The sequence below is a fragment of the Acomys russatus genome, chromosome 7, assembly GCF_903995435.1.
Source record: "Acomys russatus chromosome 7, mAcoRus1.1, whole genome shotgun sequence".
Classification (NCBI taxonomy): domain Eukaryota; kingdom Metazoa; phylum Chordata; class Mammalia; order Rodentia; family Muridae; genus Acomys; species Acomys russatus.
This window is the reverse complement of record NC_067143.1, coordinates 3,058,855-3,130,943: the sequence shown is the minus strand read 5'-3', so window position 1 is coordinate 3,130,943 and position 72,089 is coordinate 3,058,855. Positions and strand designations below refer to the sequence as shown.

The window sequence follows — 72,089 nt, the reverse complement described above, 5'->3', positions numbered from 1 at the left end:
TGAGGCCAGGACAGCCAAGGTCACACAGAGAAACCCTGTCTCAAAAACCAACAAGAAAGAAGGAAAGAAAGAAAGAAAGAAAGAAAGAAAGAAAGAAAGAAAAAGATATCTGAGCTTATATACTAGTTAATGGACACAGTTGGCTTCTTTTTGTTTTGTTTTGTTTTTACAGTTGGTTTCTTTTATGAATGATAGTTGAATATAAATTATTTGATGAATAAGGAAATAATCAGAGTTTGTGTCACTGGCATGGTGATATTATTAACTTTTCTTTTTTTTGTTCTTTTTTTTTCTCTTTTTTTTTATTAATTTATTCTTGTTACATCTCAATGTTTATCCCATCCCTTGTATCCTCCCATTCCTCCCCCCGCCCTATTTTCCCATTATTCCCCTCCCCTATGACTGTTCCTGAGGGGGATTACGTCCCCCTATATATTCTCATAGGGTATCAAGTCTCTTCTTGGCTACTTGCTGTCCTTCCTCTGAGTGCCACCAGGTCTCCCCCTCCAGGGGACATGGTCAAATGTGAGGCACCAGAGTACGTGAGAAAGTCGTATCACACTCTCCACTCAACTGTGGAGAATATTCTGACCATTGGCTAGATCTGGGAAGGGGTTTAAAGTTTACCTCCTGTATTGTCCTTGGCTGGTGCCTTAGTTTGAGCGGGACCCCTGGGCCTTCATAGTTCCATATAATTATTCAGCTTAATTTGTAAGCAGCTTTAAAAATACTTCAATCTGACTATTTTGGGCTCATTATTCTATCAGTGGGTGACACTTGAATATGATAATTGATAATCAACTTCACTTTGTTTAGAAGAATGCAGAGAAGGCTAGGTTAGAGTAAGTTGTACAAGTTTCTTTGCTATATACTCAAAAAGGAGACTTTCTTATGCTATGGCTCCTGTGTCATGATTGCCTTCAAGGATCATGATGTAACCATCTCCCAAATTAATTATCTTCAGAGACACTTACAAGAATTTCATGATCAGCTTTGGTAATTAGCTATCAAAAAAGTTACTGTGCTGTTAATGACTCCCAAAGCTACAACTATCATTTCCAGAGTTGTTGAAATAAAAACTGAAGTTCAGAAGAGATATGAGGTCACAAGAATAGACCTTTATCATCTGACAGTTAAGATGCCTTTCTCTTCCTAAAGGTGGACCTCAGGAATTTCACTATATTATGAAGTACAAACTGACCAGAAGGTTCTGCACAGAAAATGAGTCATATGAGCAGTTTGTATATAGTATGGGAAGCAAATCCAGCTAAGAAGGGAAGGAAGTATGAGGAAGTGGTTTGATCCAGAAAATGGATACAGAATTTGGAAAAACATGTGGGGCACACTTAGACTTGAGATTCTGTGAATGTCTTGTGGTTTAATACCTTTCTACCATCTTTAATACTATATGTTTGTGTGAAGACATAAATAAAGGTATTTAAACAACAACAACAACAACAACAACAATAATAATAATAATAATAATAATAACTTAGTTTCTTCTACATGTTTTTGTGCCTGTGCACATGTGTTTGCGACTGTATTATATGTGTATGTGTGTAATGTTCGTAGGGCAACCTCAGGTTTTCTTCTTCTGATACATTTTAGGGTATAAAATATTTTGTAGTATTTTTAGACAAAGGCTTTAATTCTACTGGAACACTGAATATTCTAGTCTGACTAGTCTAGGATCTCCAGAGATCCTCATGATTTTCCATTCAGTTCGTGGTTGACAGATATGTGCTACAATGCATAGTTTTTTTGCTGACTTCTGGATGTTTAAACTTAGGCCATCATCTTTCCAAGGAAAGGACTTCATCAACTGATTAATCTCCATAACCTAGATACAACTTAATTTTTAGACTTCACTATTCCTTTAAGTACTAGTTTTCTGTGTAACATCTCAGAAACTATGTAGTTTCTATAAGTCAATTCCAGGAATCTGAAGTCTAAGGTAAAAGTATTGAAGAAAGAACCACCCCAACCCACACCACTCATAGAGAGATTTTGTGGCTTCCTTTACCAAAGAAATAAAAGTATGAAATTTCCAATTAGATTTTTTACAAATCTACATCATGTCACTGATAATAGTGTCCTTGATCTATTCTTATATTTTCTACTATGTGGGCATGCAATCATATCTATACTAAACCTATAACAGACATGTTTACTATTGATCTTTACTGTGATTTTCCTATGTGCAATCAGAATGTGTAAACTCTTACTTTTCCTTTGCTTTGTAATTTATTTGTAAATTTTTTGTGCTTCATTTGCAATGTTTCAGAGCACAGAATCAATTGAGTATCAGCTGAGGCTGTATACTCATAAAAAACATGTAGAGATGTCTAAAGCTAAAAGACATAATCTACATATAAATAAGGAATTTGACAGAAAAGGCATATTAGTAAGATGATTGACATGTAGTTTTATATACCATCTGTGTAGTATGTAACTTTTCAGATTCCAAATTTCTGGCTTTGATGTGATCACCATTATCTATGTGAGAGATGAATTCTTTATCACTAACTACATAAATATCTGGCATTTCATATGGTTTTAACAATACATATCTGTTATTGCAGAATGACACCATTGCAAAAACATGCCATACAAACACTCTACTGCAACCAACATCAAAATCAAGGGACTTAAGAGTCACTGGTAAGTAATATCTTGCAACATCAGTGGTCTCAGTTCTCCAATAAAAAGGCACAGACTAACTGAATGGATGCATAAAAAAGACCCAGCATTCCTCTGCATTCAAGAAACACATCTCAGCCATAAGAATAAACATTAACTCAGATTATAATGCTTGAAAAAGGTGTTCCAAGCAAATGGACACAAGAAGCAAGCTGGTGTAACCATTTTAACATCTAATAAAATGGACTTCCAACCAAAATCAATCAAAAGAGATGAATATGGTCACTTCATACTAATCAAAGGTAAAGTCAATCAAGATAACATCACAATTCTAAACATCTATGCTCCCAATATAAGGGCACCCGCATTTGTAAAAGAACTATTAACAAAGCTTAAATGACAAATCAGTCCCCACACATTAATAGAAGAAAATTTTAACACCCCACTTTCACCAAAGGATAGGTCATTGAAACAGAAACTAAAGGGAGAAATGATGGCACTGACCAACATCATGAATCAAGTGGGTCTAACAGATATCTACAGAACTTTTCACGCAACCACAAAGTATTACACCTTCTTCTCAGTACCCCATGAAACCTTCTCCAAAATTGATCAAATAGTAGGTCACAAAGCAAGCCTTAACAGATTCAAGAAGAATAAAATAATAATTTTTATCCTATCAGATCACCATGGTCTAAAGCTGGACTTCAACAACAACAGAAATAGCAAAAAACCTATACACACATGGAAACTAAACAACTGTCCACTTAATGACAACTGGGAAATGGAAAAAATAAAGAAAGAAATTAATGGCTTCCTGAACGTTAATGAAAATAGAAGAACAATATACCCAAATTTGTGGGACACATTGAATTGGTGCTAAAAGGAAAATTCATAGCACTAACTGTCTGTATAAAGAAAATGGAAACATTCCATATAAGCAACTTAACAACACATCTGGAAGCCCTGGAAAAAAAGAAGCAGAAACACCCAAAAGGAGTAGACAGCTGGAAATCATCAAACTCTGAGCTGAAATCAATAAATTAGAAACAAAGAGAACAATTCAAAGAATCAACAAAACCGGGAGCTGTTTCTATGAGACAATTAACAAGACAAATAAACCATTCGCCAAACTAACTAAAAGTCAGAGAGACACTATTCAAATTAACAAAATCAAAAATGAAAAGGGAGACCTAACAACAGACACTAAATAAATACAAAGAGTCATAAGATCCTATTTCAAAGGTATATGCCACAAAATTTGAAAACCTTAGGGAAATGGAGATTTTTCTTAATCAGTTCCACTTGCCTAATTGACTCAAGATCAGATAAACAAACTAAATAGTCCTATTTCCCCTATAGAAATAGAAGCAATCATTAATAGTCTCCCAACCACCCCCCCCCAAAAAAAAAAAAAACCCAGGGCCAGGTGGTTTCATCACAGAATTCTACCAGACCTTCAAAGAGGAACTAATACCAATACTCTTCAAGCTACTCCAAAAGATAGAAATGGATGGAACATTACTAAATTCATTCTATGAGGCCATAGTCACATTGATAACTAAACCTCACAAAGACCCAACAAAGAAAGAATCTCAGACCAGTTTCTCTTATGAGCATTGATGTAAAAATAATCAATAAAATGCTAGCAAATCAAATACAAGAACATATCAAAGATATCATTCACCATGACTAGGTAGGCTCATTCCAAGCATGCAGGGACGGTTTATTATACAGAAATCCATCAATGTATTCCACCATATAAGCAATCTGAAAGAAAAAAAATCACATGATCATCTCCTTAGATGCAGAAAAAGCAGAAAAATCGAACATCCATTCATGTCTAAAGTTTTAGAGATATCAGGGACACAAGGCACATACCTCAACATACTAAAGGCTATATACTGCAAACCAATGGCCAACACCAAATTAAATGGATAGATACTCAAGGAAATTCCTTTAAAATTAGGGAACAAGGAAGGCTTCCCATTTTCTCCATATCTTTTCAGTATAGTTCTTGAAGTGCTAGCCAGAGCAATAAGACCACAAATAGAGATCAAGGGGGATCCAAATGGAAAAGGAGGAAATCAAATTATCCCTATTTGCAAATGATATGATAGTATACATAAGTGACCCCCAAAATTCCACCACAGAACTCCTACAACTGATAACCACCGTCAGCAAATGAATGAATACAAAATTATCTTTAAAAAATCAATAACCTTCTTATATATAAATGACAAACATGCAGAGGAAGAAATTAGGAAAACTACACCTTTCATGATAGCCACAAACAATATAAAATGTCTAGGAATAACTCTAACCAAGCAAGTGAAAGACTTGTTTGAAAAAAAACTTTATATCTCTGAAGGAGATTGAAGACCACATCAGAAGATGGAATGATCTCCCTTGTTCATGGATAGGGAGAAATAACAGAATAAAAATGGCCATCTTACCAAAGAAATGTACAGATTCAATGCAATCCCCATTAAAATACCTACAAAAAATTTAAAGACATTGAAAGATCAATTCTCAACTTCATATGGAAAAACAAACAAACAAAAAAAACCCAAATAGTTAAAACAGTCCTATACAATAAAAGATCCTCCATAAAAATCTCCATACCTGATCTCAAGCTGTATTATGGAGCAACAGTAATTAAAACAGCACGGTACTGGCAAGTCCAAGTGGATTAAAGACCTGAACATAAAACCAGAGACACTAAATTGGTTAGAAGAAAAATTTGGGAAGAGCCTGGAACACATTGGCACAGAAGACAAAATCCTGAACAGAACACCGACAGTCTAGGCGGTAGGGTCAACAATTAATAAATGGGACTTCATGAGGCTGAGAAGCATCTGTAAGGCAGAAGACACTGTCAACAGAACAAAGCTACTATTAAAAACAAGGAAATATCGAAATTTGTGTATAAATGAATCAGACTAGAAATGATCATACTGAGTGAGTTAACCCAGAAGCTGAAAGACTCACATGGTATGTACTCACTTATAATAATTGAACACTAGCCCTAAAGGGATTTCCTGTGAAAGTCTTCACTTACTAGGAGATTGGCATAGATGTGAAGAATCCTACTGGGACTCTAGGTGAGAGATGTATGGGAGAATGGGGAAATAGAAGGATCCAGAGTGTCTGAGAAACATATAAGAATAACTCATGACAGGTGGATCTGGACCCGGGTGGGGGGGGGGTTCTGCTCAAACTACTGCACCAACCCAGGACAATACATGCAGTAAACATTGAACCCCTACTCAGATCCAGCCTATGGACAGGATATTCTCCACAGTTGTGTGGAGAGTGGGGACAGACTCTGACATGAACTCTGGTGCCCCATATTTGACCACTTCCCCATGTGGGGAGGCCTAGTGTCACTCAGAGAAAGGATAAGCAGGCTACCAAGATGAGACTTAAAATATAGCCTATGACCATATAGTGGGGGAGGAGGTCCTTCTCGGTCACAGACCTATGGTAGGGGAATAGGGTGAAAGCAGGAGGGAGGAAGGAATGGGAGGATTCAAGTAAGGGGAAAAATTAAGATGTAATCTGAATAAAATAGAAAAAAAAATTCAATCTGAAACATAGGACATTCAAGACAAACAAAGAGATGAGATGCAAGTAATGAGGTTGAAATTTCAGCATTGCTGAAGCCACTCTCAGCATCTCCACCTTATCAAGACAATGTCACAACCATGTGCTTAGGGTCAAATTTGTAGAGAATTCTATCAAATAATTTAAATATAAGTAAGTTTGAAACGACCTGGAAATTTCTTCCTGCTATTACTATTTTGAAAACCATTAAAGGAATGTGTGAACAATCACTAGAAAAAAATTAGTGATTGATTATGCAGTCCCCAACAGGGTATGTTGCCTGAATTTCACTGAGCAGTAAATTTTTTTAATTTCTTTTGAAAATACTTTATGCTTCCAACCAATATATATTGATAACTTTCAGAGTTATATTAAAGTTTCATGGGATTTGATAGTAATTATACAGCAGTTGTTTAAAAAAGAACAGTAGGTAAATCTCCAGCTCTTTATGAAATAGGAGTTAACACTCTGTATGTTCCAGTCAATACATGTTTTTAAGATAGTCTATATGCTTGTCAGAACCAGTTAAACTGAATGACAATGATTTAATTTCAGATATTTTTAGATAATTTGGATTCTGACAGATTAAGTTACTTGACTATTGTCATAAAATTCTGCGAAACTTAGCATTAAAGGATGTGCAGTTGTGATTTTGAGACAAAAATGTTAAGGTTTTGAACATTGGCAAGCCTATGTTGTTTAATATAAAGAATATATATTTAAATAATGAATCTATTTTAAAATAATGATAAAATAGATACAAAAACATAAGGCCATAAATGAATTAAGTGATCACAGTTCTTGTAAGTGGATGATATCTCATATTGGACAATGGAGAAGCATTCAGTAAACTGTTCACATCCATTTATATTATGATTATAACATTGCAAGAAACTGAGTATGCAGTGGTACATTAAATATACTACATACATGCCTCTGCACACGTAGGGAGCTATGAGACAGTTTATAAGTTAGCTATGTAAGAGATTAACAGAGGGACCTGGAGATATTGTAGAAGGATGACAATGACATAGAGAAACGAAAGTTTTGTAAGTATAAACAATGTCTATATTTTTCTATTTAGCCAGAGATAGCCACAGGCAGCAGATATTGTTCTCTATATGGATCTGATATGATCTCAGTACTGTGCACTGATACACTATGCCTGAACCCAGGGTTAGGCTTTCTCTAGAGACCAAGAACTTCCCCAAAGTGAGCAGTCAATGGAAACTGCATCCACAAGCAAGATGTGACATTTTACCTTATTCCAATACCATTGCAACTCCCCTACCCTGGGCCTAGGATTAGGATCAGTCCAGATACCAAGTACTTCTTTGAGATGAGTAGTCAATGGGAACTTCGTCCACAAGCAAGGTGCTACATCAGTCCCACCCTGATATGCCATGGACAGCAACCATCTGCGCGCGAGACAGAGGAAAATCAACCCATTAGTGTGCACTGAAAGACTAGAAATTATCTAAAATACCTTAAAAAAACATCCTTTGATGATTACCTCCTATCAGTCTGGTAACCGGATGAAAACAACAATTCTCACACTTCTCTGTTTGTTCTACACATGACTTCTTTGTGTAAATATTTATATTAACATCATATGTAAAACAGTGACTGATAATTATTGTACAGTTAGGTTTTGAGAGTAGTGACACAGGGTCACTGCTAGAGGTCATGATGAGAAGGTGTTTGTGTACATGAGATTTCAAGCAGTGCACAATATCTGAACCATTAGAAGAATCAATTGAGAAAAGAAACTGCCATAAAGGGAGAAAGCATTTTACGTGTGTCCATGGAGTTGAACACTGATGCCTTATAAAGGGGGGAGATAGTGAAGAACTCCAAACATGGCAATGAAGAGATTGCCAAAAGGTAAGTTGGCATTGTTAATAAATATTAGAGTGTGTGATAAATTGTATGGTGTAAATAAAAGGAATCCAGAAGTACAGAAACAAATAAAATTGTGGCTCAGTATTTTTTCTCCAGCCAAGACTTCTACAACCGGTCCCAGAAGACTTCCTCCCTTTGAAGTCAATGCCTTACTCTGTGGAACTTGTCACACAGAATCTACTGGAGTTGGTGTGGAATTGTATATTTATAGAAAAAAAGATTATTTTATTCTAAATTTGCTAGTGTATTGTAATATTTCATATTGATAGAAATTTAAGAGCATTTTGTTCAACTTTTGCTTAATGTACATATGCCACATTTGAAAATGTGATGTAAAGTTCTAGTCTTATGACAGCTAACTATACCAAACATTCAGCATGGAATGGTTGGAGATTCAAGTTAATAGTCACCTACAAACCTTACTTCATCAACATTAACACAATTTAGAGTCTGAGTTATTTAATCTGCCCCTGAGGGTACCTTCCATTTTGTTTAAAAAATTTTTTTAAAGGTACTATTAGTTCTTTCTACATTTTTTCTTCTGTAGGGCTGTGTGGTTTACAAACAATATACATCATAATATAATACCTAAAACATTTCTTCCTCTTATTGGATGCATATGTGGAAGCATTCTCAGTCTTAATTTGTGCATGTATCCCCATGGTTGCCATTACATCCCTTAAATGTGTAATTACACAATCAGCCTTAAAGCAATTTCCCATTGAAAACCTGAGTATGTACCAATGGTATAATGTACATACCTTTGTTTTCCAAATTCTGCAAAATGAAACATATCCATTTGCCAGATTTCACTTATTTTGGTGCCTCTGCTGTTACTTCAAAAAGGTAATGGAGTTTGGTTACACAGCGAACATGTAGACACATTTTAATTATTTTATTGGCTTGTTGCCAAGTGATAGAGAATTTTTCTTTTTCTTTTTTTTTTATTAATTTATTCTTGTTACATCTCAATGTTTATCCCATCCCTTGTATCCTCCCATTCTTCCCTCCCCTCGCCCCATTTTCCCATTATTCCCCTCCCCTATGACTGTTCCTGAGGGGGATTACTTCCCCCTGTATATGCTCATAGGGTATCAAGTCTCTTCTTGGTAACCTGCTGTCCTTCCTCTGAGTGCCACCAGGTCTCCCCCTCCAGGGGATATGGTCAAATGTGAGGCACCAGAGTACATGAGAAAGTCATATCCCACTCTCCACTCAACTGTGGAGTATGTTCTGACCATTGGCTAGATCTGGGTAGGAGTTTAACGTTTACCGCCTGTATTGTCCTTGGCTGGTGCCTTAGTTTGAGCGGGACCCCTGGGCTCAAATCTGCCTATCATAATGTTCTACTTGTAGGTTTCTGGGACCCTCTGGATCTTTCTACTTTGCCATTCTCCTATGCTTCTCTCATTTAGAGTCCCAATAGGATGTCCTCCCCTCTGTCCCAGTTTCCTGGTAAGTGAAGGCTTTCGTGGGACATGCCCCTTGGGCTAGTATGGAGATACAAGTGAGTATATACCATTTGATTCTTTCTGCTTCTGGGTTAACTCACTCATTATGATCATTTCTAGCTCAATCCATTTGTCCACAAATTTTGGGAATTCCTTGTTTTTAATAGCTGAGTAGTATTCCATAGTGTATATGTACCACAGTTTCTTTATCCATTCTTCTACTGAGGGACACTTAGGCTGTTTCCATGTTCTGGCTATTATGAATAAGGCTGCTATGAACATGGTTGAGCAAATTTTCTTGTTGTGTGCTGGAGCATCTTCTGGGTATATTCCAAGGAGTGGAATAGCTGGGTCTTGAGGAAGCCCTATTCCCATTTTTCTGAGATAGCACCAGATAGATTTCCAAAGTGGCTGTACTAGTTTGCATTCCCACCAGCAATGAAGGAGTGTTCCTCTGTCCCCTCAATCTCACCAGCATGTGGTGTCACTTGAATTTTTGATCTTCGCCATTCTGATGGGTGTAAGATGGAATCTCAGAGTTGTTTTGATTTGCATTTCCCTGATGACTAAAGAGGTTGAGCATTTCTTTAAGTGTTTCTCAGCCATTTGATATTCCTCTGTTGAGAATTCTCTGTTTAGTTCCAAGCCCCATTTCTCAATTGGGTTATTTGGTTTGGAGGTGTTTAATTTCTTGAATTCTTTATATATTTTGGATATTAGACCTTTGTCAGATGTAGGGTTGGTAAAGATCTTTTCCCAGTGTGTAGGCTGTCGCTTTGTTCTCTTGACAGTGTCTCCTGCCTTACAGAAGCTTCTCAGCCTCATGAGGTCTCGTTTATTAATGATTGACATTAAGGCCTGGGCAGTTGGTGTTCTGTTCAGGAAGTTGTCTCCTGTGCCAATATGTTCCAGGCTCTTCCCCACTTTTTCCTCTAAGTGACTTTGTGTCTCTGGTTTTATGTTGAGGTCTTTAATCCACTTGGATTTGAGTTTTGTGCAAGGTGACAAATATGGGTCCAGTTTCATTTTTTTTACACTTAGACCTCCAGTTAGACCAGCACCATTTGTTGAAGATGCTATCCTTTTTCCATTGAATGGATTTGGCTTCTTTGTCAAAAATCAAGTGACCATATGTGTGTGGATTCATATCTGTTGCTGTGCCAGTACCATGCTGTTTTAATTACTATTGCTTTATAGTACAGTTTGAAATCAGGTATGGAGATTCCTCCAGAGCACCTTTTATTGTACAAGATTGTTTTAGCTATTCTGGGTTTTTTGCTTTTCCATATGAAGTTCAGAATTGAACTTTCAACGTCTTTAAAAAATTGTGTAGGTATTTTGATAGGGATTGCATTGAATCTGTAGATTGTTTTTGGTAGGATGGCCATTTTTACTATGTTAATTCTCCAGATCCATGAGCAAGGAAGATCATGCCATCTTCTCAGGTCATCTTCAATCTCTTTCTTCAGAGTTTTGAAATTTTTTTCATACAAGTCCTTTACTTGCTTAGTTAGGGTAACTCCTAGATATTTTATATTGCTTGTGCTAATGTGAAGGGTGTGGTTTTCCTAATTTCTTCCTCTGCAAGCTTGTCATTTGTGTATAGGAAGGCTACAGACTTTTTTGAGTTAATTTTGTATCCAGCCAATTTGCTGAAGGTCTTTTTCAGCTGTATGAGTTCTCTGGTGGAATTTTGAGGGTCACTTATGTACACTATCATATCATCTGCAAATAGGGATAATTTGACTTCTTCCTTTCCCATTTGGATACCCTTGATCTCCTTTTGTTGTCTTATTGCTCTGGCTAGAACTTCGAGTACTATATTAAAGAGATATGGAGAGAGTGGGCAGCCTTGCCTTGTTCCCGATTTTAGAGGAATTTCCTTGAGTATCTCACCATTTACTTTTATTTTGGCTATTGGCTTGCTGTATATAGCCTTTACTATGTTGAGGAAAGTGCCTTGTATCCCCGATCTCTCTAAAACTTTAAACATGAATGGGTGTTGGATTTTATCAAATGCTTTCTCTGCATCTAAGGACATAATCATGTGGTTTTTTATTTTCAGTTTGTTTATATGGTGGATTACATTGATGGATTTCCATATATTAAACTCTCCCTGCATGCCTGGAATGAAGCCTACTTGGTCATGATGAATGATATCTTTGATGTGTTCTTGTATTCGCTTTGTAAGTATTTTATTTAGTATTTTTGCATCGATGTTCATAAGAGAAATTGGTCTGAAATTCTCTTTCTTTGTTAAGTCTTTGTGAGGTTTAGGTATCAATGAGACTATGGCCTCATAGAATGAATTTGGTAATTTTCCATCCATTTCTATCTTTTGGAGTAGCTTGAAGAGTATCGGTATTAGCTTGCCCTTGAATGTCTGGTGGAATTCTGCACTGAAACCATCTGGCCCTGGGCTTTTTTTGGTTGGGAGACTATCGATGATTGCTTCTATTTCTGTAGGGAGTACTTTTCTTTTCTTTTCTTTCTTTTCTTTCTTTCTTTCTTTCTTTCTTTTCTTTCTTTCTTTCTTTCTTTCTTTCTTTTTTTTCTTTACTATTTTATTTGACCATTTTGCCCAAATGTATGTCAGTGCATCACATGCACGCATTTCACCTGAAGAGGCCAGAAATTGTCATTTTATTTCCCTAGAACAATAGTTACAGAAAATTGTGAGTAGCCCTGTCAATGCTGGAAATACATCCCAAGTCTTCTGGAAGATCATCCTGTGATCTAAAGGTTATGCCACATTTTCAGTAACAAAGTTCAGACCTTGATTCTCTGTCTGGGGTTTGAAGATACAGTCTCAATTCATGTATGCTTTTGCATCACTATAGCCCACTGCCTACAAACTTTAGGAAAAAGAATCTTCAATAGTTTACTCTAGCCACGTGGAATGGACCTCAAATATGGATTGGACAATTAAAAAATGTTAATAAGGCTTCGTGTAGTCAACTGTGACTGTTTGTTGTGTGTGGTGCCTACCGGTATCCTGGGTCTTCCAGTTAGAGTAGTTACAAGGTTTGTGGTTGCACACAATTTTGAGTGAGACCTAGAAGAATACAGGTTGAAAAGAAGTATAGATTTAAAATATTTATTTTTATTAACATAACTCAGTAATTGACTTGATAATGTTAACATAGTCTGTACTCCTTGCTAGAGACAATGACATGGGGCTTGAGGCTTCAAAGTTGCATTTTTAGTTAAGACATGTGCACATTTTCACAATCTTCTCTGTTTACTAGATAAGTCACTTATTTTTCTTCAATGTTTATCCTTGAAGTAGTTTGTCATATTTTATGTTCTTGGACTATACCTGTATCAGCAATGAAGAGATTACATTTTATAGTCACTCACTGTAGACATTGTTACAACGATTTTTGTCAGAAACTTCCAAAGAAAATTATTCAATAAATGTCCCATCCCGTTACCAAAATATTCCCTCAAATCCACATGTTTAAATCCCATGGTTTTCCTGCATCAAATAATCTTGTTGAAGAATTTGTCAAAGGACTTCATATTATACTGATTTACTAAGCTGTATCAAAGGGAGGAACAACTTTCAGTTCATTGACATTCAGGCTTGCTTTAATATCTGTCTATTATGTGCTCATTGCATAATGTTAATTGTAAACAAAAAATGCCCCAAATAAGTTACAATCTGTTCTATTAACATATGTCATTATACTGCTTTTTATTGCTATTTCATAGGGTTTTAATTTACTCTACTCTCCAGCTATTACTTATGGAAGTCAATTCATTTGAGGGGTGTTCTATAATTTCCATACCACAATACACAATACATTCACTGCCCTAAACTGCTAGTTGCTAGAAAATGAAGCCCTGATCAAGATAGCTTCTATCAGCATATTTGGTTAAAGGATACACTTTGATGCTTTTAAGTTATGCCTTTTACAGATCTGAGAATGATTTTTTACACAGCCTAGTATTTTCAGAGCAGTATAAGTTGTTGGTGAACACACTGTTCTAGATGCAGAGATGAATCACAGCAACACCTTTTCTCAGTGATTAACTCAGGATGAAAGGGAAGAGTAGCAATTAAGAAGTTAAAATTCAGAGTGTAAACAGGGGACTTAATACTTGCATGAAATTAAGTAGGTAATTTCGGTGTGAGGAATGCAGAAGGACTATCAGTTCTTCTAAAGTGAGAAATAAACTGATTGCATTATGTCTAGTTATTGTATTGCTCTGCAGATACAAATGTATCATAGAAGAAAACTCTGAGACATTTCTAGTCAATAGAAAGACTAGATTCCAATGGTTGTCTTTGATTTGGAAAAGCATGGCCCACTAATTTCACCTCTGTATGTCTGGCATGGGCATTGTCATACCTTCTGCAAATTTACCTATCATGGCGTACTCTGATGTAGCATGCTTTCATCAGCCAAAGTTTTTGTCATACAAATATTTTTCTTGCTTCAAACTTGGCAAAAACTGATTCTTGCTGTCTCTGTTTTCTTGTTTGCGGCTCAAGAAGCAGAACCAAAACATATTTTCCAACTTGTTTCCAAGCAGAATGCAGGGCATCAGATGCAGAGCCTCAGGGAAGAAAGAGTTCCAGGAGTCTCAGTAGCAGTAGATGTTGTGTCAAGGTGAATTTGTGGTGATTAGTGTGACAGCTGCACACTTCAACATCATAAGAATAACACATGTTCACACACACTTGAGTTGAATATATACCTGCTGGACACCATTAAATAGTATTAGTCAGTCTTATGTGCTGATAGGATGTTCTGGAATTTTATCTTTATATTCCTGTATATTTGCAATTTTGTGGGTGCCTTTAATGACAATGAATGCTATGTAACAATCAAAGATTACTTTTACCATAAAGGAGATGTGACGATTGGTGCATTTTTCCCTCTTCATACTTTATACACAGGCAACAAAGTTCCTCATAAATACATACCACATGCTTTCGAGGACATTCACATAAAGTAAGTACGTATATACATTTTAAGATATCAGAATTATTGTGACTTGAAGAATGTATGGATTAAAACTTTCCTGAGTTGTTTACAATTTTTATTCTATTCTCAATCACTCCAAACATGTTTTCATCTGTACTTCATTTCCTCTTTCAAAGGAAAATTGATAATTTTGATGTTATTCCTTTTGTTTTCTTCATATGATATTGGGATTTCATGATCTTTCTTGGTCATGCTTGTAGTTCCAAAGTATTCAAATATTTTCAGTGTTAAGATTTCCAAGTATAGATAATTTAATCTAAGTATGACTTGATACTTCTGGGCTTTCATTAAATGCAGATTTGCTCTTGTGACAAGATATGAAGTCACTAAGTGCAAAGACTCCTGTTACTAGAATGACAAGTCCTGAATATGTGACATGCAGCTGATTTTAGAACAGAATTGTCACCATTAAATTTTGGGAGCACTTTTCTGCTTTATTCATATCTTTGTGTATCTCAAATTGTGCAATCCCATGTTCCTTTGCTACTTTTATTTATTCTAGGATGAATTTGAAATGCTTACTTGTTTTCCACATATGTTTCCAGGGCTTTTCCTCATTTATATGGATATGCTCACAAAAATACTCTTTATATAAAGGTGGCCACTTAAGGCTGTTTTCACCATTTTTAAAATATGCAAGATTGAAAAATAGTGTCAGAAAAGCTTGATTTCCTTAGACAAATTACTGACTAGTATTTAAGTCTGTGTCATTACAGAGGAAATAATGTATGCTCATTCCATACAGATATCCTAAGTTATGTGGCTAAACATTAAAAAAACCAGACAGAACAATAGAGCTTGTAAATATCTTTGAACACATGAAAATTTAGTGGCAAGATTACAGGTATATGTATAAAAGAAAATATTATAAATGTGAATAATGTGTGATATTTCATTGTTTAAACCTTGGTGAGATATTAGGAAAAAAAACAAGGACAATGGAGGAGGAAATACGTTCAAATGTGAAAAGCCATGGGATATTTGTGTACCTTGACATATGTAGGTCGAAAATATCATCACAAAGATGACCACAGATCCAATACTTTATAGGTAGATCCAATAATTCATATCTCAATGCTCTAACTCCAGATCATTATAATTTTTAGAAATATATTTTATCTCAAGTAAAATCTCAAGTTTTTCTCATAAGCCTAGCAGACTGGAGGATTTGGGTGCTGCATGGATGCCCTCTTCTACTTCATCTTCACTAATGCCAGTTGTTACTCTTCTTTACTTCTGCTGTCTCCTTTCAGCACCATACACACCACTGTACCTCTGTATGCACTTTTCTCTATATCATACGGCAGTAACCCCACAGGTGAAAAGTTTGATGAACCAGGAGTGTCTGGCTTGACCATAATAAATGGAAGGATAGCACATAAAAACATACAACTTCTTATATAGTCAAAAATAAAATAAAAGTGGTTCATAACAGGAAAAATACTTTTTAACTATAAAAGATTAACAATATTTTCTTATCCAAATGCAGTTCCCAAACGCATTTTTGGCATACATTTAAACAAATTTGTCATATAATTCTTCAGGAATTAAATGAATAGATCAAATGGAGCAACTGAAAATATTCTAAGACATTGGACTGGTGTCAAAAATTATCCTGGATTATATTCTCCATTTGTATGCCTCAGTGTATCAGCAGCGAAAATGGTTCCAGGTCTAATTATATCTAGGTGCACATTTCTCCACTCTCACCTGTGGCCTTACAACTGAGATCTTTATTTCTATGAATAGTACCCTTCTTGTCTTTTCTTTGTACACAATCAGAATTGTCATTGATTGATATCTAAATCCTTTTATGGAGGTCTGTCATGTATCTGGCCAATGAATATTGCTTGAAAAACACAACTTTGGTTTCAGCTTTTCTGTATCCACTGATCTTTCTTAATATCCATATGTTTTCTTTTAATTGACACTCTTATTGTGTTTGGTAGCTCCATTTTATTTGAACCAAAGAAGATGCAATATATGGAGGTAGTTTTCAACATATTTCCAGAAACACAAACACAAACAGACCATCAAGTACACATCAATGTCTCTGATGTAGGGGATTTTATCAGGTTCTAGATGAGGCGAGTGCAGGTGACAGTCACTTTTGGAAATGTTGTAACATTTATCTCAAACTTTCATTTACAGAAAAGATGTGAATTCAGACCTTTGCTGACTATTTCATTTTAGATTACAGGATTAAGGAATTGTATAATTATATGATATTTCTACCTTATCTCCTCTAATTGAATAAGTAAATAATTCATGAAATATTATCTAATTTTCAATGTACATTAGCAATAAAGTAAACACTTAGTAATAATATAAGAAGTTTCTGAGATTTCTGATCTTTCCTACTTATTTGTATTTCTGGTACTGTGGTTAGCCCAATGGGAATTTTGTAAATATCCGTTTACTGAGATAATTTTTGAGCATTCATTATTTTCTATTTTCATTTTAAACTATTCTTATGAATTTCCTGATGTTTTCACATTGTCTGAAATATTTGTAGACTTTTTTGCCTCATATTTCTTTGTGTGTTGGTTGGTGTAATGTGAACTTGACAAACTAGAGTCACTGGATAAGAGGAAGATTCAATCGAGTAAAAGCCTAAATAATATTAGGTTATATGCAGTCCAGTAGGGTATTTTTTAATCATTAATTGATGTGGTAAGACAAGTCCAGCCAAATTGTAGGTGGTACCACTCATGGGCAGGTGATTCTGTGTTTCAATAGAAATAAGGCTGAGCAAACATAGTGAGAAAGCCAATAAACGATAGTCATCCAAAACTTCTGGATCCATGTTCCTGCCTACAGATCCTGTCCTGTGTGAGTTCTTCCCCAATAATGAACACTGATCAAGAAGTGTAAGACAAGTGTGCTGGGTAGTTTTATATCAACTTGAAACAAAGAAAAATCATCTGGAAGGAGGGTACATCAATGAAGTAAATTCCTCCATAATATTGGGTTGTAGGCAAGTTTGTAAGGCATTTTCTCAATTAGTGATTTATGGGGGATTGTCCATAATATTGTGAATGAGAATATTCCTCATCTTGTAGTCCTCAACTCTAAAAGAAATTGGTGTCAGAAATCCATGAGCCAGCAAATAAATAGGAACTCTCTGTGCCCACTGTATTATTTCCTTCCTCTTTATTTTGGCCCTGATTTTGTTCTTGTTTTGCCTTCAGTGATGAAGTATTGTGGGTAAGTATGCACTTAATAAAAACTTTCCTACACAACTTTTCTTTTAGTTATGGTGTTTTACCACAGCAATAGTAATCATAATAAAGGTATCAAATAAACTCTTTCCTCCCCTATTTGCTTTTGGTCATGGTGTTTCATATAACAAATAATAACCCTAACTAACACACATTGTTTAGGTTTATAGTGTGTGTGTGCTTTTGTATGCTTGTGTGTGTTGCATGTGTGAGTTTTAGTCTTCTGTTTGTGTGCATGTGTGTGTATGTGTGTGTTTTGTGTGCAATTTTTTTTTACTTTTACTTTTTGTGAAACAGGGTTTCTCTAACTCACACAACCCTAACAGTCCCAGAATTGACTATGTAAACCAAGCTGGACTAGAACTTAGAGATCTGACTGCCTCTGTCTCATGAGTTCTGGAATTATAGAGATGCACTACCATGCCAGCTAAATACTTTACTCTTTTCCTACCTACCTTCCTTCCTTCCTTCCATTGTTTCTTTTATAGAGGTGGAGTTCCTTTTTGTAGCCCTGACTGTCTTGAAACCTACTATGTACAACAAGCTAGCCTTGAACTCAGAGCTCCACTTGCACTGTCTCTTGAGTGCTTGGATTAATGGTGTGCAACATCAAACCTGCACTCTCCATTTATTTCTTTGCTTTTTAATTTTGTCCAGTTGTTTCCTAAAGATAGTGGGGTGTGAATTCAGGTTTGAAAGGCTGGAAAGAGAAAAAGATCAAACTTACTCTCAATATATTAATCAGGATGAATGTTCAACACTAATGGAACAAAGATTTCAAATTTAATGTATGAAAAGAGCAATATAGTCTTGATTATAAAGCTTCAATTTTCTTATCATTGCATGTTTTTGAGGGTTGGAGCCTTCTACTGTTTTATCATAAAATATCTAGTAGTGATTGCATATTTTGTGTTTACAGTCCTATTCTTATTGAATAAAATTGTCAAAATAATACATAGTTTTATATTTATGTATGTATACATTTAAATCTGTTTCTCACAATTCTTACAAATTTCCCTTTATTAGACATATTTTATATTGACCTTTAAAAGCATTTATTCATTATTTAATAATTTTATACAAAACAGTTCATTATATTTACCCACACCATTACCTCCTCCCATATCCACTCTCTCTACCCTTAATCTATACCCAAATAATTTTGTGTTTCTTTTACTTTTTTCAGTCAAGTACAGATTATGTTCTGTAAGTACTATTGTTAAGTGGATCCCTCCCTTGAGTATTGTTGACTTCCTAGAGGTCACAACAGTGAAGGAAATGACTATTTCTCTCCCAGTAACTACCAAATGCTAATAGCATCTCAGCTATGGGTAATGTTTTATCCCATCACTTTCTCCATGCTGGTTTTTTGTTTTGTTTCATCATACATGGTCTTGTACATTCTTTCATAATAATTCTGAGTTTGAATGTACACCTGTTTTGAGTAGAAAATATTGTTTCCTTGGGTTTACTCACAACCTCTGCCCCTTCTCCTTTCTCTTCAGCCATGATACCTCATCTTTGTTGGTAGGGGTGTAATATGTAATCCACATTTATCATTTAACACATCATAATATATTATTATCTGTACCATGATCAGTCATTCATTTGAGTATTATATGTCATCTCGTTCAAGAAGTAGCTTCTCTGATGAGGCCTGAGGGATGTACTAATACATGGGCACAGCAATATGTCATTATCAGTTCATTTAATACTTGTCTATTTAGAAGAATAAGATGATTAAGTTCTCCCCTTGGGTCTATAACCTAAGAGTCATAGTCACAGAGTTTGATCACAGACTCTGACCATTTTTATAGAACCAAGCATTTGTTCCGTACATTGGAGGGGACCTTATATCAAATAAGACAGAATATTTCCACATATAAAATGTGTGCCAATTTTAGTGTTAGAGGGCAAATGATAAAAGGCCAGTCATTATTGTATCCCTCATATTTCACAGATGAGTTAGAGTGATGGTCACTTTTATTTTCTTTGTTAGCATGCATAGCACCTTCCAGCGCTATGAAATCTAGCCAGGAAAGATAAAACATCTAGGTGAGTACCAGATTGATTTCTCCATGTTCTGTAATTTAAGTATGTAGCAATGGAGTCTTTCCATCAAGTTCTAAAGGATCCAATTTTATATCTCCTGATATGTTTTCTAGAGAATGGATGTGAAAGATGATTGCATTGACATTCTGAGTATGGCCCAGAATGGTTATTCTAATTGAATAGAAGTTCATTGAGATGTACAGACTTCATCCTTGGTTAATTTTGGTGCCTGGTGTTTTTTGAGGTGAGATCTATTTGCAGTAGATTTTTTATTAAAATATTTCATTACTTGAGTGAACCTGGAGTGCAGGTTAGCAGTTTCCAAAATGAGAAGAAAAAAAAATGTCAGAGACAGTTTGCTTCCTGAACAGTCACCTAACACTCTTTGTAACTTTGGAGCATATTCAGCCATCTGGCCCTGTATAGCTAACAGAGATACTTGTGAGACAGGAACTATTGAGGACTTGCTTACCCTGTCTTGGAAGCATTTGGCTGGCAACTCTACTTGTATCCTAGCTTGCCTATTTTTAGACATAATTCTTTCTGTCTGTAGCAGAAGCAAGGCCATTTTCCCCAGTGGCTTGTTTGCCACATTTGAAGCCTTCTCCATAAGGAGGTACTTTGATGCTCACCATCTTCTTGAGGTAGGCTGGGTGTTGCCAGGAGTTAACTTGCCTTCTTGTCAAAGAATCTTTAGAAAAGAAGCATTAAAAGCTTCTTTAAAAGCCATATTCTATAGGCCTCTGAGGCTTTGAAGACCTTATCTAACTATTTTACCTTATCTATCTATAAGATCTTCTCAAGTATCTGATGGGGTTGAAGACCAGATAGTTTAGTCTTACAAGTAACATTACTTGTTTAGGGATTAAAATGCTTTTGGGTCTAGATGGAGGTTTTAAGTTGAACAGATGAAATATGATAGATATTGATTATCATTCAGAATTTTAGATTCATCAAGATAGGAAAGATGTTTTCTACAAGGTTGCCAAATACAATTAGCCAAAACAACATGAATGTAACATTCATATAATCCATGATTGTTTCATGGTTCTTATTTCAGTATATTATTTATGTGTAATAATATAAATGTATATGCCAAAAAATTTAACAATTAAAATTTTTTAAAGAGACAAAGAAAAGATATTTCACTACTAGTCACTACATTCCTAATTTAGTCTTTGTAGTCTGTCACATTGCTTCCAAATTTTGTGGTTTCCATAATTTCTCTCTGACAAATGTAATTTAATCCTTTCTCTCTTTTTTTGTTTTGTTTTGTTTTGTTTTTTTGAGACAGGGTTTCTCTATGTAGCCTTGGCTGTCCTGAACTAACTTTGTAGACCAGGCTGGGCTTAAACTCACAGTTATCCACCTGCCTCTACCTCCTGAGTGTTGGGATTAAAGGCATGCACTGGTTTTAAATTATGATATATTCAAATTATATTTTTCCTTTTATTTTGCATGATTTTTTGAGAAAAAAATCAATATGTTTAAAAGTAACACACCTCAGAAAATTCAAGCGGTAAATTTCAGCAGCTTCTCAGAAAAGTGCTAGAGATCAGTGATGGAAAGTAATGCAACATCCTTTGAGCCGGCATGCAGGTCAAACATGTGACAGACCAACAGCCACTTTAAAGGAAAAAGAAGTCTTGAAAAAGGAGTAAGGAAGCACAAAGAATCAGAGATTAAAACATTTGATGAATAAAACAAAAACAAAAAAGAAAAAACCCAAACCATGTTTCTAAAAGGTCAAAATTCTGCAGAAAAGTTGTTCATCTAAAGATGTAGTGATTCTTTTCAAGTATGTTTAATGCAGAATTGATCTTCCCTGAAGATCTTTCCAAAATATAAAACAGAATATTGCTTTTCCATGAACTCCTAAAATATGTCTTAAATTGCAGTATTTTGATGTCCAACTTAAGAAAATTTTCCTTGCCAGTTGTGTTGGTGCACGCCTTTAATCCTAGCACTCAGGAGGCAGAGGCAAGCAGATTGCTGTGAGTTTGAGGCCAGTCTGATCTACAAAGTGAGTCTAGGACAGCCAAGGCTACACAGAGAAACCCTGTCCTGAAAAAGGAGAGAGAGAGAGAGAGAGAGAGAGAGAGAGAGAGAGAGAGAGAGAGAGAGAGAGAGAGAGAGAGAGAGATTTCCTTAATATAACTATAAAAACTGTTTTGTAAAAACCCTTTGACACTACAGTGAAATACTATTCCTTTATGTGTGGTGCTTTTGGCATCATGAGGAGTGTGTATTTGACATTTGATACTTTGTGGTTTTTTTTTCCACCCTTTTGTCCCCCATGTTTCACCTCCTCACATGAGATAGGATAGAAACAAGGATAGAGGGAAGAGAGTAATAAGGAAATTCCCTTAATCTAATATTTTTCCTTTTGTTTCTTCTTTGTCCATGGCTACTTCCAAATGGGAACCAACATCCCTAAAGAACCAACAACCACACACGCCTCCTGTCAGGGTCCTATCATTTATTTACCCTCAGAAGAGCTCCCAGAATTCCAAAAGTCATACAATCACAGAAATTTTCTGCAGCTGGGAAAATGATGCCTTTGCATGAGGCAAGTCACAGTCAGCTGCTGTGTTCAGATCAAAGCAGCTCCACATCCCTAAACAGGAATTAAAATGAAAACACAATTTTATAATATTTCTGTGTGCATCTTTTTCTTTTTTTTATGAATTCCCTTTGCCATCCTAGTCCTAGCCCCATCCCTCCTGGTCTCCCAGTCCAACACTTCCTCCCCGTGATATTCCCTTCCCTATTCCTTAGAAAAAGGGGAGCCTCTATTTCCATCAAATTGTATCAGAACTGAGCATGTCCTCACCCTCCAAGGCCAAGTAAGACTGTCCCACTAGGGGGGAGTGATAAAAAAAAAAAGCTGGCAACAGAGTCCATGTCAGAGAAAAACACTGCTCTCCTTAATAGAGACCCCCACCTAAAGCCTAATTTTCCCATCATCTACGTCTCTGCAGTGGGACTAGGTCCAGTTCTTTCATGGTCCCTTTTTAGTGCTTCAGTCTCTGCAAGTCCCCCTGGGCACTAGCTAGTAAGCTCTGTTGGATTTTTTTTTTTTTTTTTTTTTTTTTTTTGTGGAGCTCCTGTCACATCCAGCACTTTTTCTCCTTCACCCCATATTTCCACAAGAATTCTTACTCATGTAGCTTTTTGCTGCGAGTCTCAGAACCCTTTACGAACTACTGCTGATTGGAGTTTCTTGGAGGACCACTATGTTAGTGTCCTGTCTGCAAGTATAGCAGAGTATCATTGATAGTGTCAGTGGTTGGATCTCTCCCACAGGGTGGGTCTTGGGTTGGGCCAGGCATTGGTTAGACTTTCTCTAAGTCGCTTCTCTACATGCTTTAACTTTATCCCTGAACATCTTGTAGGAAGACTCTACCTCAATTCCCATATATACCACTCATGGATATATGCCCAAAAGATGCTCCACCACGCATCAAGGACACCCTCTCAACTATGTTCATAGCAGCTTTATTCATAATAGCCAGAACATGAAAACAACCTAGTTGACCCTCAACAGAAGAATGGATAAAGAAACTGTGGCACATTTAAATAATGGAATACTGCTTACCTATTAAAAACAATGAAATCATAAAAATTTCAGGTAAATGGATGAAACTGTAAATGATCATCATCAGTGAAATAATCCAGACCTAGAAAGACACGTAAGTGCTTACTTATAAGTGGATTTTGGCCATAGAATACAGGATAAACATACTACAATGCACAGGTGCAAAGAAGATAAGTAACAAGGAGGATCCAAAGAAGGATGCACAAAAATCACTCAGAAGGGGAAATGGAAAAAACAGAGGTTCAAGAGAGGGGACAAGGTAGGAGAGGGAGTTCAGAGAGGTATGAGGGTGGAGTTCAGACCTGAGGAGAGCAAGGGCCAGAGGACAGAAGGCCTGTAGAGAAAACAGAAACTGTGGGTGGAGTCATATCTATGACTAACTGGAGACCTAAGACATGATAGGCTCCTGGAAGGATATGAGGGTGCTCTAGCTGAGACTTCTAGTAGCAGGGCCATAGAGACGGACAGGACACCCTCTACCTAGACAAGACTCCTAGTGTAGGGAATGGAAAAACATCATCCCATCCACAAACAACTTCAACCCAATATTTTTGTGTGTTTTTTTTAAAAACCAAAATTCCAAAATTGTCACTACAAGAGTGTATCTCGCCATGTTATTATTCAACATATCAAGAGTTGCTTAATAAGATAATATCCTTTAGGTACAAGTGTAATAACCTGAATTCAGATCTCCCAAAGAACAATGGTATACTCTAGTAATGCAACAATAATAGGAATATTAGAAATAGTGAGAGGTAGGGAGGAACGGGAGAATACAAGTGAGGGCATAACAATTGAGATGTAATCTGAATAAATTAATTAAATACAAGAAAAAAAGCAATAAGGAGAGGTAACTTCTTACAAGTTGTCTAGCCAGATTGCCAACGTCACATGATGAAAACAGTAAAGAAAATGTTTGGTAGTTGGTATAGCACTCCCTCTTACTTACAGCCCTGGGTAAAAAGATGCAGAAAGAACCTTAATAATTTAAAGGCCAGATTGATTTAAAGAGTGTAACCAGGCCAGCCAGAGATAGGTGGAGAAACTCTGTCCCAATCAATAAAATAAATAATTCAGTCAATCAATCATTAAAAAGGGAACCCAGAGACACTGTGTAATAATGTGAACAGCTTGGACCGGCCTTGCTTGTCCTTCTCTATCTTGTCTCATAGTTAAAGACAATTGTGAACTTATACCTACACAGAGCTTCACATCCACATAAGTGAGGCATCAAGATCATAGATTCACAGAGATAAAATAAAATTGAGCATGTCTTCACATGAAGTAATCCTAGCAATTGAGAAGCAGGTGCAAGATGACCCCCATGAATTCAAGGCCAGCCTGGTCTACATAGTGTGTTCCAGGGTTTCCCATTCAAAAATCATTGTAATGTCACATGTGGCAATATGTGATTTGAATTACCTTTGTGATATTCTCTTTAAATCAATTAATTTCCTTATTCAATTTATATTCCATTTGTAGTGCCCTCTTTCCTCTTCCTCCCTTCTGTACCCCTCAGATAAAAGGGGCACACCAACCTACCCAGACCAACACTTCAACTCACACCAGGACTGAATATATTCTCTACCATGGTGGCTTGGCGGCCTCTTCATGATTTCCTTGTTTTTAAGTGCTGAGTAGTATTCAATTGTGTAAAAATACCAGAGCTTGTTCATCCATTGTTAAGTTGAAGGACATCTGGTTTGTTTCATGTTCTGATTACTATAAATAAAGCTGCTATGTACACAGTTGAAACAAATGTCCATGTTGTATGAAGAGGTATATTTTGAATATGTGCCCAAGAGTGGTATATATGGGTCTTGAAGTAGAGCTATTCCCAGTTTTCTGGAAAAAACTCCATATTTATTTCCAAGGTGGATGTACAAGTTTGCACTCTCATGATGAGTGGAAGAGTGTTCCCTTTTCTCCACATCCTCAGTATCATGTCCTGTTACTTGAGTTTTTATTTTAGCCAGTCTGATGGATGTAAAATGAAATCTCAGAGTCGTTTTAATTTGCATTTCACTGGTGAGTAATGATGTTAAACATTTATTTACTATCTATTCTATTCATTTCCATTCATACTCATATCCATATTATTCATTTTACTATTGTATGGTTTTGGTTTCATTGTCAAAAACCAAGTGACTGTAAGTGTCTGGGATTATTTATGGGTCTGCCATTCAATTCCCTTGATCCACCAGTCTTTTCCTATGGAAGTTCTACACAGTTTTTGTTATTACTGCTTATTGTTACAGCTTGAGTATTTTTTGTGTCATTGTTTATAAGAGGAATTGGTCTGAAATTTTTTCTTTTTTAAGTCTTTGTTGATTTAGTTATTGAGGTAACTGTGGCCTCATAGAATGACTTTAGCAATATTCCTTCTCTTTCTATTCTGTGGAGTAGTTTGAGGAGGATTGGTAATAGTGCTTTTCTGAAGGTGTTGTAGAATTCTGTGCTGAAACCATGTGATCCTGGGATTTCTTTAGGTGAGAGGATCTTAATGACTTTTACTATTTCCTTAAGAATTTTGTCTATTTAAATTGCTTATCTGATACTGATTTAAAGTTGGTAACTTGTATATGTAAAAAACATCCATTTCTTTTAAATTTCCCAATTCTTTTGAACTATGACCTGATTATTCTTTGGATTGCACTGCTGTCAGTTTCTATGTCCTGCTTTTCATTTCTAATTTAGTTAATTTGGATAATCTCCCTCTGCTTTTTAGTAGGTTGGCTAAGGGTTGTTCTATCTTGTTGATTTTCTCAAAAAGGCATCTCCCAGTTCTGTTGACTTTTTGCATCATCCTATTTGTTTCTAAGTTATTGATTTCAGCCCTGAATTTGATTATTTCCTTTCATCTACTCCTCTTGGGTATGTTTGCTTCTTTTTGCTGTATAAATTACAAGTGGTAATTTTAAACTGCTTGTACTGTATCTCTCTATTTTCTTTGTTTATAATTTATCGATATTAGCCCTAATTTATTTCCACCAATTTATTCTTCTTGGGAATGTCTGCTTCTTTTTTTCTAGGGCTTTCATCTGTTCCATTAAGTTGCTTGTATTAGATATCCCAAATTTCTTTATAAATGCACTTAGTGCTATGAAGTTTCTTAGCACTACTTTCATTGTGTCTCATAAGTTTGGATATGTTGTGTCTTCATTTTCATTGAATTCTAGAAAGTCTTTACTTATAACTTTCTATATTTCCTTTCTGACAAGTGTTCAATGAGTAGAGAGTTGTTCAGTTTCAAAGAGTTTGTTGGCATCCTGTTGTTTCCATTGTTGTTGAATTCTGGCTTTAATCAATGGTAGTCTAATAGAATACAAAAAACTATTTCAATTTTCTTGTATCTGTTGAGGTTTGTAGCCAAGCATGGGGTCTATTTTGGAGAACATTTCATGAGAAGAATATATATTCTTTTGTGTTTGTATGGAGTAGTCTGTAGAGATGTGTTAGGTCCAATTGACTCATAACATTGATTAGTTTAGTTATTTCTTTGCCTATTTTCTGTCTTAATGATCTGTCCAGTGGTAGAAGGGATGGGTTGAAATCTACAATTAATGTGTTGGGTTTAATGTGTGATTTATGCCCTAGTAATTTATTATAAAATTTGTGCCCTTGCATTTGGAGCATATATGTTCAGAATTGAGATATAATCTTGGTGGATTTTTCTTTTGATGAGTATGAAGTGTCCTTCTCTACCTGTTTTGATTAATTTTGGTTGAAAGTATGTTTTACTAGCTACTCTAGCTTGTTTCTTGTGTCTATTTGCTTGGAAAACTTTTTCTAGCTCCCTGTCATGAGGTAATATTTATCTTTGTTGAGGTGTGACTCTTGTATGCATCGGAATGATGGATTTTATTTTTGCAACCAGTTTGTTAGCTTGTGTATTTTTATTGGTGAATTGAGATCATTGAAGTTTAGAGATATTACTGTCCAAAGATTATTAATTCATTTTTTTGATGTTAGTGGTATTAGTGTGTGTATTTGTGTGCCTCCATTATAATTATCATCTTCATCATCATCATCATCATCATCATCATCATCATCATCTGGCTGATTGTAATCATTTATTCCCTGTGTTTTCTTGGATGTAGTTACCCTAATTGGTATAGTGTTTTCCTTCTAGTATTTTCTGTAAGGCTGGATTTGTGGATAAATATTGTTTAAATTTAGTTTTTTCTTTGAATATCTTATTTTCTCTATCCACAGTAATTTGGAGTTTTTCTGGGTATAGTCTGTGATGATATCTGTGGTCTCTTCAGGTTTGCAAGAAGACATCTGTCCTGAATCTTCTGGCTTTTAGAGTCTCTGGTCAGAAGTCAGGTGAAATTCTGATAGGTCTGTCTTTATATGTTACTTATGTTTTCCCCTTGCATCTTTTAATATTCTTTTTAAAAATTTTATTAATTTATTCATATTACATCTCAATTGTTAGCCCTTCCCCTGTTTCCTCCCATTCTTCCCTCCCTCCCACTTCCCCCCTTCTCCCCTCCCCTATGTCTGTGATTGACGGAGACCCCCTCTCCCTAAATATGCTCTTAGAATATCGAGTCTCTTCTTGGTAACTTGATATCTTTCCTCTGAGTGCTGCCAGGCCTCCCCATCCAGGGGACATGGTCAGAAAAGGGTCACCGGAGTTCGTGTGAAAGTCAGACCTCACTCTCCACTCAACGGTGGAGAATGTCAGGTTCGTCGGCTAGGTCTTGGTAGGGGTTCGAAGCTTACTGCCTATATTCTCCTTGGCTGGTGCCTTAGTTTGAGGAGGGCCCAAGGACCCAGATCTGCCTGTCATAAAGTTCTTCTTGTAGGTTTCCAGGACCCTGTGGGTCCTACTGTTTCCCCATTCTTCCATGCTACTCTCACCTAAAGTCTCAACAGGATGTCCTCTCTTCTGACCCACTTTCTTGGTAAGTAAAGTTTTTCATGGTACGTATCCCTTGGACTAGTGTTTTGATATAAGTGAGTATATACCGTTTGTCTCTTTTTGCTTCTGGGTGAACTCACTCATTATGATAATTTCTAGATCAATCCATTTGTCCACAAATTTCAGGAATTCCTTGTTTTTAATAGCTGAGTAGTATTCCATAGTGTAAATGAACCACAGTTTCTTAGTCCATTCTTCTATTGAGGGACACTTAGGCTATTTCCATGTTCTGGCTCTTCTGTATAAAGCAGCTACGAACATGGTTGAGCATATGTCCCTGTTGTGTGGTAGGGCATTTTCTGGGTATATCCCAAGGAGTGGGATAGCTGGGTCTTGAGGAAGCCCTATTTCCATTTTTCTGAGAAAGTGCCAGATAGCTTTCCAAAGTGGTTTAAAGACCTCAACTTAAAACCAGAGACATTAATTCAGTTAGAGAAAAAAGTGGGGAAGAACCTGGGACACATAGGCACAGGAAACAACTTCCTGAACAGTACACCAACAGCCCAGGCCTTAATGTCAACAATTAATAAATGGGACCTCATGAGGCTGAGAGGCTTCTGTAAGGCAGGAGACACTGTCAGTAGAAAAAAGCGACAGCCTACAGACTGGGAAAAGATCTTCACCAACCCTGCATCTGACAAAGGTTTAATATCCAAAATATATAAAGAACTCAAGAAATTAAACACCACAAAAACAAACAACCCAATTGTGAAATGGGGCTCAGACCTAAACAGAGAATTCTCAACAGAGGAATATCAAATGGCCGAGAGATACTTAAAGAAATGCTCGTCCTCGTTAGTCATCAGAGAAATGCAAATCAAAACGACACTGAGATTCCATCTTACACCCATCAGAATGGCTAAGATCAAAAACTCAAATGACACCACATGCTGGCGAGGATGTGGGGAGAGAGGAACACTCCTTCATTGCTGGTGGGAATGCAAAGTAGTACAACCACTTTGGAAAACATCTTTTAATATTCTTTCTTTGTTTTGTACATTTGATACTTTGATTATTTTGTGGCAGGAGAATTTTTTCTGATTCAGTCTAATTGGTGTTCTGTATTATTCTTTTTTTTTTTTTTTGCTTTTTATTATTTTATTATTATTTTTATTAATTTATTCTTCTTACATCTCAATGGTTATCCCATCCCTTGTATCCCCCCATTCTTCCCTCCCTCCCATTTTCCCATTATTCCCCTCCCCTATGACTGTTCCTGAGGGGGATTACCTCCCCCTGTATATTCTCATAGGGTATCAAGTCTCTTCTTGGCAACCTGCTGTCCTTCCTCTGAGTGCCACCAGGTCTCCCCCTCCAGGGGACATGGTCAAATGTGAGGCACCAGAGGACGTGAGAAAGTCATATCACACTCTCCACTCAACTGTGGAGAATGTTCTGACCATTGGCTAGATCTAGAAAGGGGTTTAAAGTTTACTGCCTGTATTGTCCTTGGCTGGTGCCTTAGTTTGAGCGGGACCCCTGGGCCCAAATCTGCCTATCATAATGTTCTACTTGTAGGTTTCTAGGACGCTCTGGATCCTTCTACTTTGCTATTCTCCCATGCTTCTCTCATTTAGAGTCCCAATAGGATGTCCTCCCCTCTGTCCCAGTTTCCTGGTAAATGAAGGCTTTTGTGGGACATGACCCTTGGGCTAGTATGCAGATATAAGTGATTATATACCATTTGATTCTTTCTGCTTCTGGGTTAACTCACTCATTATGATCATTTCTAGCTCAATCCATTTATCCACAAATTTTGGGAATTCCTTATTTTTAATAGCTAAGTAGTATTCCATAGTGAATATGTACCACAGTTTCTTTATCCATTCTTTTACTGATGGACACTTAGGCTGTTTCTATGTTCTGGCTATTATGAATAAGGCTGCTATGAACATGGCTGAGCAAATTGTATTATTCTTATATGTCAATAGGCATCACTTTCTTCAGCTTGAGAATTTTTTAATAAATTTTTGTAGAAAATATTTTCTGTGCCTTCTAGCTGTGAGTTTTCACCTTTTCCTATTCCTATGATTCATAGATTATGTCTTTTCATAGTATGTCAGATTTCGTAGAAGTTTTTTGTCAGAAATTTTTTTAGATTTAACATTTTCTTTGATTGATATATCAATATCTTCTATCATGTCTTCTATGCCTTGGATACTCTCTTCCATCTCTTAGATTCTGTTAGAGATGTTTTGTTGCAGTTATTTTTATCAATATGGCCTAATAATAAACATTTTTATTTTTAATAATAACATTATATTTATTATTATTATTATTATTAATTTATAATAATACATTATTATTATATAACATTAAACAAAATTATTATTAGGTCTATAATATTATTATGGCAGTATTTTCTAACCCCCTAGCAATCAGTCAAGACACAGACACCTGTTATATGTTAAAATAGCCTTCGCTAACCTGAGGCAAGGAACATATTAATCCCCTAAACTACTTGCCACAGTGGGACAGGTACACCTGTCCAGTCCCATGCCATCTGCTTCTAATAATTTCTATCAAGCTACCTTCCATCTATAATCCCAAATACTTGCTAATTATCATCATCTGGGTCAATTCTCCATCCAGCTGGCCATGTGCTTCTCCTCCACCTAACCAATGGCACAGCCTACTTCCTACTTTTTTCTCCTAAGGTCTCCCCTCTTTGCAAGATTCTCTCTGTCTCTCTAAGCCCTGGAGCCTTAGCCATGCCTATCCCACTTACCCTTTCCAGGTATGATGGCATTTTATTGGTCTTAGGCAAGGTACAGGTGGGGCACAGATACAGCAAGCAGTAATTAGCATCAAAATACATCAGACCAACCTTCAACAATACTTGCGGTTTTTTATTCCTATTCTTTTCTCTAGGTTTCCCATACCCAGAATTCCAAAAGATTGTGCTTTCTTTATTGTTTTTACTTTGATTTTAAGGTCTTTGATAGTTTTATTAATTTCCTTCACTTGTTTTATTGTTTTTTCCTGTATTTCTTTAAATTATTTATGCATTTCTTCTTTAAAAGTATCTATCATCTTAATGAGACTGGATTTAACTTTGTTTTCTTGTCCCTCACCTGTGTTAATATTTTCTGGACTTACTATATGATGATATTGGGTTCTTCTGTTGATATATTATTCAGGCTCTTATTATTTATGTGCTTGTAGTGGCTTTTAGCCATATGGTTGTCTTTGGTATTGGTTGATGGTCCTTGGGGGCTGCCAGATTCCTGGAATGCATGTAGGTATGAGGTACAGTAGATAGAGGTTGCAAAAAAGCCTTGGATAGTGTAACAAAGCTGTCTTCCCCCAGTGGCCACTGAAGGCTGCCAAGAATGGGGCACTGGGCACAGAAGCATAATTTTTTTATTATTGTCATAGTGTCATAGAAAACATGGCCATTGGTTCAAGATATTGAGACCTTTCATAATTGTATAGGCTGAAAGACCAAGATCCCAGCACCTCAAGTTTTCATGTTTTGTCAGAATCTAATTTCTTATTAATGGACAGTTTCTTTTACTATTGTTTCCACATAAAAGAACAATGAAATATAATAAAAAAACTAGAATCCCAGAGACAATAATTAATGAGTGTTAGTACTTTAGAATCTTACCTAATCCTATCTACTTAAAATTCTCATTTTAATTCCTGCTATTTGTGAGAAGATAATAATATATTATTATGATATGGACTCTATAAAAATGTTGGCATGTGAAGTGTAAAAGTCGTTTCACTGAGTATGAAGGTTGGATAAAAGTCGTTTCACTGAGTATGAAGGTTGGATGATCTACATCTTCTTTCTAATGTGTAACTTTATTAAATCTGTGCAGGTATAATTTTAAGAACTATCAGTTTGTTCTGGCTCTGTTGTTTGCCATTGAGGAGATCAACAGAAACCCTCATCTTCTACCCAACACAAGTCTTGGCTTTCATCTCTATAATATTGCATTTACTGAAAAAAGCATTCTTCTTGGTGCCTTTATTTGGCTCACAAGAAAGAGTATTCCTTTAGTTAACTATGACTGTGGACAGAAGCAAAAGTCACATTCTGCACTTACAGGAACATCATGGGCAACATCTGCCCACATTGGGTCACTGCTACAACTCTACAAAATACCACAGGTGAGGGGTATATGCTGTGGGAACTAGAAGTCAGGTAAGCTTTGTTGAAAATGTAAAATAGGGGCACTTGAATTAATCAGGTATTAAAGCAAAGCATGAAAGTACTTGATCCATATTTTCATTACTTGAAATAGAAAGGAAGGAGAGGCAGATGACACCAACTAGCTTATTTAAACTGTATATATGTCATTAATTTTTGTGGAAACTCTTTGATGGGTTTGCATCCTAAAATATTAAAAATCCATCTTTATCATGATTGTTTACATCTGCTGATTTAGGACTAAGACTGTGTTTGATGCCAATGTTCTATCCTTGATTTCCATTTTTTTTTCTCTTCAGCTCACTTTTGGGTCTTTTGATTCTTCCTTGAATGACCAGAGTCAGTTTAATTTTCTCCATCAGATGGCTCCCAAAGATACATTCCTTTCATATGCAATTGTGTCTTTAATGGTTCATTTCAGCTGGTCCTGGGTTGGTTTGATCCTACCAGACGACCACAGAGGGACTCAGATTCTGTCAGACTTGAGAGAAGTTATGGAGAGCAATAGCATTTGCATAGCCTTTTTGAAAATGATCTCTGGAACTTGGAATTCATATTCCAATGCAATATGGAAAAATATAGAGAGGATTCAGGACTCATCAGCAAATGTGATAATTATTTATGGGGACATCGTTTCTTTACAAGGTTTAACACGTCACATTGAACAACTATTAGTGACATGGAAAGTTTGGGTGTTGAACTCTCGATGGGATGTTGACAATAATATTGATCATTTCATGGTAGAGTCATTTCATGGAAGTCTCATCTTTTCACATCACTATGTAGAGAAAGCCAAGTTCAATAATTTTATTCAAACAGTTAATCCCTACAAATACCCAGAAGATAATTATCTTCCTAAGTTTTGGTATGTATTCTTCAAGTGCTCATTTTCTGAGCTTGATTGCAAACTTTTGGAAAACTGCCAACCTAATGCTTCTTTGGAGTTACTGCCCAGACACATTTTTGACCCATCAATGAGTGAAGAGGGCTATAATATATACAATGCTGTATATGCTGTGGCCTACAGTCTCCATGAACTTAATCTTCAGCTAATACAAACACAACCATATGTTAATCAAGAAGATATGGTATTTTCCCCCTGGCAGGTATTATTCTTTTCTGTGTATCATAATATCAGTGATATGATAGTTTTATTATTTTCTAAGACACTGAAATTTGGCATATTAAGTTTTGGAATATGTTGCCAATGCAAAATCTTGAGTCAATGTACTTTATAAATGGAATGCCAAGAACAAAAAAATTCTTGAATAAATATAAAATTTATATGACATGTTCTCTCACAATTTTCTTAGTAATTTTTTTATTGTGAAAAGTTGTGATTTCACATGTGTATTCTTTGGAGCAGAAGTAGGGGCTGTAGATGTTTCAGGGTTAAATTTCTTCTGAGCATGACTACGGGAATATGTGCCTATGTATCAATTTAGTATATACTTCCAGCATTAGGTCTCTCTTATCAATGAGAGAAACTGTAAATATATTCTAACAGTTAATAAATGTGGGTAGCTTTTCAAAGAACTTTGGATCAGCTGTCTTGATGTCCTAGCTCTCCTAAGTTCAATGATTTCTCTTGAGTGGTAGGATTTTTTTGAAATGTAATGTATTATGATTCTAGTATTTTTTATTTTCTCAGGAACATTGATGTCTGCTTTAAAGAGGTTTCTTATCATGAAGAATTAAAAACACTGAGATTCTTTGTACTTTTTTAAAGAAAATGAATTTAGTGTTTCTGGTGTACTTCAACATATGTTGCTACATCTCTTCTAGCTTCTCCCTTTCCTGAAAAATCATGTGAGAAGTCATACATTAATGGATGAGAGAAAAAACTTAGATCCAGGGTATGATATTCTCAATTTTTGGAATTTTCCAAAGGGTCTGGGGTTAAAGGTTAAAGTAGGAACTTTTTCTCCAAATGCTCTCCGGGGTCAAGAGTTGTCCTTATCTGATCAGATCATACAATGGCCAACAAGGTTTACAAAGGTGGGTTGTGACTTATCTCATTGCTTTGATCTTTTATAAAAAACAGTAATTTTCAGGATGTCAATGATTCTTGGATATTAACTCAGTATCAATCAGTGTTCAACTACTTACAAAGAACTTCACATAGAAAGAGTCAAGGTAGACTATTTTTTCATTCCCTGATTCTAATCAATGGAAATTTTAATTTCTAAATTGTGTTATTGCCCATTTGTTGTGAGTAGAGTTTCTATTATATTTATGTCACAGCCTCAAAACACTGATAGGAGGTTTATTTTGTTGTACAGCTGAACAAAATTCATTGAGTTGTTAAGTGGCATATTTTTAGCCCCTAAAAAGGTAGAACGACATGAAAGGTGTGTGTGTGTGTGTGTGCGTGTGTGTGCATGTGTGCATATATTATAGATAAATAGTTTTTAAAAGAAATTGAATAGTATTCTTATGGCTGCCACTGAGAGTATGCAATCCATCCTGGTGAGAGAAGAATGCTTTAAGAGCAAAACGAGGTGATGACATCACATTCACCAATCAGAATCAGTGATCTAAGAATGTAGTTGCCCATCATTTTCCTTTTTTCTCTTTTAAATTCTGTGAAAGTAGCCAAATAAATACTGACACCCACTTTGTGGTGGCATTTCCACCACAGGTAACTGTCTCTATAAATCTTCTCACAGAAGTTGTCCAATGACTTGTTTCCATGATTAATTCAAGCCCTGAAAAAGTTCTCAATAAACATTGAAAATCACAATGGATATAAAAACTCCCCCTGAGAGCCAATAAGTACAGGTACAGGTTGAATCTGAAGTCATACCATGACCTTCTAGAATACTATTTTAATGACTTACTATTAACAAGGTTTTAAGTATTACAGTATGATTTACACATTTGGATTGTGAAGCCCAACATCTGCCAAAACAAGTAATACCAAAACCCATTAACTTTATTTTTTTAACCCATTAACTTTAATTATAAGTGTAAGTATTTGAAAATTAACTGGTCAATGATATTCACAAGTATTCTATTTACTTTGATGATTCACAAAAGTGTGCTGTATTTGCTAATAGATGTCTTTTTTTCTCAGATTCCTCAGTCTGTGTGCAGTGAGAGCTGTAGGCCTGGATTCAGGAAAACTGCCCAGGAAGGGAAGGCTGTCTGCTGCTTTGATTGTACTCCTTGTGCAGACAATGAGATTTCTAATGAGACAGGTAAATATAGATTTACAGAGACATTTCCAACTTGTCCACAGGAGTTTGCAATACATAAGCAAGTGGAAATATACCAGAGAGAAGAGATAAACTTTTCTTCCTTGATTATAAATTTAAACATTGCTGTGACTTTTAATTCCTTTTGAAAGGACACATACTAGACATTAGAACCATCCCTAATTTATATTTTATTAAATTGCAGGCACCATTCCCTGAATATGCACACCATGCCCAAAGATTAATAGTCTGTTTAATTTCACCATGAACACAGTGTTTTGAGCGCCATATCTTTATGTTTACCTACCATGTAGAATTCCTATCAATCTTGGATTTCTAGCATCGTTTTTATGATCATTCCCAGTACAGATTTTTTTCTTTAACACAGCAGGTAATTGGAGAGTTGAGTTTTATTTTTCCCATACATATATTTGATATCTATCATGAGTAATATTCCTTGTTTTATTGCAAATAAATTATTTCATAAATGTTCTTTTAAATTTTATCTTCCTTTTATTAAACATAGATTATTTTATCACACAATATAGTCTCGAATATACTTTATCCCCCCTCAACTTCTTTCAGTTTCTTGGCAAATCCTCTCTTATCATAGATCCTAATTTGTGTCTTATTAGAAGACAATGGGCTTCTTGGAGACAACAACAAAGTATAAGAAGATAGAAAACATCACATTGAAGTTTGAGAAAACAAGACCAGGGGAAAATAAATGCCCTAAGAGAGAAAACAGGAATTCAAGACTTCCTTATTTACCCATTCAGCAGATCCATAAAAGTATAAAACTGAAAGCTATAGTACATAGATAGAAGATCTGGTATAGGTCCTGCGATTCCCACTTTAGATTCTTGGTTGTTAAAAAGGTGTTTTTCTTATAATGCCCTCTGTCCCCTCAGTCTTCCCTACTCTTTCTGCCTCAGATTCTTTGAGTTTTATTAAGATACAAAAGGATAAAATAAAGGCATCTCACTTAGACTGTGTGTTCCAAGGTCTCACACTCTCTGCATAGTTTCTGGCTGGGTGTCTCTGTATTTGCTTCCCAAAGCTGCAGGAGTAAACCAGAAAGTATCTCTGACGATGATTGAATAAGGCACTAAACTATAAGTATAGCAGAATATAATTAGGAGTAATTTTGCTGACAAGGAATATTGGTTTCTAGTTTCTCATTCTTGGTTGTTCAAGTAATGTCATGAATGGGTTCCATCTCACTGAGTGGGACTTGAATTAAATCAGACACTAGTTGGTTGTTTTATTAGAGATTGTTTCCTTATTACCCTAGCATATTTTGCAGGCAGGATTAAATATAGATAAAAAAAATTTGGTGGTTGTACTTGTATTCTCTTTTGTTCTTTGGCAGCCTATAGAGTACCTTACTGTGTTATAGAGAGTATAGCATGGAGTTAAAAGTTCCATATAGCATCACTTTGATCCCTCCATGTTCAATAAATTATTTTGTTGTGTTATATTCAGCAGTAGGTCCTCGATGCCTGTATTTTTCCTCTGAGAAATCTATTGTCTTGGCAACAGCCTAGGTTATTTGGGAGGGGAGCAGTTATAGGAATTTCAGCCAACAACTCTAATTCATGAAACTCTATTCTGGTACTGGAAGCTTTGTTTGTTGAGAAGAGATACTCAGTTTAATTTCTGTCTTTCTCATTATTTGGAGACTTCATTAGAGACACCTTCATACATATTATAGGAAGTTTCTGTTGAATTAAGTTTTTAAATTGCCCCCCAAGTGCTCATTTCTAGTTGTCATTCTCCGCATTCCCTCTCTCAATTCCAGCTTACCTCTCTCTTCCCATATGTTTCTCCTATTTTCATCCCCTCCCTAGCTCCCATACACCCATAAAATTTACTCTCTTTCCCCCTCCCAAGGAGACCCATGAGATGCCCCATAATTCCTTCTCTATTCCTAATCACTCTGTGTCTATAGAGTATACCTTTGTTCTCATTTATTTAACAGCTTTAATAAAAAGATAAGCAAATATATCATATTTATCTTTCTGGTTCTTACTTACCTCACTTTGGGTAGTATTTTCTATTTACATCCATTTGATTATAAGTTTCATGGTGTCATTTATTTCAACATCTGAGTAATAATACTTCATTTTATAAATGCATTATGTTTCTTTATTCATTTCTCTAAAGAGAGAAATCTAGGCTGTTTCCAGTTTCTGGTTTTTGGTTTTTTTTTTTAAAGCAGGTATAATCATGATTAGTCAAGTGTTTCTGTCATAGGATGATGCATCCTTTTAGTATATTCCAACAAGTGGTAAAGCTTGATTTTGAGGAAGAGTAGTTGCCATCTTTCTGAGAAAATGACATACTGATTTCCATACTAGCTCTATAGGTTTATAGTCAAAGTGGTTTTGATTTATACAATATATTCTTATCATTGATTCCCCTCCCTAAACTCAACTCAGTCCACTTTTGTACTGCCCCAATCCAAACTGTCTCTCTCTCTCTCTCTCTCTCTCTCTCTCTCTCTCTCTCTCTCTCTCTCTCTCATTAGAACACAATAGACATCTCAAGATAAGAATAAACTAAAATATGTTAAAAATAATAACAACAATTCTGAATATGATAAAAACAAAGGAAGTAAAAATAAGTAAGTAAATACAAAGTTAATACAAGACCCCCCAAAACTGCAAAAAAAAAAAAAAAACACATGTACACATTGACACACATATTTTCACACTAAGAAACCCCACAAAAGCAAAATCAGAAACCACACGATATACACAAAGGTCTGCAAGCTTAAAAGTATTGTATAGACTAAGCATTGCGGTATAATAAACCTCATTTAATATCATTGAGTTCATTTTTTGTTATCTCCTGCTGGACATGTGAATGACCCTTAAGTTTAGTTTGATTAGCCCCTAAAAATCCATTGAAGAAATATTTTTATCATTTGCTAGCAGTTACAATTGGAGATAGCTTCTGGGTTAGGAATATGGCTTCTGCCTGATTACCATCTTAGTTCTAATTCCTCCTCTGCCTGGTACATGTATAGGCTATTTGAATGCTTTCAGACTCTCTGTTAGTTCATGTATGTCCAAGTCCTGATATATCCAGAAGGCTTTCTTTCCATGGTGTCTTCTTTTATCACTGGCTCTTAGAATTTTTATGAACTCTCTTCTCCTGTGTTCTCTAAGACTTGAAAATATGTATTTCTTAAAATTTTAATTTATTAGCATTTAATCAGATTACATCATGGTTGTTATCCCCTCATTTGTATCTTCTCATTCTCATTCTCCCTCCCTCTTCTGCCCTATTCCCCTTCCCTAGACCTCTGACAGAAGGCGACTTCCTCTCCCACCATACGCCCTCAGTCTATCAGGTCTCATCCTGACAGCCTGCATCTCCTTACTCTGCCACTTTAGAACTGAGTGTTCCATGGTCTGTTACTCTCTGAACATTATCCAGTTGTATTTCTCTGTATTAATTACAATTTACTGTAGAAGGACATTTCTCTGATAAAAGCTGAGAAAGTATTAATGTATGTGTGTAAATGTTTATATTCTCTCAAATGAGAGGATAAGATGAGAGACACTTCTAAAAATTTCTGAACTCTCACTGGATGGTTCAACTCATCTTTTCCAGCTCAAACTTCTCTCCAAGCTGGCTGATATAAAGTGGATTCTCTTGATTTCTGACTGAATTGATCTGCCTTGCCTAGAAGTATTTCTAGCAATATAGTTTAATCTTATGGTTCTCTTTCATCCACTGCTCATTCTGCCTTTATCTGTGTCTACCTTGTTCTCTCTGAAACCTGTCTCTGTAAAGCTGTCCTGGTAAGAAACTCTTGATAAACAAACAAACAAACCTCTCATTCTTTCCTTCCCTGTGCTGCTTTTAAGTAGACTCTCTTTCTTGTCCTATTCTTATTAGAGTTGAGTGTATCTTATCTCTGACAAATTCTGTCAAATATTTCTTGGATCCATCACTTTGAGTGCCCTCAACTAGATGCCACTATTAAGGTTGGCTGTTTTGTTCTATAAACTAGCTGTATGTTTACTAATTGGGATTAAAGGTGTATAATAAAGAAATGTCTTTATTCCAGCCAGATCACACCGTAATCCAGACTGTGTCTGCATTCGAGCTGAATCACACAGACCTAGAAGGCCTTTGGTAATGACCCGTTGATGCCAGATTAAAATTTCTCTACACATGTGTATAGAAGAATGTAATTAAAAGTTTATTACATTGTTGTTTCTTTTGTAAAACAGTAGAATTTGGTTCCTCCCTAAGTCAATTGCCTGTCTAATCTCAGATTTTTGGCTACCCAGGCAGTATCAGGCATATGTCATGGAGTGGACAATAATTTCAATAAGATAGCATTTATTTTCATAATTTTTGTGCCCTTATTGTGCCAGAGAGTCATGCAAGAAGCTCACCATCATACATTACAGTGTTTGTAGCTGGGGTGGTGTTTTCTTTTCTTCTGTAGTAGTGTGCAGAGTGCCTCTTAGTACTGAGAAGACTAGTCAGTAGTGATAAAGGCACAAGGTAGGCATCAGTTTATCTTCTCTTTGCTCAGTGTGTTATGAGGGCCCCATTTGTCTAACACTTATACACAACTCATTTGACAGCTGAGCTTTCATTTGTTGGCTAGAGATGTATAATTAGATTTGGTTATCCCATTATTTGGTGATTCTAATTAACTTTTAGTTCATATATGTCTATGAATTAATCAACTTCAATGTCAATGGTTTTCTATACAACCCCTTAATGTCACTGAGTTTTAGCTGTCCATTCCCATATTACCTTCCATATCTATCTCTGTCTCCCTTGCTCATTTTATCATCCTAATTTATTCTCCTCTCTCATCTATCCATAACTATAATTCTACATCTTTACAGGGTCATAGCTCTCTGTGTCTCTCTCTCTGTCTTTGTCTCTGTCTGTCTGTCTGTCTGTGTGCCTGTCTGTCTGTCTGTCTGTCTGTCTGTCTGTCTGTCTGTCTGTCTCTCTCTCTCTCTCTCTCTCTCTCTCTCTCTGCCTGCCACATACTCTTACTTCAGAGGATATATGGATTACTTATGAATACTTAACAGATTAAAAAACCTCATATAAACAAATACATAGCATATTTGGAGTTTTTAGGTCTAGTTATCTCACTCAAGATAATTTTTCTTGCTCCATTAATTTTTCTTGGAAATTCCACAGCACCTTTAAGTTTTAAGATTCTATTTATGAGATGCATTTCTTTCTCATTGCTTTGCTTCCCTTGAGTCAAAACAGTAAATCAAAAATAATGTGATCAGCCTTTAAAACTTATGTTCAGGAAGCTGTCATGTTATTAATATAATCCCCACTCTGAAGGATGTTACAAAATATATTTATGACACTTCCCATTAAGAAAAATAAATTTTCTGTAAATATTTTTGTATCCATTCAGTTGATTCTCTACATGTGTCTATTTTTGAAATTTCTATAATGAATCCCAGCTATAATGGGAAGATTTCAAAGTATAAAGATTGTGATAATATTCATCAATTCATTGAGACCAATGTGCTTATGACTTACCAAGAGTATTAATATATCATTTTCCCCATATTACATAGATCAATGTAGAATCATGTTTTGTGACAACTAGCCAAAATTGCAATCATGCCATATAACTGCATTATTGCATATTAGATAAATGATAAACCAGTATTAGATGCTTATACTTGAGCTAACAGCAACTAAACATAATGAAATAGAAGAATCACTAATTTTTGGCCAAGATGTTCAAAATAGAAAATTCTTGTATCAAAATGAATTCAGTAAAAATACAACAGGTAGAACATAAGTGAAACCAGGGAACTAGAGTATAAAAATTTTGGTAAGATGATGAATAAAGACAGAAAAAGTAAAATCAACCATGAATTACATTTACATCACTAAAAAGATTGTGTATTTAGTTATTGAAAACTTATAAAATTATTTATCTCTTTGAAAACATATTTTAAAATAAAAACAAGATTAAAATTGGATTTCCTCATCTACAGTACTATAACTATGTTTTTGGATAAAGATTCTACTTCCAACATGTATGTTAAAATGTCAACTGGTCTTGTCACTGTGTTAGTCTTAAAAAGATAACCATGTTGTGTGGAGTTTTGTCCATATATCCTCTTGTTAAAAGTTCTGTATTGAAATCACTCATTATCACTATATTATGTAAAATTTGGAGTTTTAGACCCAGCAGATTTTTTTAATAAATGAGAGAATCACATCTTGATATATCTCTGGTGCTTATCTTGGGAATTGTGCTCCTCATAAACTAACAGGTTTATTTCAATTCCTTTTTTTTTTCTATTTTTGAAACCATATGACAATTACATCACCTTTTTTTCCTCCCCAAGTACTTCCATAAACCCTCCTTACTTTCTTTTAAATTTATTTTTTATTTTTCATTCATTGAAAACAATTCCTTTTTTATATAATATACTTTGATTAAAATTTCCCCTACTTTTTCTCCCAGTTCCTCCTATAATCTCCCCTCCTATGGATCTCTTATTAGAAGAATGTTTCTAAGAGATAACAACCAAGTATGGCAAAATAATATTAAAGAAAAATATTATCATCTCAGAGTTGGACACAGCAATCCAAAAGAATAAAAATTGTTCCAAGAGGAGGCAAAAGAGTCAGAGACCCACTTATTCTCATAGTCAGGACTCCCATCATAATACTAAGCTAATAGCTAAAACGTATTGCAGAGGAACTAGTGTAGAGTCACATAGGCCACATGCTAACTACTTTAGTCTTTGAGCTGATATGATCCTTGCTTACTTAATTTAGATGTTCTTTATTTTTTGATTCCTTCCATCCCCTCTGACTTATATTTTGCCTGCCTCATCCTCAGTGGGACTCCATGAGCTCTTGGGGGAGAAATTTGGGGGTGACCTACAACTTAAACTCTCTGCTCATAATTTTTGGGTGTGGTCTTTTAATCTATTCTGATCTGCTGACAGGGGAAGACGCTCTGAAAATGACTGTACAAGGTACTAATCTATGAATATAGAAGAATATCATTAGGAATCATCTTATTGACTTTTTAGACTAGTTCTTTGGTTTTACTCTCCATCTCTGTGATATCTAGTCTTTTGCTCTTCAATACCCGAGCATTGACGACCATGAACATTTTTTCATGGAGTCCCACACAAGCTCTGTGACAACATTTTCCTAGTGTGGTTTACAAGCAGGACACATTGTAGGCCAAGGTTCTGTCACTGGGTTGGTGTCAATGGTTCTCTTTCAGAAGCCTAGAGAGAAACTGCCAGCACCAAAGAGATAGAACATAGTTGTAAAGGTTCTGTGTGGACACAAGCTCAGCTTATCCATGGTCAATGAGCTGTTTAGATGTGGTCCACTGCAGTGAAGCCCCACTTTGTCAGTTTGTGGACAGTATGTACTTGACTTTGTATCAGCGTTGTTGTTTGTGGATTTTCATGGGACCTCCTTGGTAAAAATTCAATAGAATACAATCCAGTTCCATCACTAGAAGCTTTGCCTGAATATGAGAGATGGACAGCTGAGACTCCTTATTGTTTATTGCTAGGATTTTTCAATAGGGTAACCGTCATACATTCAAGAATGTTTCCACATAAACAAAAATAGCCTTCCCAAATTCAGCCATCTCTCTTGACAATATTTCCTTCCTTCCATCTCCCTCTCTACCTGAATCCTCCTACTCCTTTTCCTACCTGCCTTCAGCTGACCTGTAAAATATATTCTATTTCTCCTTCCCAGTGAGAACACTTGTTCTCTTTACTTTATACAGCAATTCTCACACTGTGGAGCAAGACTCCTTTGGGGGTTGAAAGACTTTCAGAAGAGTCTCCTTAGAAAATCAGAAAATAGAAATTTACATTTCAAGTCATTCTAGTAGAAAAATTGGTATTATAAAGGAGAGCAAGTTATTTAATATTATATGAGGCTATTCTGAGAGATGCTGTTTTCTTGATATCTTTTTCATTCTATTTGGCACTTGTGAATATGAGAGCAATAATCCAGTCACATTATTGAAAGTATTCATCAGATGTAGGAACTTATCTGTTTGAAGTTATAGAGTCACTTAAGTATACTATCATATTATTTGTAAATAACAAATTTTTACTTTTTAAAAAAATTTATCTCCTTTAAATACTTCTACTTTCTCATTGATCAAGATAAAATTTCAAGTACTATACTAAATTTATATGTAGAAAGTAGACACACTTGTTGTGTTCCTGACTTTAATGTACTTAAATTGAGTCTTAATCAATTCAATTTGATGTTGGCTCTAGGGTTGCTGTAATTTGCCTTCATTATGATTAAGCATGTTTCTTGTCTCAATTTTTTCAGATCTTTTATTATGAAGGTATGTTAGATTTTGTCAAAGGATTTTTCATATCAAATGAGATTATCATTTTTTTCTTTCAGATTGTTGTATGGTAGGTTTCATTCACTTATATTTGCATAATGAACCATTCCTGCTCTGGGATAAAAATTAATTGATAATAATGGAAGGTATTTTGATGTGTTTTTGGACTGCTTTGCAAGTATTTTATTGAATTTCTTGCATCTATGCTCAGAAGAAAAATTAGTCTGCAATTCTATTTTGAGTTTTTATGTGCATTGAGTATCAGGGTAACTGTGGCCTCAAAAATAAAATGGAAAGTCTTCCTTTTGTTTATTCTTGTGGAATAATTTAAAGAGTTTTGGAGTTAAATCTTTTCCTAAAATTTATGAGAATTATGCACTAAAACCATCTTGATCTTGGATGTTTTTGTTAGGGAGATTGATATCACTTATCTGATCTTGCTTTAACATTTAAAGTAGTACCTGATAAAAAATTGATCTATTTCTTTTAGATTTTCCAGTTGGGTGGAGTACTGGTTTTTTAAAACTTCTCCTTAATATTTTCTGGATTCTCTCAATATCTATTGTTAAGACTCTTTTTGTTTCTAATTTTGTTAATTTGGATAATCCCTCTCCAACTTTTAGGTCATTTGAGTTTCTCTCCATTTAATTTGTTGATAGCTCTAGATGTGCTATAAATAGCCTTCATTATGGTTAAGCATGTCTCTTGTGTCTCTAATCTTTTCAGATGTTTTATCATGAAGGTTTGTTGGATTTTGTCAAAGTACGTTTCCATATCTACTTAGATGATCATTTGGGGTTTTTTTTTTGTTAATTTATTCAGATTATGACTCAATTTTTCTCCCATCACTTGGATTCTCCTGTTCCTCCTACCCTCCCACCAGCACTCTATTACCCTTCCTTAGGTCCATGCCCAAGGGGGATACCCTCCACTTTATGGTCCCAGGCCATCAAGTCCCATCCTTGAGTGCCACCAGGGCTCCCCACCAAGAGGAGGTCATCAAATATGGGGCACCAGAGCTCATGTCAGAGTTAGACCCTGCTCTCCACATAACTGTGGAGGATGTCATCTCCATTGGCTAGATCAACTTAGGGATTTGGTGTTTACTACTTGTATTGTCTTTGGTTGGTGCAATAGTTTGAGAAGACACTCCTGGGCCCTGATCCACCCATTATGATGTTCTTCTTGTAGGTTTCTAAGATCCTCTGGATCCTTCTATTTCCTCATCTCCTATATTTCTCTTACCTAGAATCTCAGTAGAATATCCTCACATCTGTCTCACTTTCCTGGTAAGTGAAGACATTCATGGGACATGCCTTTTGGAATAGTGTCCAATTATAAATGAATATATACCATGTGACTTTTTCTGTTTCTGGGTTAACTCACTTAGTATGATTGTTTCTAATTTCCTCCATTTGGCCACAAATTTCTGGCTTTCCTTATTTTTTTATAGCTCAGTAGTATTGCATAGTGTAAATGTACCAAAATTTCTTTATCTATTCTTCAATTGAGGGATATTTAGGCTGTTTCCAGGTATAGGCTATTATGATTAAGGCTGCTATCAACATGGGTGAGCATATGTCCCTGTTGTGTGGTGGAGCATCTTCTGGGTATATTCCAAAGAGTGGAATAGCTGGGTCTTGAGGAAGCCCTATTCCCATTTTTTCTGAGATAGCACCAGATAGATTTCCAAAGTCTGAGCCCCATTTCTCAATTGGGTTATTTGGTTTGGTGGTGTTTAATTTCTTGAACTCTTTATATATTTTGGATATTAGACTTTTGTCAGATGTAGGGTTGGTGAAGATATTTTCCCAGTCTGCAGGTGACTACTTTGTTTTTTTGACAGTGTCTTCTGCCTTATAGAAGCTTCTCAGCCTCATGAGGTCCCATTTATTAATTGTTGGCCTTAAGACTTGGGCTGTTGGTGTTCTGTTCAGGAAGTTGTCTTCTGTGCAAATGATTTCCAGACTTTTCCCCACTTTTTCTTCTAACTGATTTAGTGTCTCTGGTTTTTATGTTGAGGTCTTTAATCCACTTTGACTTGAGTTTTGTGCATGGTGACAAATATGGGTCCAATTGCATTTTTCTACATGTAGTCATCCAATTAGACCAGCATCATTTGTTGAAGATGCTGTCTTTTTTCCATTGAATAAATGTGGCTTCTTTGTCAAAAATCAAGTGACTATGTGTGTGAGGATTCATTTCTGGGTCTTTGATTTGATTCCATTGATCACCCAGCCTATTACTGTCCCAGTATTGTCCTGTTTTAATTACTATTGCTCTATAGTACAGGTTGAGATCAGCAATGGAGAATTCTCTGGAGGAATTTTTATTTTATAGGATTGTTTTAGCTATTCTGGGTTTTTTGTTTTTCGATATGAAATTAAGGATTGACCTTTCAATGTCTTTTAAATTTTTGTGTAGGTATTTTGATAGGTATTGCATTGAATCTGCAAATTGCTTTTGGTTAGATGACCAATTTTGCCTTGTTAATTCTCCCGATCCATGAACAAAGGATCTTCTCATATTGTCTTCAATCTCTTTCTTCAGGGATTTAAATTTTTTTTTTCATACAAGTCCTTCACTTGTTTGGTTACAGTAACTCCTAGATATTTTATATTGCTTATGGCTAACATGAAGGGTGTGGTTTTCCTAATTTCCTCCTCTGCAGGATTCTCATTGTATATAGGAAGGCTACTGACTTTTTGAGTTAATTTTGTATCCAGTCAATTTGCTGAAGGTGTTTATCAGCTGTAGGAGTTCTCTGGTGGAATTTTGGGGGTCACTTATGTACACTATCATATCATCCACATATAAGGATCATTTGACTTCCTCCTTTCCCATTTGGATCCCCTTGATCTCATTTTGTTGTCTTATTGAACTGAGTAGAACTTCAAGAACTATATTGAAGAGATATGGAGAAAGCCTTGTCTGGTCCCTGATTTCAGAAGACTTTCCTTGAGTATCTTTCCATTTAATTTGATGTTGGCTATTGGTTTGCTGTGTATAACCTTTATTATGTTTAGGTATATGTCTTGTATCTCTGATCTCTCTAAAACTTTAAGCATGAATGGGTGGGGGTTTCTTGTTTTGTTTTTGTTTTTGTTTTTTTTTGGAGGGGGGTTTTGGCAAATGCTTTTTCTGCATCTAAAGAGATGATCATGTGGTTTTTTACTTTCAGTTTTTTTATATGGTGGATTGCATTGTTGGATTTCCATTTGTTAAACCATCCTTGCATGCTTGGAATGAAGCCTACCTGGTCATGGTGAATGATATCTTTGATATGTTCTTGTAATTGTTTTGTGAGTATTTTATTGAGTATTTTTGCTTCAATGTTCATAAGAGAAATTTGTCTGAAATACTCTTTTTTGTTGGGTCTTTGTAAGGTTTAGGTATCAATGTGGCTGTGGCCTCATAGAAAGGAATTGATAATGTTCCATCCATTTCTATCTTTTGGAGTAGCTTGGAGAGTATCAGTATTAGCTCCTCTTTGAAGGTCTGGTAGAATTCCGCACTTAAACCATGTGGCCCTGGGCTTTTTTTGGTTGGGGGACTATCAGTGATTGCTTCTATCTATATAGGTGAAATAGGACTATTTAAATTGTTTATCTGATCTTGATTCAGTTTTGGCAAATGGAATCGATCAAGCAAATGGTCCATTTCTCTTAGATTTTCAAATTTTGTGGCACATATGTCTTTATAGTAGGATCTTATGGTTTTTTGTATTTCTTTGGTGTCTGTTGTTATGTCTCCTTTTTCATTTCTGATTTTGTTGATTTGGATAGTGTCTCTCTGTCTTTTAGTTAGTTTGGATACTGGTTTGTCTATCTTGTTGATGTTCTCAAAGAAACAGCTCCTGGTTTTGCTGATTCTTTGAATTGTTCCCTTGGTTTCTAATTTATGGATTTCAGCCCTGATTTTGATTATTTCCAGATGTCTACTCCTCTTGGGTGTTTCTGCTTCTTTTTTTCCCTAGGGCTTCCAGATGTGTCATTAACTTGTTTGTGTGGGATGTTCTTAATTTCTTTTTAAAGACACTTAGTGCTATGAATTTTCCTCTTAGCACCGCTTTTAATGTGTCCCACAAATTTGGGTATGTTATTCCTTCATTTTCATTGAAGTTCAGGAAGTCCTCAGTTTCCTTCCTTATTTCTTCCCTGACCCAAGTGTCATTAAGTAGAGAGTTGTTTAGTTTTCATGTGTGTGTGTAGGCTTTTTGTTATTTCCGTTGTTGTTGAAGTGCAGCCTTAGACCATGGTGATCTGTTGGATACAAGGTATTATTTCAATCTTCTTGTATCTGTTGTGGCTTGCTTTGTGACCTACTATGTGATCAATTTTGGAGACAGTTCCATGGAGTGCTAAGAAGAAGGTATGTTCCTTTGCGTTTGGGTGAAAAGTTCTGTAAATATCTGTTAGATCCATTTGATTTATGATGTTGGTTAATAAAGCTATTTCTCGGCTTATTTTCTGTTTCAAAGACCTATCCTTCAGTCAAAGTGGGGTGCTGGTATCTCCCTCCATTAATGTGTGGGGATCAATGAGTGATTTAAGCTTTGTTAATAATTCTTTTACAAATGTGGGTGCCCTTGTGTTAGGAGTATAGATGTTCAAAATTGTGATGTGTTCTTGGTTGATTTCAGCCTTGATGAGTATGAAGTGTCCTTCCTTTACCCTTTTGATTAATTTTGGTTGAAAGTCTATTTTATTAGAAATTAGAATGGCTATGCCAGCTAGCTTCTTGTGACCATTTGCTTGGAATACTTTTCCCCAGCCTTTTACTCTGAGGTAATGTCTGTCCTTGTGGGTGAGATGTGTTTCTTGAATGGAGAAGAATGTTGGGTCATGTTTATGCATCCACTCAGTTAGTCTATGTCTTTTTATTGGAGATTTGAGACCATTGATGTTGAAAGATGTTGATGACAGTGACTGTTAAGAGTCTTAGTTTTGATGTTGGTTCCAGTAGAGAGTTTGTGTGGTTGTGTTTTTGCGATAGTGTAGTTATCTATTTCCTGTGTAGTTTTAGTTGTAGCTTGTCCCTTTGGGGTGGAGTTTTTCTTCTCATAACTTCTGTAAAGCTGGATTTTTAGATAGGTAGTATTTGAATTTGTTTCTGTCATGGAGTATCTGATTTTCTCCATCAATGATTATTGATAGTTTCGCTGAGTATAGTAGTTTGGCCTGGCATCTGTGTTCTCTTAGGGTTTGCAGGACCTCTGCACAGACCCTTCTGGCTTTCATGGTCTCTGCTGAGAAGTCAGATGTACTTCTTATAGGTTTGCCATCATATGTTACTCAGCCTTTTTCTCTTGCTGCTTTTAATATTTTTCCTTGTTCTTTATATTTTGTGTTTTTATTATTATGTGGTGGGAAGATTTTCTTTTCTGTTCTATTCTATTTGGTCTTCTGTAGGCCTCTTGTGTGCTTGTATCCATCTCCCATTTCAGATTGGGGAAACTTCCTTCTATTATTTTGTTGAAGATATTTTCTGGGTCATCGAGTCTGGCATTTTCTTTGATGGTTGTTTCGAGTTCTACAATTGTTATGTTCAAGTCCCAATGTTCATTCTTCCATTTCTTGGATTCTGTTAGAGAAGGTCACCTCTATGTTGCTTGCTTTCTTCTCTAAGGCCTCTCAATCATGTTTTTCTTCTGTGTGTTCCTTTATCAAGGATTCCATTTTCATCTTCAGATCTTGAACTGTTTTATTCGTTTCCTTTATCTATTTGTTTATATTTTCCTGAAATTCTTCCAGTGCCTCTCTATATGTCTCTTTTATGTCTTCAACCCATTTGGTTGCATCCTCCTGCAGGAGTTTACAGATTTTATTCTTTTCTTCCATTATTATCTTCCTTACTAAGGACTTAGGGTCACTTTCTTGTATTTAGAGTGTGTTTGGGTTCTCAGGGTTGCTTTCTTTGGGATAGCTGGGATCTGGAGATGCCAAACTGTTTTGGTTTTTGTTTGCATTCTTATGCTGTTCTTTTGTCATTTTGGGGTCTATGATGTTGGGAGTCACTCCTGGTATCTTTCAGTGGTCGTTGAGAGTGGATAGTTGGTGAATGATTATAGGTCGCATGCCCTTGCCTGTGGGGGTCAGGGAGTTATTCCCTGGAACAAGCAGGTAACCTCGTTTCCACTCTTAGAACCTTTGCTCTACACCTTCAGTTCTGGACTGAGTCAGCAGGAGTAGGTTTCTGTCTGGACCCTTTCACTTTACTGCTGTGATTCAGATCAGCTGTTTTGGTACCCAGACCAAGGTCAGAACATGCTCTGGTTGGGCAGGTTGGTCCCAGCTGCCTATCCTTCCTGCTGCCTTTGAGCCAAGACCCTACCCAGGTCAGACCCTCGGGGCTGTGGTTGCCTTTTAGATCAGCGTCTAGACACCATAGGGGTGTCCAGCCTCTCCCAAGAGCATGGGAGATCCTGTTGGACCTCTGGGATATGATCCAGTTAGGTTCTGTCTGTTGGAGAGTGCAGGATCAGTATGCTGTGGCCCAGAGATGGGACCTATTCAGACCATGGGCTGCACACTCCAGCTGTGCAGGTTGCTCCAAGCTGCCTGCACTTCCCGAGGCCTTGTAGCCAAGATCCTGCTTGGGTCAGACCCTCTAAGCTGTGGTCACCTTTTAGATCAGTGTCTAGACACTGCAGGCGTGTCCAGTCTCTCCTGAGAGTGTGGGATTTCCTGCCAGCCCTGTGGGAACTGTCAAAGTTGGATTCTAACTGCCCATGTCTGCAGGCTCAGTCCATTGTGTCCACCTCTAATTTGGGCCCCATTCCACCTGTGGGTTGCATGCACACTCTGCTGTTTTAGGTGGTCCCAGCTGCCTGTGTTTCCTCTTGGGTCTGGGCCCTCCAAAATTTGGCATGGGGCAGGTAGAGGGATCCAAGGGCAGTTTCACCCATTTCCCTGAGACTTCCTCAGGCCAGGGGCTCTGGTGTACAACCACCCCACACACTGAAATTGTGCTTTATACGCCAGCTGCAGCCTGCAGGTGGGTTCCGTTCAAGTCTGGGGAGTGGGTGTAGGACCTCTGTGGGCTGTTGCTTGACCCGGGGCCAGGCCCACTGGTGGTCTGCAGTGTGTGGGACCCCACTCATCTACAGTTCTCTAGATCCAGCAGTCTGTGGCTCCATTCAACTCCCTGGTCTCTGTGCAGTAGATCAGATACAGTGCATACTGGGCGCCGCCATCTTGGAACTCCCCCATCATTTGTTTTGTTTTGTTTTTTCTTTCACATTGATTGTAGGATTGGTTGCATGTACTTACTTTGTATAATCCCAGTATCTCTGGGATTAAGTTTAAAGCTTAATTGATCATAGTAGATGACAATTTTTTTCTGATTTTTGTTAATTTGGATATTCTCTCTATCTTTTAGATAATTTGAATAAGGATTTATTAATCTTAATGATTTTGCAAAGAACTGACTCTTTGGTCCTTGGTTAATTGTCATTTTATCTTTATATCAATTTTATTTTTCTGTGTCTTGAATTTTCTTATTTCTTGCCATCTATTCCTCTTGTGATCACCTTTTGTTTCTAGAGAGTTGATGTGTGCTTCAAGGTTTTGAATGTCAACAAATTTTATTTCCAGAATTCTCTCAATTTGTGGTTTTTTTTTTTATTGATTTTATTTCCCTTTTTTGGTCTTAAAAAGTTTTATTTGTTTCCTTCAACTATTTGCTTTATTGGCTTTCTCTAAAAGATTTAATTATTTCCTCCATTTTGTTTGCTTTTTTCTAGATTTCTTTATGGGATTTATTAATTTCTTTAACAACCTCTACCATTTTGACTTGTGGTCATTTACTAGTGGTTCAGTTATGCTGGAGTATTCAGATCTTGCTGTGGTAGGGTCCTATTGTAGATGCGCAGCATTAGTTGCTATTGATTGTGATGTTGTACTATTACCCAGGAATCTGGGTTTGGGACGATTCATTGTCTATTGCTGATTTCTGGATATGTGTCTTTGTTGGTTGCGTGTTTTGTTGCTTGGTTTCTATTTTCTTTCTAAACTTTTTGAGAGTGTAATAGCTGTGTGTTGCCTGATTTACTTCTCTGATCACTTTCTATATTCAAAGGAAATGCCCATTTTGTTTTGGAAGTTTTTATATGGAATGAGTAGGGTAAATGAAAATTAAAAGAGGTCACTGTGACCTGTTGGACAGAAGGTCAGAGAAGAAAGGCAGACATACATTTTCTGCTATAGAGCGGGAAGAGACATTGTGGGGACTGGATCCTAGGAGCAATATTAATGCTGTGGGATTGTTTTACCCTGCTGTTGTCATAATTACTTGTCTATGTGCATAAACTCAAAACATTTAGAAGGTTGTTTGACAATAAGTAGGTTAAGCTAAAGAGCAGCATTGAGCTCCTTTTTATGTGATATGGCCTCCCCCCACTATGAAATTTTATGTCTGTTCATAGCACCAGGTGTGAATTACTAGTTTGATAAATATCACTTCCCTGTACTTTAGATATGTTGTAGGTCCAGAAATATACTCTATATGCACAATTTAAGAGCACATAAGTCATGAATAAAAAATTCACACAGTTTTCTGTTAATGACTATAGTTTGAATCCATATTTAAGTAAAAATAGAGTGACTCCATTAATGATGAAATTCAAATATTCAAAATATCACTTATTCAATATTGTAGAATAAGAAAATATATTTTAAAGAGAAGTATAATTCTTACATAAACTAGTTAATAAAACAGATATCATGTAGCTAAATCAAGTCAGAGACAGAATTCTATACTTATAGAATATATTGTATAATAGAAAAGCAACAATAAAATAATCATAGTAGAAAAAAAGGAAGAAATTGAGATTGTTGAAAAGTAAATTGAAAAAATATCTAGATAAAATGGACTAGAATTCCATGATTACTAAAGAAAAAGAGCAAGAATGATAGCAAGAACATAACAAATTATCAAAAAAAGAGATTGGAGTTTCCTGAAAATAAACTTTATTAAATTTTAGCTTAAAATTTTAAGCAGAGAAAGTCCATTGATTTGGAAATGCTTTTCAGAATTACACAAAGATTTTACATAATAGTAACATGGCATAATCTACCAAGGAGCATATGTTTTTAAATTCAAGATAAAATTCACAAATATTTAGAAACAGAGTATTCATCATTTCTTTTTTGAATATATAGACAAATTTCAATGTATCTTTCCCTATATATTTAAGATAATACTATAGCTAAATGTAACAACATATTACTGGTGAAGAATTTAAGCTACAAGAATGTAATGGTATTTATAATTTCAAAATCATTCAGAGTATGAACTCAATTTGAGTACTCATGATATTTTATGAAAATAAATGTGGGTCCCAAAGGTAAGAATACCAATGAATCATTGATTTTCAAAGAATATTGCCCATATTGTATAAAAATGTGTCCAGAACTATGGATTTCTTTTTTTCCAATTTTTAAAATTATATTTCTTTTTTACATATGCATTTATGTTATTAAACATAAATAAAATAAACTACAAAGAGCAAGAATAATCATGAATCAATCAAGAATTACATATATATTACATTCATAGTGTTTTGGCTGTTTGTATTCACCAGCGTTGAAGAAAACATCTTTCCTATCCTGGTGAGTCAAAATTCTGAATGAAAAATTAGTGTCTATCATATTGCATCTCTATCACATCTCATCTCTCTATACTTGAAAACACCTCAACCCCTAAACAGCTAGGCTTAATTGTAAGACTAAGCTATCTGGTATTCAACCCCATTAGAGACTTCAGAGTAGCATATTAAAAATGAAAAAATTACAGAAGCAGTTTGTTGCTTGAACAGTCACTCAAAGCTCTCTTTAACAATGGAATATCATCTTCAGCCTTCTAGCCCAATATATCTGACAGACATATTTGTGAGGCAAGAACTATTGAGGACTTTTTGACCCTGTCTTAGCTGAGTTTGGGCATTGACTCCGCCTCCATTCAAGCTTGCCCATTTTTAGGAAGTAATCTGTCTGTGGAAGAAATAAGGACATTTTTCACAGTGGCTATTTTGCCACATTTGAACACATGTCCAAACGGGGTTATTTGATGTGTATCATCTTCTTGAGGTAGGCTGGGAGTTAACTTGTCTTTTTGTCAAAGAATCTTTAAAAAATAAAAACATCTTTAAATGCCATATTCTATATATCTATGAACCTTAAAGGACATTGTCTAACTATTTTACCTTATATAACTATAGAATCATTTCTATCTGCTGAACCTAGGATGTATATTGTTGTGATAAAAATAGACTAGTAATAGAAATGACCATGATTTCATCAACTAACAACTAACTTATAATACTTATCCTAAACAGCCTGCAATACCACTTTCAAGGTTTTGGAATAAATCTTGTATGATATTTGTGTAATACGGGTACACTACCTCATAATAGAGTAGAAATACATATAATGTGTGTGAAGAATAAACTTAAATTTGAATGCTATACCACTGTATTGAAAGTAAACTTATTTTGTACCAATATGCAAAATTCTATACACTCAATTAAAAATTTACATTATTTGTGAGAATAATTAAGGCCTTAATTTGTGGAGTAGATTCAAGAATTTACTTTTTGTTCTGTCATCCCTATATATTTCTATATCCTTTCTTCTTTCCTTTGAACCCCAACTCCATACCTATTAAACAAAGATAAGGAAAGAGAGAGAGATGCCTGAGTCCAACCTTGCTTTCTCTTCGAATAAGACAAATAATAACTTATAGCCAATACTCAATGAAAATAAGCATCTGTAGCCCAAGAGACCAGACAAAAACCTACCCACCCCTCCTTCTCAGAAATGGGGCATCGTTCTACTAAGGTGTCTTTTGGCTGATTTGGGCAAATAATACCTTTGTACAGGCCCAAATAAAATTGGGGAAAATGGTTAAACAAGCCAGGAATAGCATTTGTGGCCCAGTTTCTAAATGTTAAGAAATTCCCAGTATAATAGGAGTCTTATATGAGAGAGACTGAAGCTGAACCAATTGGTATCATTAGCTTTCTTTGAAGCTGTCTTGGGAGCTGTTCTGTTCTGATGAATAACAGCAACTGAACTTCCAGGGGCAAGAACATGAAGCATCTCCTAAAGTGTTTCCCAGCCGTTCAATATTCCACTGTTGAGAATTCTGTTTAGCTCTGTACTCCATTTTTTAACTGAGATATTTGACTTGGTGGTGTTTAATTTCTTGAGTTCTTTATATATTTTGGATATTAGCCCTTTGTTGGAGGTAGGGTTGGTGAAAATCTTCTCCTAGTCTGCAGGCTGTTGTTTTGTTCTGTTGTTTCCATTGCTCTCCAGACGCTTTTCCGTTTCTTTATGTTCCATTTATTAATTGTTGATCTTAAAGCCTGAGGTGTTGATGTTCTATTCAGGAAATTGTCTTCTATGCCAATGTGTTCAAGGCACCTCCCCACTTTTTCTTCTAACAAGTTTAGAGTGTATAGTTTTAAATTGATTTCTTTAATTTACGTTGACTTTGGCTTTGTGCAAGGTGATAAATATGCATCTATTTGCATTTTTATACATGTAGACATCCAGTTAGACCAGCACCATTTGTTAAAGATGCTATCTTTTTTCCATTGTATGGATTTGGCTTCATTGCAAAAAATCAAGTGTCCATAAGTATGTGGATTTGTTTCTGGTTCTTCTATTCAATTCCACTAATCAACAAGCCTATTTCCATGCCATTACTATGCTGTTCTTATTACTGTTGCTCAATCTACAGCTTAAATCTGGAATGGAAATTCCTCCAGAAGATATTTTATTGTACAGGATTGTTTGAGCTATTGTGGGTTTTTTATTTTTCTATATAAAATTGAAAATTGATCTTTAAAGGTCTGTAAAAATTGTGTTGGAATTTTGGGGGGAATTTCTTTGTATCTGTCAATTGCCTTTGATAAAATGGCCATTTTTACAATGTTGCTTCTCCTGATCCACAAACATCGAAGTTTTTCCATCTTGTGATATCTGCTTCAATTTTTTTCTTTAGAGACTTGAAATTTTTTTGATATGTCTTTCACTTGTTTGGTTAGATTTACACCAATATACTTTATATTATACTTTATATATTGTGAAGTATGTAGTTTTCCTAATTTTTTTCTCAGTTTCTTTGTCATTTATATATAGCAGAGATAGTGATTTTTTTAGCTGATTATGTATCCAGCCACTTTACTGAAGTCACTGAATTTACTTGGCAGAATTTTTAGGGGACACTTATGTATACTGTCATGTCGCCATGAATAGTTATTGTCTGACTTCTTCCTTTCCTATTTTTATCCCTTTTATCTACTTTAGTTGTCATGCTGCTCTATCAAGGAATTCAAGTACTATATTTAAGAAATATGGAGAGAATGGACAGCCTAGTTTTGTACCTGATTTCAGTGGAATTGATTTGTATCTCACCATTTAGTTTGATATTGGCTATAGGCTTGTTGTATATTGCCTTTATTGTGTTTAGATATGTGCCTTGTATCCCTGCTCTTTCCAAGACTTTAATTATGAATGGGTGTTGGATTTCCTCAAATGCTTTTTCCACATCTAAGGAGATACTCATGTTCTTTTTTTCTTTCAGCATGATTATATGATGTATTATATTGATGTATTTCCATATATTGAACCACCCCTGCATGCCTGAAATCAAGCCTAATTGGTCATGGTGAATGATATTTTTGATTGGTTCTTGGAATTGGTTTGACGGTATTTTATTGAGAATTTTTACATCAATGATCATTAGATAAATTGGTCTGAAATTCTCTTTCTTTTTATAGTCTTTCTGTGGTTTATATATCAAGGTGACTGTGGCCTCATAGGATTGGTTTGGTAATGTTCCTTCCATTTATATTTTGTGCAATAGTTTAAAGAGAATTGGTATTAGGTCTTTTTTGAATGCCTAGTTGCATTCTGCTCTGAATCCATCAGGTCCCGGGCTCTTTTTGTTTTGGAGACTTTTTATGATTGCCTCAATTTCCTTAGGAGATATAGGACTATTTAATTTGTTTACCTGATCTTGATTCCATTTTGGTAGTTGGTATCTATCAAAAAATTGTTCATTTTGTTTAGGTTTTCAAATTCTGTGGCATATATGCTTTTGAAATATGACCTAATGTGTATAAAGAAAACATCAAATGAGAACATACAATATAGAATGTTCCTGTGGAAGCTATTTTATAGGAAGTTTTAAGATACTTTTAGGGATCTAAAAAGTATGACTGCTGAACTTCATTTAAATATTTGTTTCTCCAATTGTTCACTTCTCTCTGTAGAAGTTGGTTCAGTGATACTTTTGTTATTGGTGTCTTGATGAATGCATTGTTCTCTGTAGCTAAAGTAAGCTTACATTTCTCAACACTTTACCTCGGGTCCTTTTTACAATGACCATAAAATATCATTGTATATTGTGTCTCAATAAAGTGATATGAATTAAAAAAAAATATGACCTAATGATTCTTTGGATTTTCTCAATGCCTGTTGTTATGAATCCCTTTTCATTTCTAATTTTCTTAATTTGATTACTCTCCCTTTGACTTTTAGTTAGTATGGCTAAGTATTTGTCTTTCTTGTTAATTTTCTCAAAGAACCAGCTCTTGGTTTTGTTGATTATTTGAATTGTTCTCTTTGTTTCTAATTTATTGATTTCAGGGCTGAGTTTGATGACTTCCAACCAGGTACTCCTCTTTGATGAGTTTGTTTCTTTTTGTTTTAGATCTTTCAAATGTGCTGTTAAGTTGATAGTATGGAATTTCTCCAATTTTTCTATAAAGGCACTTAATGCTATGAAATTTCCTTTTAGCACTATTTTCATTGTGTCCCATAAGTTTGGGTATGTTATGCCTTTGGATTCATTGTTCTGGGAAGTTTTTTATTATTTTTTAAAATTTCATTCCTTACCCAGATATCACTTAGTAGGAAGTTGTTCAGTTTCCGTGAATTTGTAATCTTTCTGTTATTTCTGTTGTTATTCGGTTCCAGCTTTAGTCCATGGTGGTCTGATAAGATTCAAGGGATTATTTTGATATTTTGGTATCTCTTGAGGTTTGCTTTGTGACCAAGTATATGGTTGACTTTGGAGAATACTTCATGAGGTGTGGAAAAGAATGTGAATACTTTCATGTTCAGGTGAAAAGTTCTGTATACATCAATTAGATCCATTTGATTCATGATGTCTACTAGTTTTATTGGTTCTCCACATACTTTCCTAGTGGAGATCTATCTATTGGTGAGAATGGGATGTTGTAGTCTCTCATTATTAATGTGTGGGGATCAATGTGTGATTTAAGCTTTAATAATGTTTCTTTTTATGAATATGGGTGTTCCTGTCTTTGGGGAAGAAATGTTCAGAATTAAGACATCTTCTTGGTGTATTTTTCCTTTGATGAATATGAAGTGTCCTTCCCCATCTCTTTTGGTTAGTTTTGTTTAAAAGTCTATTTTATTAGATGCTAAAATGGCTACTCCAGTTTTTTCTTGGGTCCATTTGCTTTGACTACCTTTTTCCAGTTCTTTACTCTAAGGTAATGTTTATCTTTATTGCTGAGGTATGTTTCTTGTATGTGGCAGATTGAAGAGTCCTGTTTTTGCATCCTTTCTGTTAGCCTTTGTCTCCTCACTAGGTAGTTAATGCCATTGATGTTGAGAGATATTAATGACCAGTGGTTATTGGTTCCTATTATTTTTATGTTGTTAGCAGTAGAGTGTGTATATATTAGCTTCTTTTCTTTTGTTTTTGTGGACGTGGGGTTATTTATTTCTTTTATTTTCCTGTGTAAAGTTATCTTCCTTGGTTTGGAGTTTTCCTTCCAGTATCTATGTAAAGCTGGATTTGTGGTTAGATACTGTTTGAACTTGCTTTTTTGTGGAATATCTAATTTTTGCCATCTGTGGTGAGCTCAGTTTTCCATGGAATATCTTGTTCTCTCCATCTTTGGTGTGTAGTAGTCTGAGGTGGCATCTGTGGTCTCATAGTCTCTGCGTGACATCAGTCCAGGATCTTTTGGCTTCCATAGTCTCTATTGAGAAAGAAGTAAGGTGTAATTCTAATAGATTGGTCTTTATCTGTGACTTGGCCTTTTTCTTTTGCAGCTTTTAATCTGTACAGCTTTGATCTCTACATTTAGTGTTTTGATATCTATGTGGCAGAAAGATTTTCTCTTCTGGTTCAATCTATATGGAGTTCTATAGGTTTTATGTATATTTATGGGCATTTCTTTCTTTAAGTTACGCATGTTTTCTTTCATGCTTTTGTTGAAAATATTTTATGGGTCTTGCAGTTTGGAGTCTTGTTTTTCATCCCTATAATTCTTAGGTTTGGTCTTTACATTGTGTCCTAGGTTTCTTCGATATTCTGTGTCACAACATTTTTAATTTTAACATTTTCTTTCACTGTTGTATTCATTTGTTCAGTCAAAACTTCTATTGTTGATATTCTTTCTTCCCTCTCTTGAATTCTGTCAGTGATGCTTGTGTCTGTAGATCCTGTCCTCTTCTCTAGTTTTCCATTTCTATGATTATCTCAGATTGCATTTTCTTCATAGCTTCTATCTCCATTTTTAGGTCTTAAATTTTTTATTCATTTCCTTCTCCTGTTTCATTGTAGTTTATTTAAATGATTTGTTTAATTATTTTATCTCTTTCTTTGTGTATTCATGTTCTAGTTTGAAGGATTTATTTTCCTCCTTTAAGGCTTCTATCATTTTCATAATCTAGGTTTGAAATCTGTCTTTTGTGCATCAGCCATGATAGTATCTCCAGGACTTGTGGTTGTGGCACTGCTTGTTTATGGTAGTATCAAATGGTCCTGGGTATTGTTGCTTGTGTTCTTACACTGATCTTTTCCTATTGTGATGTGCTCAGTGCCTGCTTAGACCCTGGAACTTTCTGTGAATTTGCTGGGTGACCTGAGGGTAGATCCACCTGTGTTCCCGTCTGTGGTGTCTGCTCGGTGTTTGATCCTACAGATACTGGAGGTTTTTTATGTCCTCTGGCTTGCTCTGAGCTCCTGGGAGTTCAAAATCTTCCTGCCAGCCAGGTGGGTGGTACTCATGCCGCTTAGATGCCCCCAGGAGCTTTCTGTGGCTTTTCAGGGTGACATGGGGTCAGATCCACATATGATCCCAACCGTTGTGTCTGCTTGGTGCTTGAACCCACAGATGTTGGTAATTTGAAGACCCTGGCTCACTCTATGCTGCAGGGAGTTCAAGAGCTGCTTGCCAGCCAGGTGTGGCTCTACCACAGGTACCCAGTAGCTGCTTGGACCTCTCCCAGAATTTTGTGTGTATTTTCTGGGAGACCTGAGGTCAGATCCATTTGTGTTCCCAACTGTGATGCCTGTTCACTTCTATAACCTACAGACACTGGTGTTTTTGCCAGCCAAGACTCACTCTGTACACTGGGATTTTAGAAGCTGCTTATGCATATGCCACTAGACTAAGGAGGCTGCGTTCCTGTTTCTATGGGGTCTTTGGACTTTGTGGCTTTCTTGGGTGGCCAGATACCTAACCCAAACATGAGCCACAAAATTTGGAGTCCTCTCACCTGTGGGTCACCAGTACTTGTGTTTTGTGGTTCTGAGATCAGTCCTTAGGTTGCACAATAGTCACTGCTGTCCTGCTGATGAAACAAGTTGTGTGTTAACTGCTGCCATCTTGGATCCAAATCCTAAGGATTTCTTTTATGAGGTGATGTCACAATAGCATGATGTTTATAAAATATAGCTCAGTAATCTTTTGACTTATAAAATAGATACAACAGAGCCCCAAACTAAGGAAAAGATACAAAGAGAATTGCAAAACATTGGTCTTCTTTGATTTTTATCATCATAGGCAAAGAGTGCTGTATAGCTTTGAAATGATTCACAGAGTACTTAAATATTTGTTTATGAACCATTAAGGAAAGTGATTAAGGAAGCCTTTCAATGAGCTGAGGCTGGATAACTGATTAAAGAGAAAGGGAACAACTGAGGATTGATTCACAGTCATTATTTCTGAACAGATATGGATGATTGTGTGAAGTGTCCAGAAAGTCACTATGCAAACTCTGAGAAGAACCACTGCATCCAAAAATCTGTGAGATTTTTAGCCTATGAAGACCCTTTGGGGATGGCTCTTGCCACCACAGCACTGTGCTTCTCTGTACTCACAGCTGTAGTTCTCGTACTCTTCCTGAAGCACAGAGACACGCCTATTGTAAAAGCCAATAATCGGGCTCTCAGCTACACTCTGTTATTGACACTCATCATCTGCTTCCTCAGTTCCTTGCTCTTCATTGGCCAGCCCAACACAGCCACCTGCATCTTGCAGCAGATAGCATTTGGAGTTGTATTCACTGTGGCTCTCTCCACAGTGTTGGTCAAAGCTATCACAGTGGTTATTGCATTCAAGGTCACTGTTCCAGATAGAATAGTGAGGTGGTTAATTGTATCACGGGCTCCTAATTTCATCATACCCATCTGCACACTGATCCAACTTGTTATCTGTGGAATCTGGCTGGTCACCTCTCCACCCTTCATTGACCGAGACACTCATGCTGAACATGGCCACATCATCATTGTGTGCAACAAGGGTTCAGCAGTTGCCTTTTACTGTGTCCTGGGATACCTCTGCTCCTTGGCACTTGGGAGCTACATCATGGCCTTCTTGTCCAGGAATCTTCCTGATACATTTAATGAAGCCAAGTTCCTGTCATTCAGCATGCAGGTGTTTTTCTGTGTCTGGGTCACATTCATTCCTGTCTACCATAGCACAAAGGGAAAAGTCATGGTAGCTATGGAAGTGTTCTCCATCTTGGCCTCTAGTACAGCACTCCTTGGCTTGATTTTTGCTCCCAAGTGCTACATCATTTTGTTAAGGCCAGATAAGAACTCCTATCTTGACATAAGGTGGAAAAGCCATTCACTAAGAAATAATCATTTATAATTTGATTAAAATTAAAAATAATCTGTTTGTAATAAAATACAATGGTTGAATCCAGTGACACAGCATTCTAAATAATTTATTCAGGTATAATACCATGTGATTCTGTGGATTCATATTTCTTTATTTAATTGTTTTTTAAGTTTGTTTGTCCTGAAACCATTATTTTTACTTCACATTTCATAAACATATTATACTATTTTTTTGTAAAACAATCTCACTATGTATCCCCTATTGAACTTCATTCCTGTAAGTAGACCAGTATGGCATAAAATCATGGTCATGCACATGACTTCCTCTGCTTACAAATTATTGGTGAAGATGTGTCACAGTGTCCAACCATGTTGTCTTTAGTCTTTTTTAACATAAAAAAAAAACCTTAAATGTATGTAATTGATTTATTTGTTTTTTAGCTCAAGTACATTCTCTTATATTCTACTGTTGAAAATTGAAATGCATGAAAGAAGATTATCTCTCAAACAAATTTTAGTTCTTTTAAAAAATTTTTTTTATTAATTTATTCTTGTTACATCTCAATGTTTATCCCATCCCTTGTATCCTCCCATTCTTTCCTCCCTCCCATTTTCCCATTATTCCCGTCCCCTATGACTGTTCCTGAGGGGGATTACCTCCCCCTGTATATGCTTATAGGGTATCAAGTCTCTTCTTGGCAACCTGCTGTCCTTCCTCTGAGTGCCACCAGGTCTCCCCCTCCAGGGGACATGGTCAAATGTGAGGCACCAGAGTACATGAGAAAGACATAAAAATATGGAACGCTTCACGAATTTGCGTGTCATCCTTGCGCAGGGGCCATGCTAATCTTCTCTGTATCATTCCAGTTTTAGTCTATGTGCTGCTGAAGCGAGCACGAGAAGTTCTCGGTTTCAGTGATTTTTCAGAAAAAAAAAAAAACCTCATGATTTCAAATGACAGTAGAAGCTTCTATTTTTATATCTCATTAGTTTATTGCATGAGGTAAAATTAAAACTCCTACTGTCATTAACTACAACAGATGTTTGATTGGTCACTAGTAATTGTTTAGAAAGAAAGAGCTCAGGAAGAGAATATGCATGATTCATGAGCTTTTTTTGTTCACAGTGCATTGGAGGTGTGGTAAGCAAGGTGAGATCAGTCAGCAATAAGTATGATAAAGGATGACATTACTAAAACTTTACAGTGGAGTAATATGTTGTTAATATACTTCATTGAAAAAAGAAATATTTTTCTTAAAGAAGTGGAATTTATGGATAATTGACAATGAAACTGAAAATATTATTTTAAATGATTCCAGGTAAATTCTTTGAACCTGATAATAAAAAACAGGTTTGGACTTTTAGATCCCTGCAGAAAACTAATGACTTTATCAAAACAGGGTTTGTTAAAGTCTCTTATTCTAGTACCATCCTAAATGCCATCAGTATGAGTCAGTGTGAACTAATGTAGGTTTAACATGTGCAGTCTCTTATAGAGTTTCTTTCTTTCTTTTTTTTTCTTTTCCTTTTTGATTTTTTTGAGACAGGGTTTTTCTGTGTTAGCCTTGGTTGTCCTGGACATGCTTTGTAGACCCAGCTGGATTCAAACTCACAGAAATCCATCTGCTTCTGCCTCCCAAGTGCTGGAATTAAAGGTGTGCCCACCATGCCCAGCTTCTTATAGAGTTTATATAGGAAGTTTTTTTTTTATCTTTGTTGTATGATTGAATAGTTGGAGCAGAAGGTTTTAAATTCCAATTATATTTTTGAGGCATTGTAGAAAGAGAGAAAGAAGATAGTGACAAGTCTGCTCTCAGCAGAAGTGATTGTTAATATCTAATAGGAAAGACAGACATTCTTTAGAAAAGTAGTACATGTGGGGAAAAAACAAAGGGATTGAAATTTAAACACAGATTCATATGTCTATATGATAGTCTCTACTCCTTGGGTAATTTCTTCACATGTGTCTGTTATATGATCAGAAATTACCTGGTCCTGATTACCATGATTCATGTAAGAGTGGGTGAATAATTTAGGCAAGGTCAGTGAATGAGGACTATCTGGGGTTTCAACATAGAATCTGGAGATTTCAGCAACCAAAATTCCTTGGTTTGGTGTAAGTATCAACACTTACTTGCCAAGCCACCATTACCCGATTATAAATGTAAGTAGTTTTATCTATCAAGCACAGGTCAAAGGGTCCACCATAAGACTGAAGATGTGACAAGTTTATTGAAGGCAATCAGACTTTTACATCCTCATCAGAAATAGAACATAATGGCAGTTTCCAGTAGTTTTCAGGATACAATGACATTTGCAAGCTATAGAGGGCACACAAGATTAATGTCTAAGAATAATTGTTCTGGCAAGCTTCTAAATGCTTTCCTGACTTCTAGGAAATGCATACATACACAGGTGGCATGAATATTTCATTGCCTGGGTGAGTGCTTAAGGTTTCAAGAACTGCAAGGAATGGAGTACCCCAGGAGCAATCAGCTCTAAACTGAAAATAATATGCCACATATTTTCAAGCCAGCTGTATTAGGCCAACTCCAGAATTTCACACTGTCTCCCCCTTTTGTTAAATATCAGTGTATGCAAGTCTATCTTCAAATCAGATATAGTATAGCAAATTAATCTCCAGGCTATAATGCTTCTCAGCATAACCAGCAAATAAATTCCAGAGGCATTCTTATGGAATCCATTTTAGAACTCCAGTTAAAAGAAGAAAAGTAATGACCAAACATCTTTGCTAAGGTTTGTTTGGTGATGAAGAAGAGTAATTTTTCTATATTTCAGTGCTGAATAGATAACATTTCATCATTCAAGTCATTAACATCAATTTTTATATTGTCATGTGACCATTACCTACGAATTAATATAATAAGCACTAACATATTCACTTACTAGAGACAACATAGCAAGAAACAAGAATTCAGCAGTCACAACTTCTAGATTTCACTAACTCTTTTCTCTCAGTCATTAAATTCTTCTAAGTCATTGTTGGTAGAGAGATTCCTTTTTCCTGGCTAAATGACTCCACCATCTTATTCACTCTTTTTTCTTCAAGTGTAGCCTCTGTAGACACTGTTATTTTCTTTACCCCTTGTCTACAGGTCAAGTCAGTCTTTCAGATATCCATACTAGGTTTTCCACATCCTTCGAAAAAAATCAAAATATAGCCTCAGCTCCAGTATGTTCCTGGATTTGGAGAGTTCCAATTACCTGACAAACCATCTCTCCAAAGGACAGTGTCTCTGCCTTAGTTTAATTGGTGGGAGAGAGCTATATTCTATAGCAGTATGCTATCCTTGCCTAATGTTTTAAAAATTAGAGTATAAAAAAATAGAAGATAAAATACTATGATGAGTAGCCATCTTACTGTTCTTTTTCTTCTTGTAAGTAAGGTTTAATCCGTTCATGTGCTCTATCCATAAATGATTGTTGATGATATTTATATAGAATTCTTGTCATTTAGGTTACAGCTTATTGTTGGCAAAGTTCTAGAGAAGGCTTGGTAGTATGTGAAGGCGCGTTGTCTGTTTTTAGTATTTTAGAAGGAACTAAAAGAGCAAAGGCTTTGAATAAAAGGCTGATCGCATCCTTAACTTCTTTTCATGATACAAGAACAGGAAAATAATCAATGAATAAGCATGAGCAATATCAGGAATATATTTTAATTTCCCCAAACTGCAGACATGGGTAACATCGATAGGTCACAGATGATTGCACAGTATTCCTCTGGGAGTTACATCATAAGATGGCAAATGCTTGATATTAACTCTTATGCATGAAAGGCATTTCCTAACTACTTAGCAAGCCTACTCTTTAATTAGTGAAAGACATTATTTCAATGCTGAACATTTTGATGATAACATTTATGAGATTCTTGTGATTCCTTTAAGGTGTTAATTCCTATGAAAAGAGACAATATTGAGACAAAATCTTCCTTTGTAGTTCCCTGAGACAAAAGTCCTGAGAGATTAGAATGTGACCCGATATGGCCAAAATAGCCTGGATATTCCTGTGTTTCCTGTTATATTAATTGTAAGAGGTTTATGAGTAGAGGTATCTGAATTAATCCACATTGATTTAGATGCTGTACTGCCTGCATTGCATGTTGTGTTAGAATATAAAATTAGAGATCGAGAGTAACATTTTAAGGCAATGTAAATTATACATAATTCTGTTTATTGTACATAAACACTAGTGTGAGTAAAAAAAGTGTTAATCAGTGAAAACCTAAGTACTGAGAAAGAGAAAGACAGAAAAAAGTAAAGGTGAAAAATTCCATTGGAATATTAAAGTGAAAATTGAATTCTTACTATGCTATTCCTCTAGAAAATCAAAATATATAATAAAGGAGAGGCTTATAAGTGAATGCAACATCACTTCCCTTGGCAAATTTTTGAACCAATGAGCTAGTGGAGGATTGGATGCCAAAGAGTCCTCATATTTAATTGCATTTGCAGATTCTCCTTAACCAAAAAGTGTCAACATGGGAACATTTGGTGGCTGGACTTCAAATGTCTTCAGTAACAAGCAAATGAATTAAATTGGGTGCAGAGATGTCTCACTTAGGTTTGCTTAGGTGGTGCTTTAGACAATGAATCTAAAGAGGCATTATCATCTTTCATAAGAAAATTGTGAGAGAAAGTTGTCATAAGTTTCACTGCAATGCTACAAAGTGATGTGACACAGAAACAAAAGGGAATGCTTCGATGGAAATACTGGTGTTACATTGATTTTTTTTGCTGTGTTTCTGCCACAGGGAATAGATTCTTAACCCAGTGTGAGAAATATTTTTGGCTGGAGCTACATTTTAGATTCTTCCCATTCTTTCAAATACAGGTGTCAATTTTAATTATAATTGACAATATAAGGGAAATGGAATAAGTCACTGTGTCTTCCTATAGTTTCATTTAGACTCAACTTAAAATTCATTTTCACTGTGTATAGCAGGTCACTGCAGCCACATAGAAAGGACTATAGAGAAATTCAGCATATTCTGGAATTACAGGCCCTCCCAGTGGGGGAAAGGAAAAACTGGAATTTGATATGTCCATAAATGGTAACAACACAAAACTATTTAAACCATTTCTGTTATCATGAGTTTTATTCATATAATGTCAAGCTGTTGTGTTGTCTCCAAAATCATATAGTAATAGCATTTACATTGTTTTTAAAAATGTGAATAATTTAGCAAGTTTCTTAAAAAATTATAGTTCTTTATGATTCTTCAAAAGACTTTTAAAATGTAATTTACTTATATATTCACTTTACATCTCAAGTGTAGGACCCTCTCTCTTCTCTTCCTAGCCTCACTATTCTCCCCACCCCCACCCCCCATTGCTCAGAAAAGGTGATCAACCCTACCCACCAAGAACAGCTAATTATGTTCCATTGGGACTGAGAATGTCCTTTTCCCCTGTGGCTTGGTGAGGCAGCCCTGCCAGGGGCAGGGGCAGGGAGATGTAAAAAAAAAACAGGCAACTGGATCCATGTCAGAGACAGCCTCTACACTCCTACTAAGGTTCCCACAAGAAGCCTGATCTGCCTATGTGCTACATCTGTATAGAAGGCCTAGGTCCAGTTTATTCATGATCCTTGATTGGTAGTTCAGTCTGCAAGTGATTCTGGGCCCTGGGTATTGGCTCTATTGGTCATCTTGTAGAGTTTCTGTCACCTCCACTTCCTTCTACCCATCCCTCCACTCTTACACAAGATTGTCAATGCTTTACCCACTGTTTGGCTATAAGTCTCAGCATATTCTTGGATCAGCTACTGGGTGTAGCCTCTCAAAAGACAGCTATGATAGGCTCTTATCTGTGAGCATAGCAGAGTATCATTAATAATGTTGGGGATTGGCTCTCTCCCATAGAATGAGTCTCAGTTTGGGCCCATCATTAGATGGATATTCCCTCACTTGCTGCTCAATTGGTGTTCCCCTCATTCTACTATGAGTCCTGTATATTTAGAGGGTTTCCTCTTCAGTCTCCATGACTCCTGCTACTAGGAGTCTCAGCTAGTGTATCCCTATATACTCCTAAAAGTCAACCCTGTCTAAGTCTCCAACTTGTCACAGAGACACTTCTAACCATGGTTTTTCTTCTTTCTGCAGGCCCTCTGGTCCTCCTGCCCCTGCTCTCACATATGTCTGATCTCCATCCTCACTTTTCTCTGTGTTCCCTTTCCTAACTTATTCCCTCATTTCAACCACTTCTGTTGTCTTGTCAATTTCCCATTCTGAGTGATATTTAACCATCCTCCCTTGAGCTCTCCATGTTACTTAGATTCTTTGGGTCTGTGAGTTGTAGTATGTTTACTAATATGTCTAAAATCTGCTTATAAGTCGTTATATAATATGTATGTCTTTCTGTGTTTGTCTTACCTCACTCAGGATGATCATTTATAGTTCCATTATTTGCCTTCAAATTTATGATTTCCTTGTTTTTAAAGAGCTGAGTAATATTTCATTGTGTAAATGTACCACAATTTCTTTATTCATACTTCAGTTGAGGGACATCTAGGTTACTTCTAGATTCTGGATATTGCAAATAAAGCTACGATAAACATAGTTGAGCAAGAGTCCTTGACGCATTGAGGAGCACTTATTTGGTACAGGACCTGGAGAAATATAGCTGGGTCTTGAGCTAGAGGTATTTCCAATTTTCTAAGAAAGCACCATATTGATTTCCAAAGTGGTTGTATAATTTTTTACTCCCAACAGCAATAGAGGAGTGTTCATATTTCTCCATATCATTGCCAACATGTTCTGTTGCATAGGTTTCCATCTTAGCTATTCTGACAGGTTTAATATGGAATATCAGGGTTGTTTTAATTTACATTTCCCAAATGACTGAGGATGCTGAGCATTTCTTTAAGTGCCATTCCAGGGCAACAGCTGAGACTGGCAGCTGGGAACCTTCCGGCAGAGGCAATTGCTGTGGTGACCAGTGAGAATTGCAGCAGAAGAGGGGACTCAGTGCAAGATTCGGGCCCCATGACCCTAGCTGAGCTTGGCACTCAGTTCGGGCCCAAAGCCCCTAGCTGAGCTAAGCGCATGATTTGGGCCCAGAGTCCCTAGTGTAATTTGGTGTTGGATTTGGTCCCAGAGACCCTAGCTGAGCTCAGTGCATGGTTTGGGCTCAGAAACCCAAACTGGGCTTGGTGAGTGGTTTGCCCCTTGATACTCTAGCTGAGCTCGACACACAGTCTGGGCCCAGAGTCTGAAGCTGAATCGGGCTCACAGTTTGGGCCGGGAAATTCTAGCTGAGCTTGGAGTGAAATCTGGGCCCTGAGACTCTAGCTGAGCTCGGAGAGCTGAGTGTGGAGTTTGGGCCAGAGACTCTGGTTGGACTCAGTGCTAACTGGACTAAGTGTGTGGATTAGGTCCAGAGACCCTTTTGGATTCAGAGACATGAACTGGAATCAATGCTCAGGTTGAGTCCATAGACACTAACTGCATTCAATGTGTGTGCAGTTTGAACCCCAGGACACTAACCTGGAATCTGAAAGCAGTCTGGGTCCTGAAATGCTACCAGAAACCAAAGACCAGCAGAGCATCAGAGCTCCAGGACTAAGAAAATCTCGGAGAGACAGGGAGTAGAGTTGCCATCAGACCCCCTCCGGCCAACTTGTGTCAGTCCCTGGAGATCTCTGGTGCCACAAGGAGACCCAGAAGGCTGTGGACATTTTGGCCTGACCCAGTGCACATTCTGAGATCCACAATGATTACAGGACCCACAGAACAGGGGAGCTGGGGATCACTGACTGTGAAAGACCCAAACTATGTGACAGGGCTCCTGCCATGCAGACCAGTGAAGCATCAGAGCTTCCAGCATAGGGAAATCATGAGAAAAGAGGTGAATCTATCCTCAGACTCTCTCCACCCAAATCCAGAAGCTACCTCGCAAAAACAGAGATGGCAAGATGACTAAAGGACAGTGTAACATCATACACAAAGAACTGCAAAACAATATGGCATCTCCAGATACAAAGAAAACAACAAAGAGAATTCAAACATAATGGAAATACAAGAAAAACGACTTCAAATCCTAACTAATGAGGATGATAATGGAGGAAAGAAATAAAATTTGTAATCAAATTCAGGAAGAAGCAACCAAAGAGGTGGAAGACATAAAATAGGCCTATAGAGAGGCACTGGAAAAAATGCAGGAAAATACAACCAGATGGAGGAAATCAATAAAACTGTTCAGGCCCTGAAGCCTATAAAGAGGCAATGGAAGAAACTCAGGAATAAACAAACAATCAGATGAAAGAAATCAATAAAACATTTCAAGATCTGAAGATGAAAATGGATTCAATGTTAAACACACAGAAAGAAGAAAAACAGGAACATGAGCGCTCAGAGAGGAAGATGAGCAACACAGAGGCAACTTTTTCTAACATGATCCAAGAGATGGAGGAACGAATCTCAGGTCTAGAAGATACAATCATAGATCTTGAAGCAATCATTTAAAAAAATGCTAAATTTGGAAAAATCCAGGCACAAAACATCCAAGAAAGCAAGGACACCATGAAAAAAAATGCATATGAGGGTAATAGGCATTGAGGAAAGAGAAGATGCCAGACACCAAGGCCCAGAAAATATTTTCAACAAAATCATAGAAGAAAACTTCTCGAATCTAAAGAAAGAGATGCCTATAAACATACAAGAGGCCTACAGAACACCAAATAGAAATGACCAGAAAAGAAAAACTGCCCGTCACATAATAATGAAAACACAAAATATACAGAACAAAGAAAAATGTTAAAAGCTGCAAGGGAAAAGGGACAAATAAAGTTTAATGGCAAACCTATCCGAATTACACCTGACTTCTCAGCAGAGACCATAAAAGCCAGAAGGGCCTGGACAGAGATCCTGCAAACCCTAAGAGACCACAGATGCCAGGCCAGACTACTTTACCCAGCAAAACAATCAATAAACATTGATGGAGAAAACAAAATATTCCATGACAAAAACAAATTCAGACAGTACCTATCCACAAATCCAGCTTTACAGAAGGTAGTAGAAGGAAAACTCCAAACCAAAGGGACAAGCTACAACCAAAATTACACAGGAAATAGATAACTACACCATTGCAAAAACACAACCACAAAAATGCTCCACTGGAACCAACATCAAAATTAAGACTCTTAACAGTCACTAGTCATTAATATCTCTCAATATCAATGGTCTCAATTCTCCAATAAAAAGACACAGACTAACTGAATGGATGCATAAACAAGATCCAATATTCTTCTGCATTCAAGAAACACATCTCACCCATAAAGATAGACATTGCCTAAAGGTAATAGGCTGGAAAAAATATTCCAAGCAACTGGTCACAAGAAGCAAGCAGGCATAACAATTGTAATATCTAACAAAATAGACTTTCAACCAAAATTAATGAAAAGGGATGAGGAAGGACACTTCATACTAATCAAAGGTAAAGTCAACAAAGATGACGTCACAATTCTGAACATCTATGCTCCCAATACAAGGGCACACACATTTTAAAAGATCTATTAACAAAGCTTATACCACACATCGATCGATCCCTACACAATAATAGTGGGAGACTTCAACACCCCACTCTCACTGAAGGATAGGTCATTGAAACAGAAACTATGCCAAGAAATGACATCATTGCCAATGCCATGAATCAAATGGACCTAATAGATATCTAAAAAACTTTTCATCCAATCAAAAAGGAGTATACCTTCTTCTCTGCACCCCATGGAACCTTCTCCAAAATTGATCACATAGTAGGTCACAAAGCAAGCCTCAATAGATACAAGAGGATTGAAATAATACCTTGTATCATACCATATCACCACACACATGGAAACTAATCAACTCTCTACTTAATGACACCTGGGTCAGGGTAAATATAAGGAAAGAAATTGAAGACTTCCTGAAGTTCAATGAAAATGAAGGAACAACATACCCAAATTTTGGGGATACATTGAAAGCAGTGCTAAGAGGAAACTTCATAGAATCAAGTGCCTTTAAAAAGAAATTGGAAACATCCCACATAAGCAACTTAATGGCACAGCTGAAAGCC

At 36.2% G+C, this 72,089-nt stretch overlaps 1 protein-coding gene and 1 non-coding gene across 2 annotated transcripts; one reads left to right on the top strand and one right to left on the bottom strand.

Moving 5' to 3' along the window:
- Window positions 1-14,351: 14,351 nt before the first annotated feature.
- On the top strand, window positions 14,352-62,050 carry LOC127192061 (vomeronasal type-2 receptor 116-like). Its single transcript, XM_051149397.1, has 6 exons — window positions 14,352-14,560; window positions 32,222-32,513; window positions 32,853-33,659; window positions 34,339-34,551; window positions 35,630-35,753; window positions 61,128-62,050. Exons 1-6 carry the CDS (start codon window positions 14,352-14,354, stop codon window positions 62,048-62,050), a joined length of 2,568 nt encoding a protein of 855 aa, XP_051005354.1.
- A 759-nt stretch (window positions 62,051-62,809) lies between these two features.
- LOC127192544 (U6 spliceosomal RNA) lies at window positions 62,810-62,916 on the bottom strand. Its single transcript, XR_007831013.1, has one exon. It is a non-coding gene; the product is annotated as a U6 spliceosomal RNA (small nuclear RNA).
- Window positions 62,917-72,089: the final 9,173 nt, after the last annotated feature.

What these genes read in the sequence shown, in the direction of transcription:
- LOC127192061 (XM_051149397.1), top strand. Translation starts at nt 14,352, where the DNA reads ATGTTCTGGAATTTTATCTTTATATTCCTGTATATTTGCAATTTTGTG. An exon ending in TGGTATTTTCCCCCTGGCAG is followed by an intron (nt 33,660 to 34,338) that starts GTATTATTCTTT and finishes CATCTCTTCTAG; the next exon opens with CTTCTCCCTTTCCTGAAAAA. An exon ending in GGCCAACAAGGTTTACAAAG is followed by an intron (nt 34,552 to 35,629) that starts GTGGGTTGTGAC and finishes TTTTTTTCTCAG; the next exon opens with ATTCCTCAGTCTGTGTGCAG.